Raw genomic sequence first — 72089 nt, forward strand, 5'->3', positions numbered from 1 at the left:
ATCACTGGCAGAGTTCTTCAATCACTACCACCTAGATATAAAGGCTTTGTGTTTAACTATAACATTCAAGGAATGAATAAATTAGTCGTCGAGCTGTTTGGGATGCTGAAAGTCGCTGAGTCATAAATTCAGAAGGAGCATCAAGTGTTGATGGTCAATAAAACCACTATTTTCAAGAAAAATGGCAAGGGTAAGAAGGGTAACTCAAAGAATAGTGGTAAAGCAGTTGCCCCTCCCGTGAAGGAACCCAAGGTTGGACCCGAGCGAGAAACTGAGTGCTTTCATTGCAAGGGGACTAGTCACTGGAAGCGGAACTGCCCCAAGTCTCTGGCCAACAAGAAGGCGGCCAATACCAAACAAGGTATATATGATATACATGTTATTGATGTGTACCTCACGAACTCTCGTTGTAGTGCTTGGATAATTGATGCTGGTTCGGTTGCTCACATGTGCAACTCAAAGCAAAAAAAGTACGTAATAGAAGGAGGTTGGCGAAGCACGAAGTGACGATGCGCGTGGGAAATGGTTCCGAGGTTGATGCAATCGCCGTCGGCACGCTCTCACTTCAATTACCATCGGGATTAGTGATGAACCTGAATAATTGTTATTTAGTGCATCGTTAAGCATGAACATTATATCTGGATCTTGTTCATTGCGAGACGAGTACTCATTTAAATTAGAGAATAATGGTTCTATTTATATGAGTAATATCTTTTATGGTCATGCACCCAATGTAAGGGGTTTGTTCATATTGAATCTCGATAGTGATGACACACATGTTCATAGCATTAATGCCAAAAGATGTAGAGTTGATAATGATAGTACCACTTTCTTTTGGCACTACCGCTTAGGTCATATTGGTCTAAAACGCATGAAGAAACTCCATGTTGATGGACTTTTGGAGTCACTTGATTTTGAATCACTTGACACATGTGAACCATGCCTCATGGGCAAGATGATCAAAACTCCGTTCTTCGGGACAATGGTGCGAGCAAGTGACTTATTAGAAATCATACATACTGATGTGTGTGGTCCAATGAGCATTGAGGTGCGCGGTGGATATCATTATTTTATCACCTTCATCAATGAGTTATGTAGATATGGTCATATTTACTTAATGAAACACAAGTTTGGAACGTTTGAGAAGTTCAGGCAATTTTAGAGTGAAGTGGAGAATCATCGTAACAAGACGATCAAGTTCCTACGATCTGATCGAGGAGGAGAATATCCGAGTTATGAGTTTGGCACTCACCTAAGACAATGTGGAATTGTTTCACAGGTGATACCGCCTAGAACACCACAACGTAATGGTGTATCCGAACGTCGTAATCGAACCTCATTAGATATGCTGCGTTCTATGATGTCTCTTACCAATTTTCCACTATCGTTTTATGGTTATGCATTAGAGACAGTTGCATTCACTTTAAATAGGGCACCATCAAAATCCATTGAGACGACGCCATATGAACTATGGTTTGGCAAGAAACCAAAGTTGTCGTTTCTTAAAGTTTGGGGATGTGATGCTTATGTAAAAAAGCTTCAGCCTGAAAAGCCGGAACCCAAAGCGGAGAAATGCGTCTTCATAGGATACCCAAAAGCGATAGTTGGGTATACCTTCTATCTCAGATCCGAAGGCAAAAGTGTTTGTCAATAAAAACAGAACATTTCTTGAGAAGGAGTTTCTCTCGGAAGAATTTAGTGGGACGAAGATAGAACTTGATTAGGTTATTGAACCTTTGCTTTAACCAGAAAGTAACACAGCGCAGAAAGGTGTTTCTATGGATCGTGCGCCAGTTGAAGAGGAAGCCAATGATGATGATCATGAAGCTTCGGGTCAAGTAGCTATCGAACCTCGTAAAAGGCGAACGAAAAGCGGGCGAGAAAAAGGGCGAACGAAAAGGCGAACGAAAAGGCAAACGAAAAAGGCAAATTGGTGAAGTGGGGGAGAGGAAAACGAGAGGCAACTGGCAAAAAAAGTAAATGCAAGAGATGAGTTTGCGACACCTACTTGGATGAGTTCTTGACTTGTTCTTCCTCCCCGGCAACGGCGCCAGAAATTCTTCTGCTGCGGCAACAAAAGTCCTTCCCTGGCGCGTAGGAATTCTTCTTGTTAGTTCTCTGGTTTGCATCGGTTTTTCCCTTGAAGAGGAAAGGGTGATGCAGCATAGGACCAGTAAGTATTTCCCTCAGTTTGAGAACCAAGGTATCGATCCAGAAGGAGGGCCTCGTCAAGTCCAAAGTACCTGCGGAAACACAAACAAGCTTGCACCCAACGCTTCAAAGGGGTTGTCAATCCCTTCAAGATTGTTTGCAAAGTGAGATGTGAAGGCGGAAAGTGCAACGAAGTAAAAAGTGTAAGGCTGAAAATATGGTGTGGAGTAGACCCTGGGGGCCATAGTGTTCACTAGAGGCTTCTCTCATAATAGCAAATATCACGGTGGGTGAACAAATTACTGTCGAGCAATTGATAGAACCGCACAAAGTCATGATGATATCTAAGGCAATGATCTAGCATATAGGCATCACGTCCGAGACAAGTAGACCCATACTTTCTGCATCTACTACTATTACTCCACACATTGACCGCTATCCAGCATGCATCTAGTGTATTGAGTCCATGAAGAACAGAGTAACGCTTTAAGCAAGATGACATGATGTAGAGGGATAATCTCAAACCAATGATGAAAACCCCATCTTTTTACCCTTGATGGCAACAACACGATACGTGCCTCGCTACCCCTTCTGTCACTGGGTGAGGTCACCGCACGGTATGAACCCAAAACCAAGCACTTCTCCCATTGCAAGAATCATAGATCTAGTTGGCCAAACAAAACCCACAACTCAAAGAAAATTACAAGGATATGAAATCATGCATAAGAGAGATCAGAAGAAACTCCAATAAGATTCATAGATAATCTGATCATAAATCCACAATTCATCGGATCTCGACAAACACATCGCAAAAGAAGATTACATCAGATAGATCTCCATGAAGATCATGGAGAACTTTTTATTAAAGATCCAAGAGAGAGAAGAAGCCATCTAGTTACTAGCTATGGACCCGTAGGTCTATGGTGAACTACTCACGCATCATCGGAGAGGTCATGGTGTTGATGAAGAAGCCCTCTGTGTCCGAATCTCCCCTCCGACAGGGCAGGAGGACGTGCCCCAGATGGGATCTTGCGGAGACAGAAGCTTGCGGCGGTGGAAAAGTAATTGCGATCGTCTCTTGATTTTTTTGGGAATATTTGGGAATTTATAGGCACAAGATCTAGGCCAGGGGACCACCAGGGGCCCACAAGCCTGGATGGCGTGGCCCACCTGGCCGCGGGCTGGGGGCTTGTGGGGCCCCTGGGGCTCTTCTGTTTTGGACCCCAAGCTCTCCGATCTTCTTCCGTTCCAAGAAAAATCTTTTCGGGGATTTTCTTCCGTTTGGACTCCGTTTCGAAATCTCCTCTTAAAGGGGTCAAAAACATGGAAAAAACAGGAACTGGCACTTGGCACTGAGTTAATAAGTTAGTCCGAGAAAATAAATAAAAGGCATGCAAAACATCCAAAGTTTGACAAGATAATAGCATGAAACCATCAAAAATTATATATACGTTGGAGACGTATCATAACCTTGTCTTAACAGTCATGTTGTTGGACAACAATGAACCTACATGCTATGGAGAAGCAATGGTGGGCCCTGATTCCAACAAATGGTTAGAGGCCATGAAATCCGAGATAGGATCCATGTATGAAAACAAAGTATGGACTTTGGAAGTATTACCTGAAGGGCAAAAGGCCATTCAGAATAAATGGATCTTTAATAAGAAGACGAACGCCAACGGTAATATCACCGTATGTAAAGTTTGACTTGAGGCAAAGGTTTTTCACAAGTTCAAGGAGTTGACTATGATGAGACTTTCTCACCCGTAGTGATGCTTAAGTCTATCAGAATCATGTTAGCAATAGTTGCATTTTTCGATTATGAAATTTGGCAGATGCACGTCAAAATAGTGTTCCTTAACGGTTTCCGTAAGGTAGAGTTGTATATGATGCAACCGGAAGGTTTTGTTGATCCAAAGAATGTTGACAAAGTTTTGGAGAGCGTAAAGGATTACTGGAACAAAAGTTTTTCAATGAAGGACCTAGGAGACGCAAGAAAGGGTTCTTGCCTCTATTGCAAGGTGTGAAGTTGAGTAAGACTCAATGCCAAGTGATTGCAGAAGATAGAGAAAAGATTTGTGTTGTCCCCTATACTTCAGCCATAGGCTCTATCATGTATGCAATGATGTGCACAAGACCTGATGTCAGCCTTGCCATAAGTATGACGGGAAGGTTTCAAAGTGATCCAGGAATGGAACACTGGGCAACGGTCAAGAATATTCTAAAGTACCTAAAAAGGACTAAAGAAATGTTTCTCGTGTATGGAGGTGATCAAGAGCTCGTCATAAAGGGTTGTGTCGATGCAAGCTTTGACACTAATCCAGATGACTCTAAGTCTCAAACCGGATATGTATTTATTTTTTCACAATGGGGGTGCGGTAAACTGGTGCAGTTCCAAGCAAAGTGTGGTAGCTGATTCTACGTGCGATGCGGAGTATATAGCTGCCTCAACGGCAGCTAAAGAAGGTGTCTGGAGGAAGGAGTTCATGAAAGATCTTGGAGTTGTGTCTAGTGCACTGGATCCAATGACTGTGTTCTATGACAACACTGGTGTCATTGCTCTAGCCAAGGAACCAAGGTTTCACAAGAGGATCAGACACATAAAGAGATGCTTCAATTCCATCCGCGGTTACATCAAGGTGGAGGACATAAGTATTTGCAAAGTGTAGATGGATCTGAATGTTGCAGACTCGTTGACTAAGGCTCTTTCACGAGTGAAACATGATCAACACCACAACTGTATGGGTGTTAGATTCATTACAATGTAAATCACATAGTGATGTGAGCTAGATTATTGACTCTAGTGCAAGTGGGGGACTGTTGGAAATATGCCCTAGAGGCAATAATAAAATTATTATTATTATATTTCCTTGTTCATGATAATCGTTTATTATCCATGCTAGAATTGTAATGATTGGACACTCAAATACATGTGTGGATACATAGACAACACACTGTCCCTAGTGAACCTCTAAAGGACTAGCTCGTTGACCAAAGATGGTCAAGGTTTTGTAGCCATAGACATGAGTTGTCATTTGACAACGGGATCACGTCATTAGGAGAATGATGTGATGGACAAGACCCAAACTATGAACGTAGCATATGATCATGTCAGTTTATTGCTATTTTTTCTCTGCATGTCAAGTATCACTTCCTATGACCATGAGATCATGCAACTCCGGGACACTGGAGGAATGCCTTGTGTGTATAAAATATCACAATGTAACTCGGTGACTATAAAGGTGATCTACAGGTATCTCCAAGGGTGTCTATTGGGTTGGCGTGGATCGATACTGGGATTTGTCACTCCGTATGATGGAAAGGTATCTCTAGGGCGCACTTAGTAATACAACATCACAAGAAGCATGCAAGAAATGTGACTAAGGAGATAGTCACGAGATCTTGTATTACAGAAGGAGTAAAGAGACTTGCCGGTAACGAGGTTGAACTAGGTATGCAGATACCGACGATCGAATCTCGGGCAAGTAACATACCGATGGACAAAGGGAACAACATACGGGATTAACTGAGTCCTTGAAATAAAGGTTCAACCGATGAAGATCTTCATATAATATGTAGGAAACGATATGGGCATCCAGGTCCCGCTATTGGATATTGACCGAAGAGTGTCTCGGTCATGTCTGCATAGTTCTCGAACTTGTAGTGACTGCACACTTAAGGTTCAGTGCCGTTTCACTATTGTTGAGTTATCTGTGTTGGTGACCGAAGGTTGTTTGGAGTCCCGAATAAGATCCCGGACGTCACGAGGAGCTCCGGAATGGTCCGTAGGTGACGTTCATATATAGGAAAGTGGTATTTGGGTTCAAGAAAGGTTTCGGGCATTTTCGATAGTGTACCGGGAGTGACGAATGGGTTCTGGGGTCCACCGGGAGGGGCCCACCCACCCAGAGGCCACATGGGCCCAAGAGGTAGCGCACCAACCACTGGTTGGCTGGGTAGCCTGCCCCGTGAGGGGCCCATGCACCCAAGAGGAGAAAAGGTGGAGGGTGGAGGAATCCTTGTGGGAGTAGGACTCCTCCCCATGCCCACGTCCTTGTAGGAGGTGGTCTCCACCTCCTTGGCCAGCGACCAAAGGCCCTAGGGGAAACCCTAGGGTGCCTCCTCCACCCCTTCCTCCTATATGTAGTGGAGGTTTTGAGGGCAGCCACCACCAGAAAAGCCATGTGATGCCTCTCCTCTCTAGATCGTCTCCCTCCTCTAGATTATTTTGGTAGAGCTCGGCGAAGCTCTACCAAATTAGTTCACCACCACCGCCACCACGTCGTTGTGCTGTCGGAGAAGTCATCTACCTCTCCGAACTCGCTTGCTGGATCAAGGAGGCGGAGATCATCATCGATTTGTACGTGTGCTGAATGTGGAGGTGTAGTCCATTCGGCACTAGATCGTGATTGGATCGTAGGACGGCTTGTGATTTGGATCGTGAAGACATTCGACTACATCAACCGCGTTTCCTAACGCTTCCCGCTTAGCGATCTACAAGGGTATGTGGATCTGATCTCTCCTCTCGTAGATGCTCATTACCATGGATAGTTCTTGTATGTGCGTAGGAAATTTTTTGTTTCCCATTCAACGTTCTCCAACAACACATGCCATATGTGATAATCTTGACAAGTTTCATCTCAATCCAAACTGATTTGATTCACCGAAATATTCCAAAACCCTCTCTGTCCAGAACCAAATTTGACAAACTATACATTACCAAGTTTCTCCTTTTCTCAAATTTTGTGGACATGTTCCATTCCCCTAATAATGCTTCCACACCAAGTGGTGCATCAAGGAGAACAAATCCACTTGTCTGAATCTCCTCAAAACCACTTCTCCTCATTTCTAGAATTGGGAATATTTGCATTGTCAAGTTTCCCCAATTGGTCCCAAACTTTTTGGGTGTGCTCTAATTATTAAATAATGCCACCACATTAAGTGGTGCATTAGGGGGGATTAATTTGCATGCATAGATCCAGAGAAATCAAATTTTGCCCATTTATTGGGTTTATAGAGTTTACATTGGAAACTTTCATCACCAAATCCCAAATTTGGTGATAAACCTTATTTGTATCTAACATTGGATTGTGTTAAATATTATGGGAAGTAGACTCCATTTACTTTCCCAAAACTACATCAGAGACCTTGTGCTTATTTACCAAACTTGCTGTTTTGGCCCCTTTCACTATTGTACTTTAGCTCAAAATTTTACCTCGTCTCCTCCTACTTACCCTTTACCTCTAATAAAGTTGCATGTCCTCAGATCAATCATGGAGAGGGCTAAATCCCACTTTTACATCTATGAACAGCCACCTTTCCCTCCTCTCTATCTACTCTCCTCCACTCATGGCTTTTACAGGGCATGCAAGGCCATGAAGGCATTGTTTACTCCCTCCTAGGACTAGTGGACATGGTGGGACACGTCCAGAGCATGCCGGCATGGAGTGGCATGCAATATGGGCGCTGTGGAGCATGCTATAGTGCGCTGCCGCACTATAGCCGCCCCATCCAAAAGCTCCCGACCACCTCGAGCCGCCCCCGCACGCCTGCCGGTACACCTCCACGTCTACAACATGCCACTAGGTTAACTCCATCCTCTCCTCCCCCTCTACGGACCTCCCCTCGCATGTGCACGGTGCCACCCGAGAGCTCTAGTAAGCTCACTCACACGCGTGAGCCCCGTCGACCTCTGGCTCCCCCCTCTCTCTCTCTCTTCCCCTGATCGTGGACTATATCCACAAATACCCTTAAGCAACCCCTACCATCTCATGTGGCCACCAGAACCAGTTTTACGATCACCAGCGAGCTCTACCCATGGTGTACCACGCCCTCACCTATTTAAGCCACCCTGATCTCCCTCTACCCACCGAGCACCCTCTGCTACTCACAATCGAGCCCTCATGCCATACATTTCACCTCCCCAGCGCTTTGTGCTCGGGATCAACACGGACTCCACCTCCTCGGGTCGCTGGAGTGCGCACGATACAGCCCTCCTTCGTCCATGTTTTCTTCTGATCCAGAGTCACAATGCGTCCCTCACCCCATTCCCCCTCCTCCTTTCTCTGATTGCAGCCCAGGGCGATCAGCTTGACCTAGATTCGGAACTCTGCCGCTTGGGTCCAACATCGCCATCTCTTCCATCATCGCCAGCGGCAAGGCCAACCTCTCTTCCAAGCACTCGAGCTCCCTGTCTACGCCCGTGCCCTTGTCGCCTAAGTCCATCATCGAAATCACCGACGGAGAGGCCCTCCTGCTCCATGTCCCAACATAGAAGACGATCCCGGGGTCCACCTATCGGCCTCATCGCTCCTCGCCTCTCACTGGTGGGTGGGGCCCACCCGTCAGATTCAAATCTGACAACCGCGCGTGTATCGGAAGGTGGAATACGTCTGTGACGTGACTGTGTGGCACGAGCTGCTTTTCCTTATGGACCGGCTTGGCTGATGCTTTTGGGCCCAAATGAGTAGTAGTGTTTTCCTTCTTTTCTAATTATCAGAACCTTCCAAAAATTCCACATGTCACAATCATGTCCAAATTTGATGCTTCAAATTTTGACCTATTCGTAAAAATACCACCTATCTTTTGGTGATACTGCCCTAATTTTTCACCACAACATTTTGCCCTCATCAAATTTAAATTTAAATTTGAACTACTAGGGCCCACCTTGCAAAATCCCTAGAGGATACAAATCAACTCCAAATAGAGTGATTCAAATTTCCACAGACTCCAAAAATCTTCCTTTATGTTTCTAGGTAGGATGAACATTTTTCCCATGCTATATTTTGGTTGGACCAAATAAATAGCTTCCTTTACCATTTATTCCATATTAGAAAATCCCTAGAATATTCACCCCAACCCCAAATCCAATGAAATCACTTCCTAAATGTTTCTAATATCATGTCCTATTTAATGGGCGCATCCACTCATTTTTAGGAAAATATTGTTTGTAGACTTCTTGTGGGGCTAGTAATGCTTCCATATCCATCGTTCAAAAATCTCTCGTGATCCAAATCCATTAGAGCAACTTTAGGTACTTTTATTATGACCATAGTCATCATAGAAAAATAAAGTTTATATTTTTGAACAGTTTTGGTTGTTCTCTTGTTGTGTGGCTTATTGTGGTTGTTTCCACCGATAGTTCACAAAGTAGACGAGGTAATCGGAGTTGAACTAGAAGCTCGTGAAGACATCGAAGACTTTGCTGAACCACGCAAGCAACCCTTTGACCATGACTAGGAAACCATTTTATGCATGTCATATAGCACTTTATTTCATTGCATCTGAATCATGTTGAATCGGTAACCACCTCGGTGGGTTGCTCTGATAACTGCTCGTTGATACTTGCACTAAGCATTACCCTACCTTCCTACGAGGGTTGTGCGGATGGGAAGTAGATACGATGCTAAAGTAGTCGTTACACAATTGGGATGGGAATATGCATGGTGTCGAAAGAGAAATGAATTCAAAGACTTTTCAAAAACCCCATCGGGTGCCACTAATGCCCGAGGGAAATGGAGTAGAGCTAGGTAACCACTTGAGAAACAGGTGGTGTACCAAGGCAAGTGAGTGTTTTCTCTTCAAAAACGGATTGGTTTAAGTTGCGACCGTTACTCCATTCTTACACGTGCTACCATGATACCCCTTTATGGGACGGGGCTTTATTGATTACCTTAGTTGATGCTAGCATAGAGCATTGCTAGTGGCAGGAGGGGCAGAGTTACCCTCTTGCTACAGGGTCGTGCTTAGTAGGGCGACCATGGGCTATTTTGAAAGACACTAGGCACACTATTGCGTGCCCTCATGGATGGTACGATCTGGAGTGAAGCTCATATGATGTACATCATGAGGGATGGCACCAAAGAGTGGACTCTTTGTTTAGTGGCACCAGAGGAAAGGTATTGTTTGGGTGCTTATCTCGGGTATGTAATATACCGCGAGTCATGGATGACAAGGAAGTTCCCTGAGTCTTGTGGGTACAGCGTGCAAACCTCTGCAAAGTGTAAAACTATTCGAATAGCCATGTCCACGGTCAAGGACATCTGGATAACTGCTCTTGGGCTACGTTCTTGGATTCCAAACTTGGTGTGTGTGTGAGAAAGATGGTTCTTGAGCTAAGTCAGATGACTTGACATAATGAATGAACATGAGATGTTCAACCCCTGCTTACGATGATATATGTAACTTGATCGTATGATATCTTCAATTTTTTTATGCATGCTTTACAAGTTGATTTGAACATGTCATTGCACTCAAAATTTGCTTTCCGCAACTTACCTACTTAGTGTTATATCATGCATTGTCATTGCCTTGCACCTGGTTATTTTATTGGCCAGGCATGAGAGGACAAGATATGATGAAGATTACCTTGGTGACGTACGTGTGAGCTAGGACGCTTCCCAGTCAGAATGCGTGTAAGGTTAAGGCAGATAGCATGGGTTCGCGCTATGGATGAATACTTTCCGCTGCTAATATATGAAGACTTGGCCATAAAGGCCACATTCGAGTAAAATGGCACGTAATGGATGTAAGACTCTTGTTATACAGTTTGTGTGTGTTCACTGGGCATTAGTCTCTGGGGTAACTGTGCATGTAAATTCGGTGATCACGACTTATGAGTTGGCGTACCCATAGAGCTCGTATGAGAGCCATACTAACAATAGGAAGGCCATAGTAAGCATGGACCTTAGTCAGGACGGAAACTAGCCCTTAGACCCCAAAATCACTTGCAAAACCTATTGGTCTCCTATCCTCTTCAGATCTAGCCAACTACAAAAACCTTTTATACTCAACTCATCCACTCTTGACATATTAACCCTCCTCTCACCATCTTGTAGATGGTCGTTGCTCCCCTCGGACTCCTTGTGACTGGATTCCCACCTCTCCTAAGAGAGAGTGCCTCCAGCAATGCAACTATCCTTCAGAGCCGATGTACACCCTGCATGAGCTTAATAATTGCGAGCTCGGAACCGAGTTATATGCCAAAGTGGTCATACCAAACAAGACACTACACCAGAGTTGGTCTTTGTTGGGCCACCTATGACAACAAGGGACATGGCTATTCAGCAGGCAACCTACGAAGCCCTTCTCTGTCTTCGAGATCTTCTCCCGAAAATGAAAGAAGGACAAGCTACCCGCCACCTATTTAGCAAGAGTGGATTTGGAGCCCATGTTCAAGTGATGGATTTCCCCGAAGACGAAGGCCCAACCCTCGAGCTCCAAGTCTGCTTCACCAACGTGGCAGATCACCTTCTTTGTTATCTTACTAAAGAATTCCTCAAGTCCCACCAGGATTTCCCTTCACTCCTGCACCTCCACTGCCTTGAGAAGAAGAAGGTGGTCGAGCAAGAACAACATATTGCTGCCCTACAAGTCTAAATCACCAACCAAAAGCAACAAATTGAGGAACTTCATGATGCCTGCAACCGAGCCCCATGCATAAGGTATAGGAACAAATTTCCATATCCACCGCGTGGAGGGCCATCATCAAACCACCAACGTCAAAACCGAAGCCAAATAACAACCTCTGGATTCTCGTCACATGTTTCACATGCGGAAAACATGGGCACCATGTCAGGAGGTGCCCCAACAAACAGCCGACTATCGCATACCCACTGGTGCCCCAGGAGGACCTAGAAGCTGAAGACCGAGAGTCCTTTCCCCGAAGCATGAAGCAAGGCATGACTACTTGAGTCCGAGGACCCCTAGGGTAGGATGAGTCGTGTATCCCCAATGCAAAGTCGAGTTCGTGTAATGGTTCATATGAAACCATGTTGTGTGTTGTTTGTTTTTGTTTGTTTGTGTTTTGGTATAAGTCGCACTTTTTCCATAGGCAACATGTACGTGACTGTGCCGCCTATCTTATCTTAATAAATGTTGTAGTATTTTTGCCACTTGTTTGATTGCACTTTCATTACACCACCCCCTTAGGCACTCCCCTCTATGCTATTTTATCCTCTCACCTTTCTCGACAAATGAAGACCAGCAAGACAACAGGCACCAAGGAGCCACCTCGAAAACAACTAGCACTAAAAACTTTGGCTACAATATACTCAACAAGACGCAACCCCATAGAGTTATGCTTCTCCCTCAAGATTGGAAACCCCTCCCTAGAACGACCTAGATCTCACAAGATACCCCAGCTCAAACATGTGGTCTCGTGTTTAATACATGGGTTTTCCAGAGCACGTGTTGAGCTTTAGTGACTCCTGTTTAGCACTGGGTTTGTTATGGAAGTAGTGATCATAGTGAACAAACATCTTTCATTCTTGAGCTAGCTCCAGAACCTTGATGCCATAGGAAGGATTGTTCTAAGGATATATGATTTGTAGACAATGATTTTATTTAGCCACAATAGAAGTCTCAAGGATATAGTTGAGCCCCCTTTTTGGTGGATTATGGGATTTTCATGGTCGTATGTAAACTTGGTGGATCAGGTTGATAGAACAGCATAGCTTGCTTCCCCTTTTTAGTAAATTGGATTTAGTAGGACAATAGTGAACACAATTCAAAATCCTTGGTGGTATGATAATTGACTTTGACAAGTAATGGACGTGGATTGATAATGTTGCAATAATGACTTCGAGTAACTAGTAGAATTCTCATCAAACATGAGATTCGTAATTAAATAGGTGATCCTAATAGGGTGTTGGTGTTAAATAAGTCTACATGGTTCAGTGTAATTTGGATATACTTCGATGATCTTAGTCTTGATGCCATGTTTCTGGTGGATGGTAAGATAGGAAAATTTCAAAGTTGTCAAAATTGATTTAAGTATCTATATAAGCTTGACCTTGGAGTTAGTTGCTCATGATATTGGGAGTTGGTAGCTATACTGTGATAATTGTCCTTGCAATGATTTGTGGATTATAGGAAGTCTAGGAAACTATGTAGAACCCCATCGACATTGGATTTGTAGCAGTAGTGAATCATGTAATAACTAATGGCATTTAAGGATTAATTGATCGGATTTGTAGGAGGGAAACAAGATCTTGGATTGGTATATTACGTGTTTCCTTGGTATAGGAATACATAACCTTAGCCCTTGGATAACTTAGCTGAGCAGTTGGATTTGTACTGTCTTAATCAAGCTTAGCAACTTGTATGATTTCCCGAGGAATTGTTTACGTAGGGATACATGTGAGTTGGTTATAGTATACTTATGAGATTTTGATTTAGCCCTTCTCTCGAACCTTGGAGTTGCATAGCATAAGAGGTGTTGGAGTTGACTTATATGGGATGGTAATTTTGATAAGATTGGATGATTCTATTTGGAGAAATAAGTAGGACTATTGGCATCCAAGAACCATGCTCAAGAATAAGATGATAGACTTTCACTCACATCCTAACTTCTTCAACCCTGTAGCTTCACCAAGCCATAATATGGTCATATTATGACCATAGGTCTTGGCTCTAAGTCATTACACAATGGACAATACTCCATCTCGACAACCACCAATCATGTCCACCAGGACGGTGGACATGAAGAACTAGATTATGTTGAACCACAAACCCCTGTACAAGTGAGCATCCGGAACAAATCCCCGCTCCTCTCACATACCCCATGAACAATGTGCTTATGTGATGCTTGGAGAAATATGTTTTTGTCCTCATGGATGACATACTTATTTACCCAATAAGAGAAGGAACACATTAGTCCTATTTGGATAAGCCCCAAATGCAGCGATTGCCATTCTTCTCAAGTGTAAGATTTTACCTTGAAGAAGTGGACTCCTCGCAGAACCTCCAAGAAGCAGAAGACAATCCTACCAAAGAAATACGAAGAACCACTACGTTTGGGAAACCACGAAGACGACGAAGAAGAAGAAGAAGAAGAAGGAGCAATAGAGGTCAACTACCACTCCTCTAGCATCTACACCAACTATGTCAAGAAGCATCGACATTCAAGCACGATGAAGCCTTTGGACACCAAGAGAAATTAAAGAGCTCCTTTTTGGTCCAATCAAGGACGTGAAGCCTGGTTGGGCCATGGTGAAACCCCTGTAAAGGGTGGTTCATCCCACTTGCCAAGCCTCAAACCTTGGGGATTAGATGACTGGTCTATGCTTTTGGGTAACCAACTCATCTAGGACCCCTCAAAAACCTTCCTAGATGGTAGAACCAGTTTTAAACATCGAGTCTCTAAGCTTAGTATTAGGGATGAGTCTAAACCCAAACCTTTCCTTAAGTAGCTACGAAGAGGATAGAAGACCAAGCACTTGAAGACACGCCAGAAATGTGCGTCCGTGACGACAAAGACAAATATCCAAAGACGAATGAAGAACATACCTGGGCAACTTACTCAAGTAGAATAACAAGCCTACGTCAACGCACCTCAACACTCCCAAGGATGAAGACCCCGTGCGACTAAAGATCACATGCTTTAAGGAAGTCAAGCATTTTCCCCATCGACGGGAAGCTACACCAAAACCTTGACCCTTCTATTCTAACCCAAGACATCTAGATGCCACTAACCAACGTGAGAAACCCCAGGACCAGCATACAGACATACTACCTTGCCATGTATTCCGACTTTGGAGTACACACACAAGCCAGACCCTTCCCCGAACCTTGTTCATCAAGCCCTTGACCTTGGTCAAAACTAACACATTGTAAGAACCATGTTCACCCTCGGAAGAAGCCAAGAGAAGCATTCGAAGTTGTATCATCACACACTTCAAGATCCAACGGAGCAATCACATCGGAGAAGAAGCAACATGAGAACGTCAAGACTATATCAAACCCGAACTTCCGTATCTCTTCAACGCGTAGCCTAGGAATCTTGGGGACGACATTCTTGTAAGGGGGTAGGTCTGTCACACCCTGTATTTTGCCTCTCCTAAATAAGTTAACATAGCTCAAAAATTAGAACCAAAATAAACTTTTTGTGTGCTTGTCGTGCTTGCATTTATTGTTATTTTCTTGTTTGCTTGTGAGGGTTTTAATTCACAAAAAAATCCTCCTTCTCTCAAGGCTCATCACCTTGCTCCAAATCCTTGCCTAATGACCATACCATATGTATAGGACCTAAAATTATTTTTACAAATATTATTTCAACCAAAAAGCATTTATTTGATATAAGCTTTAAAAACCCCTAAATGAGGTTTTGTATGACAAGTCCTCAAATTAGGGAAGATGTTTTGCCCCAAATATTTTACTTGGATCTTACTATCAAAAAAATTCCCAAAACCAAAAAATTAATATTTTAAAAGTTATTTTTCTATTTTATTCAAATACTTTTTGAGCCAGAAATGGTCTTTTATGGGGGGTTATTTTTATGCTTCCCAAATTTTTTGAGAAAACTTAGGGAAACTCAGTGGACATATATGTTCCATATATGAGAGTTTCAACAGATGGACATGTTCAAAATATTGGACAAAACCCTCTAAAACCTTTTCTGTCTATTTCAAGTATTCAAAATATTTCTGTAAGAAATATTCTAAAATAATTGTAGGAAATTCTAGCATGTCACACATGCCATAAGTGATAAACTTGCCAAGTTTCATCTCAATCCAAATTGATTTGATTCACCAATATATTCCAAAACACTCTCTCTCCAAAACCAAATTTGAGGAACTCTACATTACCAAGTTTCTCCTTTTGTTCTAAAATTTTGTGGACATGTTCCAATCCCCAAATAATGCTTCCACACCAAGTGGTGCATCAAGGAGAACAAATTCATTTGTCCAAATCCCCTCAAAATCACTTATGCTAATTTCTAGAATTGAGAATATTTGCATTGTCAAGTTTCCCCAATTGATCTCAAACCTTTTGGGCATGCTCTAATCCTTAAATAATGTCACCACACCAAGTGGTGCATTAGGAAGAATTAATTTGCATGGATAGATCTAGAGAAAACCATTTTTGCCCATTTCTAGGGTTTATAGAGTTTACATTGGAAACTTTCATCACCAAATCCCAAATTTGGTGATAGACCTTATTTTCAGCTAACATTGAATACTGCTAAATATCATGCCACGTAGAATCCCTTTACTTGCCCCAAACTACATCAAACACCTTCTTCTTATTTACCAAACTTGTTGTTTTTGCCCCTTCCACTATTCTCCTTTAGCTCAAAATTTTACCAGGTCTCCTCCTAGTGCCCCTTTACCTCGAGTAAAGTTTCATGGACTCGGATCAATCATGGAGTGGGGTAAAACCCACTTTTACATTGCTGGAAGCCACCTTTCACTCCTCTCTCTCTCTACTCTCCCTCACTCATGACTTTTCGAGGGCATACAAGGCCAAGAAGGCATTGTTTACTCCCTCCTAGGACTAGTGGACAAGGTGGGACATGTTGAGAGCACGCCAACATGGAGTGGCATGCAATATGGGTGCTTTGGAGCATGCTACAGTGCGCTCCTGCACTGTAGCTGCCCCATCTCAAAGCTCCGGACCACCTTGGCCACCCCCGCATGCCTACCGGTGTGCCTCGGCATCTGCAACACGGCACCAGGTCAACCCCGTCCTCTCTCCCCCCTCTGCAGACCTCCCTCGTACGCGCACGGTGCCACGTGAGAGCACCAGTAAGTTCGCTCACAAGCACAAGCCCTGTCAGCCTTTGGATCCCCCCTCTCTCTTCCCATGATCATGGACCGCATCCACAAACACCCTTGAGAAAGTGAATACGTATTCTGGTTCGATGTGTAACTGGAGACGTATTCCACGAATGCGTCTTCGACGTGGCTGCCTGATGCGGGCTAGTTTTCCTTGTGGGCCAGCTCAGCTCACACTTTTGGGCCCAATGAGCAGTAGTGTTTTCCTTTTTTCTAATTATTAGAATATTCCAAAAAATTCACAAGTCACAATACATGTCCAAATTTGATGATTCAAATTTCTACCTCTTCCTAAAAATACCACATATCTTTTGGTGCTACTCCCATAATTTTTCACCACAACACTTTCCCTGTTCAAATTTAAAATTAAATTTGAACTACTAGGGGCCAGCTTGCAAAATCCCTAGAGGATTCAAGTCAACTCCGAATGGAGTGATTCAAATTTCCACGGACTCCAAAAAATTCCCTTTATTTTTCTAGCAAAGATGAACATTTTTACCATGCTATATTTTGGTTGATGCTAGCAGAGAGCCCACATTACTAGTGGCTAGAGTGATGTGGTCACTCTCAATACGGGGTCGTACCTCATAGGGCGACCATGGGCTGTTTTCATAGACACCAGGCACACTGTTGCGTGCCCTCATGGATGGTACGATTTGGAGTGAGGCTCGTACGATGTACATCATGAGGGGTGGCACCAATGAGTGGACTCTTTGTTTAGTGTCACTAGGGTAAAGGCATTGTTCGGGTGCTTACCTCGGGTATGTAATATACCGCGAGTCGTGGATGACATGGAAGTTTCCCTAGTATTGTGGGTACAACGCGCAAACCTTTGCAGAGTGTAAAACTATTAGAATAGTTGTGTTCATGGACAAGGATAGTTGGATGACCGCTCTTGGGCTACGTCCATGGATTCCAAACTTGGTGTGTGTGTGTGAGAGAGAGAAAGATGATTTTTGAGCTAAGTCAGATGACTTGACATAACGAATGAACATGAGATGTTCAACCATGCTTACGATGATATATGTAACTTGCTCGTAGGGATATCTGCAACCTGTTGATGCATGCTTTACATGTTGATTTGAACATGTCATTGCACTCAAAATTTTCTTTCCGCAACTTACCTACTTAGTGCTATATCATGCATTGTCATTGCCTTGTTCCAAACATGGGTTGCTTGCGAGTACATTGAAAGTACTCATTGGCTTGCCACTGGTTATTTTATTGGCCAAGCATGAGATGATACGATATGATGAAGATTAACTTGGTGACGTATGTGCGAGCTAGAACGCTTCCCAGTCGGAATGCATGTAGGGTTAAGGCAGATGGCATGGGTTCACACTATCGATGAAGACTTTCTGCTGCAAATATACGAGGACTTGGCCATAAAGGCCACATTCCAATAAAACGGTACGTAATGGATGTAAGACTCTTGTTATTCAGTTTTTGTGTGTTTAGTGAGCATTGATATGTGGGATCACTGTGCATGTACATTCGGTGATCATGACTTGTGAGTCGGGGTCCCCACAAGAATCCTCGGGAAACCGATGATGCCAGCTACATGTCCTTCTTCACGTTACTCGTGGAGGAGCTGGAGGCAGGCTTCGCTGGTGGAATGAGATCCATGACACCGAGTGCCGCATCTTCCTGAGCCAGGCATCGACCCACATCTTTAGCAACCTGGTGATGTGGGATCACTAGAAGGGATGTCTAGAGGGGGGTGAATAGTCTACTTGACAAATTAAAACCTACCCTTTTCCCAATTTTAATGGTTGGCAGATTTTAGCATTTATAGCAAGTCAAACACACCCTACACATGTAAGTCTACCTGTATAATAGAGGAAAGTAAAGACATGCACATGTAAATTAAGGAAGAGAGTTTAGGAAGATCAAACACAAAGATTGACACAGAGATTTTTGGCGTGGTTCCAGTAGGTGGTGGTATCGTATGTCCATGTTGATGGAGACTTCAACCCACGGAGGGTAACGACTGCGCGAGTCCACGAAGGGCTCCACCCACAAGGGGTACACGAAGAAGCAACCTTGTCTATTCCACCATGGCTTACGTCCACAAAGGTCTAGCCTCACTCGGGGTAGATATTCACAAAGTAGGCGATCTCCTTGCCCTTACAAACTTCTTGCTTCAACTCCACTACACGAAGTAGGAGCCTCCCAAGCAACACCTAACCAATCTAGGAAACACCATTCTCCAAAAGGCAATAGATGTCCCACCATGATGAAATCCTTGCTCTTGAGCTTCAAAAGGTAGTCTCCTCAACACTCAATCACTATCTCATAGATTTGGCTTGGGTAGAAGAAATTGATTGGGTGGAAAGCAACTTGAGGAGGCTAGATATCAAGATTCATATGGTAGGAATAGAATACCTTGATCTCAACACATGAGTAGGTGGCTCTCTCTCAGAAAAATGGATGGGACAAGTGTTTGTATGTTCTCGATGCGTCCTCTGTGAATGAGAGGTGGTGGAGTGGTATGTATATCCATATCCAAAAATCCAACCATTACAACGTTATTGCCCAACTCGCTGAAATCAAATTAAATAATCGGCTGCACTGACTAGTGAAAAATATGGCAACTTTCGATGTTTTGGTAAGACTCGTATATGAATCTCGGTGGGTCCAATTTTGGCTGGCCTCGGGAGCCATGAGACTCGATGGCACCGATTCCTAAAACTCGGGATTCTTAGAAATAGGTAGACGGAGAGTTGGTCACTAATTCTCGGTCAGACCGAAACAAGACTTGGTGTCACCGAGAAGCTAGGGTTTGATTTAGGATTCGTGTGAGGTAAAACTCGATAGGCCCAAATGGAAAAAGTTGGTGGCACCGAATTTTGGATATTTAGGATTTTTTGCATAATATTTGTGGGAGAATTCATGAGTACTTTTGGTGGATAACTCTAAGAACTTGAGCAACCATATCATCATAGTCACCTCATCCACTTCTAATAGTATTAGCTTTCCTATGGACTCAAGCGTGATTTCTCACAAAATATGAAAGGTAGAGTCTTGAAGCTGGAAGCTTGACCAATCCTATTGATTTCCTTCCTTGGTTCTTCTCCTCACAATGCTTAGCCAATCCTTTGTGTGGACTATACCTGAAATAGACTAGGTAAAAGTATTAGTCCAAGAGACAATTTATGTTGTCATGAATTACCAAAACCACCAAGGGAGCATATGTGCTTTCAATCTCCCCCTTTTTGGTAATATATGACAACATACAATCAAAGCTTCAATTAGAGATAGGCATTAGAATATGACAGCTTTGAAAGATACATGACTAATACAAGCTCCCCCTAAATGTGTGCAATCCCTTTTAAGAGATATTTTCTTTGGACTACTTGGGCACACACATAGTAGAAGGGACACACATAGTAGAAGGGACAAGACAAGTCATGTGAATCTTGGATATATGCATCAAACACATGTGAATTGAAGTTTTCCATGTTCAAGACTCACTCTTGCAAACAATATGTGTAAGAGACAAGAGATCGTCGTGAACAAGGATATGATGCATATACTTACCTTGGAGTTCTTGAGCATCTTAGCAGTAGGAACACACTTGAGAAAACAATTGTTAGATAACACAAGAGCGTTCTATTGTAAAGATGCAAAGAGCTTCAAAAGTACCAAGACATGGAAGACACATTGAGAATGGGATTTTATGATAGATAATCTTCCCCCTATTTGTTTGGATGGATATGTCTCCATGAGCATTTAGCACTTTCTCCCCTAAGTGTGAATATGTAGGATATCCTCTCCCCTTGAATCATAGCATGTAGATATTTGGAGTAGGTAGGGTGAAACAAGTCCAATAGAAGAAGCTTTGCCTTATTGTAGTTCACCTCTTTTGGGTAAGCATAGGCTTAGATAACTCTCCCTCTTAAGGATTTATGTTTGTTAAATTTCCCCTTAAGGGTTTCTATCCCCCTGAAAGTGTAAGATTTGATATATATCTCCCATTTTGACATAAATTTCCAGAAAGGTCGGAGGGTAAGGGTTCCTTGAGAGTAAGGGATCCTTGACTACCTTTGATATAGATAAGTGTTTCTTGATATTTATCCCCCTTTCAGTATAAGAGTTCCTTGATATCCCCCCTGACTAGAAAAAGGGTTCCTTGAAATTTCTCCCCCTTGAGTAGAGATCCTAGATGTTTTCCCCCTTTGAAATCTTGAGAACTTTGTTGGAGGAATCCCCCTTTGGTAAAATTGAGATAATCACTAAGAACACATGTAGCATCAAAATTCGGTGTCTCCAAGGCAAAACGGTTCGGTAGAACCGAGAATGATCTTAGGCCTCTGGAGAAATCAACATGACCGATTTTCTTGTTCAGAGAGACTAAGTTGTAAACAGAATCTTGACTAGAAAATATGGGATCTCTTCAAAACACACATAAATCCTTCCTGGCCATTTTGTCAATAAAAAATCTCAGATATTTTGGCCAAAGCTCTGAGAAAGTATTCAAATGATTTTCAAGGAATTTTCAAAAAAAATTGCAAAGTATTTTCACAACTATATGAGAATTGAATGGTTCCAAGAAAGCATGCGATAAAAATATGAACCATACAATAAACTTCATCTAGATGTTGGTCGGTTACTAGGTCACCTATATTAGAGTATATTGACTTAAGGATCCAAGCAAGAATGCTTGATCATAGGTCATACTCATCGTTAAGATCAAAATGGGGTTACCATTTTTTGTTAAGCATTTTAATGTCTTCATATCACTTGAGTTGCTTTACCTCATGACTTGGTGTAAAGCTTTATCTACATACCTTCGAATGATGTTGATGACGCGGCATGTAGGTGAATTTGTTTGTGGATGCTCAATGTTGATGAATATCATCTTGAATTTGGAGAAATCCTGGTTGTTTCGGTTCACTTTTCACCTACATAGGTTAGTCATGCAAGGAAGAACATAATATATCCTAATGACAAGAGAGAATTTAATCATCAAATAGTTGTCAAGGATATGATTTCTTGTCTTCTTCCTTCATCTCCGAACAACGGGTTGTTGATACTTGGGCATGACAATATTGCTTTTGATGTGTGTTGACGGCAATCCTGTGGAGTATAGTTGTTCCAAGTACGAAAGTTAGATGCAATACAAGGGAGCATAATTTTCCAAGATGTAAGATATTGTCAAATCAATAGCATCATGGAATAATCAAGTAAGCCCATGCCCTTGCATGCAACGGAGTGAGTCTAGCTCAAGTTTGAAGCAGCAATGATGTTCAACTCACTCCTCAAGTGACAAAACACTTTCTCATTAAGTGGCTTGGTAAAGATATCGGTCAATTGTTTATCGGTACGAACATGCTTGAGATTAATATATCCTTTACCAAGATGATCAGAAATGAAATGATGTCAAACTTGTATATGTTTTGTTCAAGAATGTTGCTCGGGATTATGAGAAATTTTAATATCACTTTCATTGTCACACAAAAATGGAACATGTTTCACATGAATGCCATAATCCTTAAGACTTCGCGTCATCCATAGTAATTGGGCACAACATGATCCAGCGGCAATGTATTCTAATTTGGTGGTAGATAGAGATACTGAGTTTTGTTTCTTTGATGACCAAGACACATGAGATATCCCAAGAAGTTGACATGTACCCGAGGTGGATTTTCTATCAACCTTGTCTTCGGCATAGTCCAGGTCGGAATAGCCAACAAGATTAAAAGAAGATCCCTTGGGATACCAAATGCCAAAGTTTGGTGTATGTATCAAGTATCTCATAATTCTTTTCACGAACTTTAGATGATACTCCTTGGGTGTCGCTTGAAATCGGGCACACATGCACACACTTAGCATGATATCGGGATGCGAGGCACATAGATATATAAATGAACCAATCGTTGATCTATAAACCTTTTGATTAACCGGTTTGTCCTCCTTGGTGAGGTCAACATGTACACTAGTTGGCATGGGAGTTTTCATACCTTTGCACTCTTGCATGTTGAATTTCTTTATTAAGTCCTTGGTATACTTGGTTTGAGATATAAATGTACATTCTCTCGTTTGTTTGATTTGCAAACCAAGAAATAATTTCAAGTCACACATCATGGACATCTCATACTTCTCGGACATAAACCTTCCAAACTTTTCACTAAAATGTGGGTTAGTAGATCCAAAGATAATGTCGTCCACATAAATTTGGCACACGAATAATTCGCCATTAACTATTTTTGTGAATAAGGTTGCATCAATTTTACCAATTCCAAATGCCTTTTCAATAAGAAACTTTTTTAGGCATTTGTACCAAGCTCGAGGGCTTGTTTAAGTCCATATAGAGCTTTTCAAAGTTTATAAACATAATTAGGTTTCCTAGTATTCACAAAGCCGAGAGGTTGTTTGACATAAACTTCCTCATCAATTTCACCATTTAGAAAATAACTTTTTATATCCATTCGGTAAAGAGTAAAATCATGCTGGTTGGCATAAGCGAGAATAATATGAATGGCTTCAAGTCTAGCAACGGGGGCATAGGTCTCACTGTAGTCCATACCTTTGACTTGCATGTAACATTGAGATATGAGACATTCCTTGTTGCATACTACTCGGCCATATTCAACTTGCTTGTCCTGAAATACCCATTTTGTACCAATGATGTTGTGCTTGTCCTTGAGCTTCTCCACTAGTGTCCATGCTTCATTTCTCTCGAAGTTGTGTAGCTCTTCGTGCATGGCATTCACCTAGTCCGGGTCTTGAAGTGATTCTTCTACCTTCATAGGCTCAATGCTAGAGATAAATAAGTAATGCTCACAACAGTTAGCTAAACGAGTTTTAGAGCGAGTGATTCTCTCGGTTTGTATGTCATAGAATATTTGATCTAGTAGATGATTCTTTCTCACTCATGCTCGAACTCGTGACAAATTTTGCTTGTTCGATGGTGGAGCTTCCTCATCATCATCTTATTCTTCATTGTCGTTGAGGGTGCCATCTCCTTGAGGTGGTGGTGAAGAAGGTTGAGGTGGATCATCATGATGTACTTCTTCCTCCTCTTCATCGTATCGTGTACCGCTTGTAGATGCCTCCATGTTGTTTTGTGGTTCGCCTTCACCTCTCTGGGACGAATCTTGCTCATGAACAGGTATTGAACAGCTTGTGAAGGTTCCTTATCCCCTACATCATTTGGCAATTGTTCGACTTGCGAACCATTAGATTCATCAAACTTCACATCTACCGTCTCTTCAACTTTTTGAGTGAAGTTATTGTAAACATGATAAGTGTGAGAGTTTGATCTGTAACCAAGTAGGAAACCTTCATGATATTAGGAGAAAATTTAGAAAAAAGATGCTTATCAAGAATGTAGCACTTCGGACCGAACACCCGAAAGTATCCAACTTGGGGTTTGTTACTAGTGAGTAGCTCGTATGTCGTTTTACTGAGAAGCTTGTGTAAGTAGAGTCAGTTTGTGGCATGAAAAGCTATTTCCATGGCTTCTACCGAAAAGTGGCTTGGCGTCTTGTATTAGTCGAGCATCATTCTATCCATTTATATGAGACTTCGGTTCTTCCTCTCAACAACTCCATTTCGTTGAGGTGTGTACGTCGCCGAGAAATCATGTGAGATAGCTTCTTCGTCAATAAAAGTATACACATTTGTGTTCTTGAACTCCGATCTGTTATCACTCCGAACTTTCTTGATCTTCACCTCAAACTGATTTTGAGCTTTTCGAGCGAAGTTCTTGAAGATTTGTTGTACCTGTGACTTTCATCAAGAAAGGATACCCATGTAAATCTAGAAAAAATCATCAACTATAACTAGACCAAAAGAATTTCCATCGAGTCTCTTGTAAGCATTGGGACCAAAGAGATCCATGTGAAGTAGCTCGAGCGACCTTCTAGTAGTCATGATGTTCTTCATGGGATGACTTCCACCAACTTGTTTCCATGCTTGACAAGCACTACAAAGTCTATCTTTGTCAAAGATAACATCTTTAACACCAAAAATATGATCATCTTTGATAAGCTTGTCTAGATTACGCATACCAACATGGCCTAGCCTTCTATGCCATAACCAACCTTTAGAAGATTTTCCAATAATACATGTACGAGGCTTGGATTTTTTCGTGAAAATGACAATGTATAGATCACCTCTACGAAAACCGGTAAATACCATGTTATGACTATCCTCACAAAACACTTGGCAATCAACTTTCATAAATAGCAAATTGAAACCAAAGTCTACTAGTCTAGATACAAAAACAAGATTGTAGCCAAGATATTCACCAAGCATGACATTGCCAAGATATTCAACAAGCATGACATTCTCAATGGAACTAGCATGAGATATGGACACTTACCAAGACCAAGTACCTTACCCTTGGAGTTGTCTTCAAAAATCACATACCTTCGAGGTCCATGGTTTGGTGTGATCTCTTGAAACATGTCTCTATCCCCGGTCATGTGATCGGTGCATCCGTTGTCGAGAATCCACTCCTTTCCTCCAGCCATGTATTCTCTAAGGTTTGCCATAAGACTTAGGCACCTCATGCTATTCTCATATTCGATGTCAAACCTTTCATCTTCATCATAGTAGCCATGCTCCACATAGTCATCGTCAAATGGAATATCCTCGTCACAAGAATCAAGAGATTTGTTAGAATTTTGGTGATAACAATATTCAAGTTTATGAATGCAAGGCTTCAACAATCATGTTATTGATGGTAATGATATCTCCTTTAGCACGCATGAGGTCACAAAGCTCAAATAAATTATTATCAAAGTCTGGATCATTCGGCTTCGTTTTGTGAAAGATGATAAGTTTTTGGAAAATGATATTACGATTTTTCAATGAGTAGCCGGGATATCTTTTCTCCAATTCCTTCCAAAAAGTATAGGCACACTCAAAATTCTTAATTTGATTAAGCATGATTCTTAGCAATCCTCTAATGATAAGATTAACAGTTTTAAGATTGCAAAGCATATTAACTTATTCCTCATGAAAACAAGCATTAACTTATTCTAATGATAATGATAGGGGTTTTCAACATACTTGCTCAAATGGAATTCATCAAATATATCAAGCATTTCACCTTTCCATTCACTATAGTACCCCCCCCCCATTGAGAATAGGCACTCTACAACTAAGATTCCCCAAAATATACACATCCATCTTCCTCCAATGGCGCTTAAACCAAGGCTATGGAGACCAAAGCTCTGATACCAATTGTGGGATCACTAGACGGGATGTCTAGAGGGGTGAATAGAATACTTGACAATTTAAAACCTAGCCTTTTCCCAATTTTAATGGTTGGCAAATTTTAGCATTTATAGCAAGTCAAACAAACCCTACACATGCAAGTCTACGTGTATAGCAGCGGAAAGTAAAGACATGCACATTTAAATTAAGAAGTAGAGTTTAGGAAGATCAAACACAAAAATTGTAATGCCCAAGATGCGGTCCTATCCTTATTTTGGCTCGAGGGCCTTGACAGGGATAGAAGCACATCTCGTCATTTCGCAAGAATGGATATTGTTACAAGTACATGTAAACAAGAGATGAGTATATGGAATTGGTTTAGACTCGCCACAAGCTAATCATGGTCATCTCAATACAATCATACATTCAATCACCATATAGAAGAGCAGGGTCCAACAACAGACAAAATAAAATGATAAAAACAACGTCCATCCTTGCTATCCCAGGGTGTCGGCCTGGAACCCATCCTATGATCGATGAAGAAGAAGAAGAAGAACTCAAAATAAAACAAGCATCACTATCACATCAAGGCATCACGTTACATGTACCTGGAACTGTTGTTTTAGTAATCTCTGACCCACAGGGACTCAGCAATCTCATTGCCAAGGGTATCAAGGTAAGAAAATTTTAATGTGTGAGCTATGGTTAAGTGGTGAGGCTGCATCAAGAACTAGGCATTTATTTGAGTGGCTAACTTACGAGTACAAGAATAAGAAGGATGATCTATGCATAATCGGATGTGAACTAGTAATGCTTAAGAAGTGATCCTGAACACCTACTTACAAGTCAAACATAAACCCACGGTGTTCTCTCTTGGTTCAGAACTCACGGGTATAGACACTTACGGTGACGCACACGGTTGGTGTATTTTAGTTGAGTTTACTTCAAGTTTGCTATGACCAGGTGTTAAACAAATTTACAAGTTGCCACATAACCGCGGGCACGGCTTTTCGAAAGATTTAACCCTGCAGGGGTGCTCCAAATAATCCATCACAAACTAGCCACAAGTTGCGTGGAAAACCCGTAGTCTCCTCGGAATCCCGGTGGAAAACATCAACCTAGAGATAGCCCAAAGTATCCTCGGGATCCTGGTGCACAAGACGCTCGAGCAAGGACGCCTAGAATGTCAACAAACCCGATAGGAGCCGCGTATCTCATTCTTACGACACGACCGGATGAGTGTAGTGTATATTGGCCTGATAGAAATCTCTTGAGTTGACTCGGGTTGGCCCCGCACACGACTCTAGTTTGGACCAACACTCATGAGGAGCACTATCCCGGGGATTAATTAATTATCCATGGGTTAATTACTCCCTATGAGGTTTTGTTAGTTATTAGGCAAATGTAGTACCAAAGTTGGACCTTGCTAGAAGAGTTCTATCTCCAAATGAGAATCAAGGGGGTCCCATAACAACCCCAAGCATGTTAGGAGCGCTCAATATGGAACATAACACCGGTACACAAGTAACTAGGGCGGCAAAGGTGGAACAAAACACCGAGCAAAAGGCCAAGTCTTCCACCTTTTACCAAGTATATATGTGCATTAAATACAATAGAAAAAATATTGTGATATCCAAAGATATCCATGTTGTCACATGGAAACAATTGCACCTACAACTAGAAATGCTATAAGAAGGCTGAGCAAATGGTAACATAGCGAAATAATGGTTTGTTGGGATGTGGAGGGGGTTAGAGGCTCTTCATGGAAATGTTGGGAGGCTTGACATTCAAGTGGTAGGTAGCGAGGAATAACGATAGAAGCGAGACAACTAGCATAGCAATTATAGTAGTGGTATCCAGGGAAGTGGTCATCTTGCCTCGGATCCCACTTGGAAGAAGAACGAATCTGTGAAGTACACGAATAGGATGTAGTCGAATGGATCCTCACACTCCAAACGCTTTCAGAACTCTATCAAGAAGAAACAATCCAAAATCCACAATCAACACATGATAAACACCACAACATATACATGGCATGATGCACAATCAAATATGATGCATGTCCTTTTAATTATGCATGACATGACAAAACACAACAATCAACTTATGCACATTAGGTGAAACTCAATATGCAACGAGTTGCATATTGATGAAACTCCACATATGAATTACTTAGTTCACCCCCGTTTAGGTACACGACAATATTAAATTTTATTAAACATGGAAATAGGTGAAGCTTAAATAAACTATCTATCTAGGCATTTTAAATGAGGTCGGAAAGAAATTATAGTATTTCTGAAATGACCCCATATGATAACTTCAAAATTGTCCAAATCTTAAATAAAGATATTTATACTTCATAAACAGGAAAACAAAATGCACCATGTGATTCTGCATGTCATTCTAGTTGACTTACATATATACATCATCCAAAATGGAGTTACGGTCTAAAATATATGACCATCACAAGATAATATGTCATGAATGCAAAATGCATGCAAATTATAACCAAAAACATGTTAAAACATGGATTAAACAATATATTATGAAAGTACATGAGATTCTAAGAAATTTTCATATATGGCATGTTCAAAATGGAGCAATGGTTCAACAAATAGAACCAACACAAGTTATAGTGATAATCTGCCCAAAACAGCAACATGGCATTTTTCACACATCAAAACAACAAGCTACATGAATCTAAATTGCACCAACAACTCATGGGGCAGTAGTTGACATGATGCACAACAATTCATCTCATAACAGCAAATTGAATAGAAGCATGGATCAATAGAAATGAGCTCACAAGATGGCTACTCGAACACGATTTCAGATTTAATGAAAATAACAGTTTTTAACATAGCAGTTTTATTCTGAAGGCATATAGGAATCAAGAAAAACATATGCTACATGACATATAATGGCATGAAAATTTACATCATGGTAGTAGGTATGACGCATTTCATTTCATTCCATACTCGCAAGGTCTAATTATGCACACAATCAAAGCTAGCATCAACACAACATGGCATTCTAAAATAACTAGATTCTCAAACTTAGTAAAAATACCATGGTGCAAGGAACAATAGTTTTATCAAATTGATATGTTTTACAGTAGAATTAACTGATGCAAAACCTATACTTGAAAACTAATGGCACAAACTAATAGAGGATAACATGCTTTAAAATTCACTCCATTGGACGGACCACAAAGGGGATGTTGATCAATAGCAAATGACATGGAAACATTGCAACAAAATATAGCAAATTCCAGACGTAGAATTATTTTGGTCCCTCAAAATAGCAACGTTTTTATGTCAAGTTCACATGATGAAAACTACAGTTAAACATGATATCCATGGCATGGCAAACCTACTAACAACAACTAGATATGGCATACTACAAATCACTCCATTGACACACATTCATAGGAGGCATCGCTTGCTTAATTCGAGCTCCAAAAAATGGAACTTAACATTAATAGATTGGCAATTTTAACATGATAGCACCTTTAGAGAAACATATTTGCATGATAGAGATGATTTACATGGCAACGAGAGGCATGGCATCAAAGTAGACATCACATAAAACAAATCTCATGAAGCATCCATATGCATAATACCTACGGATTAGATGCAATCATCCACACAAATTTGAACAAAATAACAGTTTTTAGACTTATTCATGAAGCACTTTTGCAACAGGTATTTGAGCATGTAGATGAAACTTATTATACATGCAAATTCCACAATCATGTAGAGCACGAAGAGTAGATGATTTTTCATATAAAGTTTATTTAAATCAAAGTTGTCGTTATTTAGTTATGAAATAAATCATTTTACCATGGCATTTATGCAAAAACAGACAGCAAGTATACACATTTTTATCATCGATGGAAGTTGGATATTGTGAATCTACACAAAATTCTGAACATTTTACATATATACAGTTTTTACATGTGATGCACGGTTATTTAATTATTACTATTTTAAAATCATGGCCAAATTTGTAATTATGCATTTCAGCGGATAATGTTGAAATTTGCGGAGCGATGAAAACTATAACTGGACATAAACTACAGACTAATGGGCTCGAGCAGGTGAGCGCATCATAGCAGAATGGTGCACGCGCGAAGGATATGGGGCGCTCACCATGGCCAGATCGGGCCGGCTGCGGTGCAAAGAGAGTTGGGCCAGCTCTTGGTGATGTTGGGCCGGGACGAGGCCAAGCCCAAGCAAGCGAATGTGATGGTGGGCTGGCTCGGACGGCAGCACATGCAGTTGTGCCTGCGCGCAAGCGAGGGATCCTCGTCCTCGTGGCTAACGGGAAGTCGAACGGCGATGGTGGATCTTGCGAGGCCGATGATGATGCTTGACGGCAGCGGATCAGGGTGACGCGAGGTGGATCTAGCGGCAGGGGTCCGGTGCTGCGGCGGCAAAGGGCGGATCCGGCTGGGATCTACTGGGATCTGGGCAACGACATGGCCGTAAGGCCAGCGGCGAGGCGGACCAGCAGCACTCGGTGGAGCTCTGGTGTGGGGCTCCGCGGCACGGCGGACGACCTGGCGGTCGAGAGCGAGGCCTCCAACGATCCTCTGGTGGCTGTCCAGCTGAGCTGCGGTGAGCCTTCGGCACGGGCGATCGGGAGCCATGGGAGAGCTCCCACGCGGCGTTGGTGCAAGGCCTGGCTCGGGCTCGGGGCATGGGCGGCCCGAGTTGGGCGGCCCCTCACTACTGGTGGGAGGTGGAAGGTGGCTGCATGACATGTGGCAGCGCCCAATTGGTTATAAGCGGTGGCGTGCTGCCTCTTGAGCTTGCGTTGGTTTTTCCCTTGAAGAGGAAAGGGTGATGCAGCATAGGAGCAATAAGTATTTCCCTCAGTTTTGAGAACCAAGGTATCAATCCAGTAGGAGAATCAAGCCAATTGTCCAGAGTACCTGCGCAAACACAAACGAGCTTGCACCCAACGCTATAAAGGGGTTGTCAATCCCTTCAAGATTGATTGCAAAGTGAGATCTGAAGGCGGAAAGTGCAACGAAGTAAAAGTGTAAGGCTGAAAATATGGTGTGATGTAGACCCGGGGGCCATAATGTTCACTAGAGGCTTCTCTCAAAATAGCAAATATTACGGTGGGTGAACAAATTACTGTCGAGCAATTGATAGAACCGCGCAAAGTCATGACGATATCTAAGGCAATGATCATACATATAGGCATCACGTCTGAGACATGTAGACCGATACTTTCTGCATCTACTACTATTACTCCACACATCGACCACTATCCAGCATGCATCTAGTGTATTGAGTTCATGACGAACAGAGTAACGCCTTAAGCAAGATGACATGATGTAGAGGGATAAACTCAAACCAATGATGTAAACCCCATCTTTTTACCCTTGATGGCAACAACATGATGCGTGCCTCGCTACCCCTTCTGTCACTGGGTGAGGTCACCGCATGGTATGAACCCAAAACCAAGCACTTCTCCCATTGCAAGAATCATAGATCAAGTTGGCCAAACAGAACCCACAACTCGAAGAGAATTACAAGGATATGAAATCATGCATATAAGAGATCAGAAGAAACTCAAATAAGATTCATAGATAATCTGATCATAAATCCACAACTCATCGGATCTCGACAACCACACCGCAAAGAAGATTACATCGGATAGATCTCCATGAAGATCATGGAGAACTTTGTATTGAAGATCCAAGAGAGAGAAGAAGCCATCTAGCTACTAGATATGGACCCGAAGGTCTATGGTGAACTACTCACACATCATCGGAGAAGCCATGGTGTTGATGAAGAACCCCTCCATACTCGAATCCCCCCTCCGGCAGGGCACCAGAACGTGCCCCAGATGGGATCTTGCGGAGACAGAAGCTTGCGGCGGCGGAAAAGTATTTTCGTGGATCTCTCTCGCAGTTTTTGATTTTTCAGGAATTTATAGGTGGAAGAGGTAGGGCAGACAAGCCTGCTAGGCGCGGGCCCCCTGGCCACGCCTAGGGGGCGTGTGGCCTCCCCTGGTGGCCCCTGCCTTGGTTCTCACGTTTCGTGCGTATCTTCTGCTCCGGAAAAAATATTTTCGGAAGTTTTATTCCGTTTGGACACCGTTTAAAATCCTCCTCTGAAAAGGGTCAAAAACACAGAAAAAACAGGAACTCGCACTTGGCACTGAGTTAATAAGTTAGTCCCAAAAAATATATAAAAGGCATACAAAACATCCAAAGTTTGACAAGATAATAGCATGGAACCATAAAAAATTATAGATACGTTGGAGACGTATCAAGCATCCCCAAGCTTAACTCCTGCTCGTCCTCGAGTAGGGAAGTGATAAAGACTGAATTTTTTATGTGGAATGCTACTTAGCATAGTTGTCCTTTGTAACTTCTTTCATGTGACATGAATGTTCAGATCCGTAAGATTCAAAACAATAGTTTGTTATTGACATGAAAACAATAATACTTCAAGAAAACTAGCAAGGTAATCATGAACTTTCGAAATAACAAGGCCAAAGAAAGTTATCCCTACAAAATCATATAGTCTGGCTATGCTCCATCATCCTCACACAACTAATTTAAATCATGCACAACCCCGGTATTGGCCAAGTAATTGTTTTCGCACTCTTACTTTCTCAAACCTTTTTCAACTCTCACGCAATACATGAGCGTGAGCCATGGATATAGCACTATGGTGGAATAGAGTGTGGTGGAGGTTGTGAGACAAAAAGGAGGACATGGTCACATTGACTCGGCGTATCAAAGGGCTATGGAGATGCCCATTAATAGATATCAATGTGAATGAGTAGGGATTGCCATACAAAGGATGCACTAGAGCTATAAGTATGTGAAAGCACAAAAGGAGAACTAGTGGGTGTGCATCCAACTTGCTTGCTCACGAAGACCTAGGGCAATTTTGAGGAAGCCCATCATTGGAATATACAAGCCAAGTTATATAATAAAGATTCCCACTAGTGTATGATGGTGACAAAACGAGAGGCTCTCAATCATCAAGAACATGTTGCTATTATGAAGCACAAGTGTGGAAAGAGATAGTAGCATTGTCCCTTCTCTCTTTTTCTCTCTTTTTTGTTTGGGCTCTTTGGCCTCTTTTTTTTGTCTTTTTTTATTGTGGGCAACTTTGGCCTCTCTTTTTTATTATTTCCTCACATGGGACAATGCTCTAATAATGATGATCATCACACTTTTATTTACTCACAGCTCAAAGCTTAGAACGATGATGACTCAATAGGAAATGTCGCCGGCAGTGTACCGGGATGTGCAACGATCTAGCTTGGCGTATGACGTTGAAACATCTCGCTAGCTATCTTACGATCATGCAATGGCAATATGAGAGTGACGGCACAAGTCATGAGACGGAACGGTGAGAGTTGCATGGCAATATATCTCGGAATGGCTATGAAAATGCCATAGTAGGTAGGTATGGTGGCTGTTTTGAGGAAGGCATATGGTGGGTTTGTGCACCGGTGAAAATTGCGCGGTACTAGAGAGGCTAGCAATGGTGGAAGGTGAAAGTGCATCTATACCATTGACTCACATTAGTCATGAAGAACTGACATACTTGTTGCGAAAGTTTTTATTAGTAATCGAAACAAAGTGCTAAACGCATACTCCTAGGGGAAGGGTTGGTAGGTGTTAACCATCGCGCGATCCCGACCGCAACACAAAGGATGACAATCAATAGATCAATTATGCTATGACTTCCTAACATAGCGGTTCACCATGCGTGCATGTTACGGGAATTACTAACTTCAACACAAGTATTTCTAGATTCAGAACACCCTACTAACATAACTCTTAGTATTACCAAATCCATGTCTCAAAACTAATTGAGAGGAATCAAACTTCTCTTTCTACTCAACGCACATGAAGGTGGAAGTTTTATTGTATCCTCTTTGGGTACCTATCACCTTTGGGACTACTTTCATAGCACAAGCCAACTACCAAGTTACGCACTGTCGTGCTCTAAAAGATCTAAGTGAAGCACATATAGCAAAATGATCTAGCTCAAAAGATATAAGTGAAGCACAATGAGTATTCTAGCAAATTCATGATGAGTGCATGTCTCTCTCAAAAGGTGTGCAACAAGGATGATTGTGACACAACAAAAAGAAAAGACTCCTACGATACCAGACGATCCAAGCAAAACACATATCACGTGGTGAATAAAAATATAGCTCCAAGTAATGTTACCGATGGATTGAAGACGAAAGAGGGGATGCCTTGTTGGGGAACGTCGCATGGGAAACAAAAAATTTCCTACGCGCACGAAGACCTATCATGATGATGTCCATCTACGAGAGGGGATTTGGATCTACGTACCCTTGTAGATCGCACAATAGGAAGCCTTAAGAAGCGCGGTTGATGTAGTGGAACGTCCTCACGTCCCTCGATCCACCCCGCGAACCGTCCCACGAACCGTCCCGCGATCCATCCCACGATCTGCTCCGATCTAGTGCCCAACGGACGGCACCTCCGCGTTCAGCACACGTACAGCTCGACGATGATCTCGGCCTTCTTGATCTAGCAAGAGAGACGGAGAGGTAGATGAATTCTCTGGCAGCGTGACGACGCTCCGGAGGTTGGTGGTGATCTTATCTCAGCAGGGCTTCGCCCGAGATCCGCAGAAACGCGATCTAGAGGAAAAACTATGGAGGTATGTGGTCGGGCTGCCGTGGCAAAGTTGTCTCAAATCAGCCCTAATACCTCAGTATATATAGGAGGGAGGGGAGGGACCTTGCCTTGAGGCTCAAGGAGCCCCAAGGGGTCGGCTGAGGTGGGGGGAGGAGGATTCCTCCTCCAATCCTAGTCCAACTAGGATTGGAAGGTGGAGTCCTTCTCTATTTTCCCACTTGCCCATGTTTTTTCTTTTCTCTTTGATTTGCTTTCTCTCCTGCGCACGGGCCTTCTTGAGCTTGCCCACCAGCCCACTAAGGGCTGGTGCGGCACCCCTAAGGCCTATGGGCTTCCCCGGTTGGGCTCCCCCCCCCCCCCCCCGATGAACATCCGGAACCCATTCGTCACTTCTGGTATATTCCCGGTAATGCCGAAAACTTTCCGGTAATCAAATGAGGTCATCCTATATATCAATCTTCGTCTCCGGACCATTCCGGAAACCCTCGTGACGTACGTTATCTCATCCGGGACTCCAAACAACATTAGGTAACCAACCATATAACTCAAATACGCATAAAACAACGCCGAACCTTAACTGTGCAGACCCTGCGGGTTCGAGAACTATGTAGACATGACCCGAGGGACTCCTCGGTCAATATCCAATAGCGGGTCCTGGATGCCCATATTGGATCCTACATATTCTACGAAGATCTTATCGTTTGAACCTCAGTGCCAGGGATTCATATAATCCCGTATGTAATTCCCTTTGTCCTTCGGTATGTTACTTGCCCGAGATTCGATCGTCAGTATCCGCATACCTATTTCAATCTCGTTTATCGGCAAGTCTCTTTACTCATTCCGTAATACAAGATCTCGTGACTTACACCAAGTCACATTGCTTGCAAGGCTTGTGTGTGATGTTGTATTACCGAGTGGGCCCCGAGATACCTCTCCGTCACACGGAGTGAAAAATCACAGTCTTGATCCATACTAACTCAACGGACACCTTCGGAGATACCTGTAGAGCATCTTTATAGTCCCCCAGTTACGTTGTGACGTTTGATACACACAAAGCATTCCTCCGGTGCCAGTGAGTTATATGATCTCATGGTCATAGGAATAAATACTTGACATGCATAAAACAGTAGCAACAAAATGACACGATCAACATGCTACGTATATTAGTTTGGTTCTAGTCCATCACATGATTCGCCCAATGATGTGATCCAGTTATCAAGCAACAACACCTTGTACATAGTCAGAAGACCGTGACTATCCTTGATCAACTGGTTAGCCAAATAGAGGCTTACTAGGGACAGTGTTTTGTCTATGTATCCACACATGTATCTAAGTCTTCATTCAATACAATTATAGCATGGATAATTGACGATTATCTTGATATAGGAATTATAATAATAACTTATTTATCATTGCCTCTAGGGCATAATTCCAACATGCCTTCCCGGGGCATCCCCAAGCTTAGGCTTTTTGGTGTCCTTGAATTTGGATTGGTATGCCTTGGGCATCCCCAAGCTTAAGCTCTTTCCACTCTTTATCCCTTTGTCCATGAGAACATCACCCAAAACTTGAGAACTTCACAACACAAAACTTAAACAGAAACTCGTGATATCATTAGCACAAGAAAACAAACTACCACCTCTTTAGGTACTGTAGCAATCTAGATTTCTATTTAAATTGGTGTTAGATTACTGTATTCTCACTTTTCCATGGCTAGTACCCCCCTGATACTATCCATAGTTTCATCAAAACAAGCAACCAACACAACAAAAACAGAATCTGTCAAAAACAGACCAGTCTGTAGCAATCTGTATACTTCGTATACTTCTGGTACCTAAACAATTATGAAAACTTGCGATAGCCTGAGCAAAAGGCATGTCAACCAGTAGCAAAAATAATCAACTCAAAATCTATTTATGAATAAAAATGAAAAATAATTTCGTGAGCGAAAAGTTTCTGTCTTTTTCTAGCAGGATCAAACAACCATCACCAAAACTAGTCATAAAGGTTTTGCTTGGCTCAAACACAAAAATAAACACAAAAACACAATCATAACAGAATTATGATGGTGTGGATGCAACAAAATAGAAAGAAAAAGATAAATTCATTGGGTTGCCTCCCAACAAGCGCTATTGTTTAACGCCCTTAGCTAGGCATAAGGCGATAGAATCACGTATCGTCGTCTTTGGTGCTCAAACCATAAGTAGCCCTCATCATGGATTCATAAGGCAATCTTATTTTCTTTCTAGGAAAATGCTCCATGCCCTTCTTTAAAGGAAATTGAAATCTAATATTCCCTTCCTTCATATCGATGACAGCACCAATAGTCCTTAGGAAAGGTCTACCAAGAATGATAGGGCATGTAGGATTGCAATCAATATCAAGCACAATGAAATCCAAGGGTTCATAGTTCCTATTTGCAATAATAAGAACATCATTGATCCTTCCCATGGGTTTCTTGAGAGTAGAATCCGCAAGATGCAAATTAAGAGAACACTCCCCAATCTCATTAAAGCCTAGAACATCACATAAAGACTTTGGAATCGCGGAAACACTAGCACCCAAATCACACACAGCATTTCATTCATAGTTTTTGATTTTGATTTTGATAGAAGGTTCCCACTCATCATGAAGCTTTCTAGGAATAGAAACTTCCAACTCAAGTTTCTCTTCAAGAGATTTTATCATAGCTTCGACGATATGATCGGTAAAGGCCTTGTTTTGGCTATAAGCGTGTGGAGAGTTTAGCATGGATTGCATCAAGGAAATGCATTGAATCAAGGAGCAACTATCATAATTGAATTCCTTGAAATCCAAAGTAGTAATTCCATTACTACTCAAAGTTTTAATATCTTCTACTCCACTTTCAATGCTTTTAGCATCAAGATAGATGGACTCCGAATCATTGGGGCGTTTTTCAACCAAAGTGGATTCATATCCATCCCCATCATCATTAGGTTTGTCACTAGAAAACAAAGATTCAATGGGAGTCACACCAAGCACTTTAAGATCTCCGTGATTCTTAGCACGAGAACACGCCTTTTTAAGCCATTCATGCCTAGCACGAATTTGGGCGGTTCTTTTTTTGCTCTCACTTATGGAAACACACATAGCTTTCAAAGTTTCATCCATATTGATTTTGGGAGGAGCACATTTAACTTTCAAAGCATCAATATCACTAGACATTCTATCAACGTTCCTAGCCAAATCATCAATTTTGAGTAGTTTTTCCTCTATGGACGCATTGAAAAACTTTTGCGAGTTGATAAACTCTTTGATATTACTCTCTAGATCAGAGGGTAATTTATTGTAATTTCCATGAGCATTGTTGTAGGAGTTGCCAAAGTTATTAGAGGGATTACTAGGAAAAGGCCTAGAAACATAGTTTCCTCTAAAAGCATTGTTGTTGCCAAAATTATTCCTACCAAAAAAATTAACGTCCAAGCTCGCGTTGCTACTCTCAATCAAGAAAGACAAGGGCATGTCATTAGGATCTAAAGGAGCACCTTTACTAGCAACCAATTTCATTAACTCATCCATCTTAGCGCTCACCGAGTTAATTTCTTCTATAGCGTGTACCTTCTTACTAGTAGGTGACCTTTCAGTGTGCCACTGAGAGTAGTTTGTCATGATATTGTCTAGGAGTTTTGTGGCTTCTCCTAATGTGATTTCCATGAACTTTCCACCTGAGGCGAAGTCCAAGATGTTTCTAGAAGCGAAATTCAAACCAGCGTAGAAGATTTGTATAATCATCCAAAGACTCAAGCCATGAGCGGGACAATTTCCAATCATCAATTTCATTCTCTCCCAAGGTTGTGCAACATGTTCATGATCAAGTTGCTTAAAATTCATGATATCATTACGGAGAGAGATAATCTTAGCCGGCGAAAAATACTTGGATATATAAGCATCTTTGCACTTGTTCCAAGAATCAATACTATTTTTGGGCAAAGACAAAAACCAAGTTTTTGCTCAATCTCGCAATGAGAACAGAAAAGGCTTCAATTTAATCACATCATTATTCACATATTTCTTATTTTGCATATCGCAAAGCTCAATGAAGGTATTAAGATGGGATGCGGCATCTTCACTAGGAAGGCCGGAGAATTGCTCTTTCATAACAAGATTCAGCAAAGCAGCATTGATTTCGTATGATTCCGCACTAGTGGCGGGAGCAATCGGAGTACTAATAAAATCATTATTATTAGTATTCGAGAAGTCACAAAGTTTGGTGTTTTCAGTCATGGTGACTTCAGCAAGCAAACAAGCACACAAGCGAACAGAAAGCAAGTGAGAGAAAAGGGCGAACGAAAAAGGCAAATATTTTTGTAAATTTTTCTTTTTCAGAAGTGGGGGAGAGGAAAACGAGAGGCAAAAAGTAAATGCAACAGATGAGTTTGCGACACTTACTTGGATGATTTCTTGACTTGATCCTCCACGGCAACGGCGCCAGAAATCCGTCTGCTGCCTCTTGAGCTTGCGTTGGTTTTTCCCTTGAAGAGGAAAGGGTGATGCAGCACAGGAGCAGTAAGTATTTCCCTCAGTTTTGAGAACCAAGGTACCAATACAGTAGGAGAATCGAGCCAAGTGTCGAGAGTACCTATGCAAACACAAACGAGCTTGCACTCAACGCTATAAAGACGTTGTCAATCCCTTCAAGATTGATTGCAAAGTGAGATCTGAAGGCGGAAAGTGCAACGAAGTAAAAGTGTAAGGCTAAAAATATGGTGTGAAGTAGACCCGGGGGCCTGATACGTCCATTTTGCATCAAGCTTTCAGGTTGATATTTATCGCTTCTTGGGATGTTATTTCACTTCACGGTACAATACTTATGCCTTTTCTCTCTTATTTTGCAAGGTTTGCATGAAGAGGGAGAATGCCGGCAGCTGGAATTCTGGCCTGAAAAAGGAGCAAGTTTGAGATGCCTATTATGCGCAACTCCAAAAGCCGTGAAAATCAACGATGATTTTTTTGGATTTTATAAAAAATACTGGGCCGAAGAAGTGCCAGCAGGTGGCCACAAGCCTGCTAGGCGTGGCCACCCCCCTGGTCGCGCCTAGGGGGCTTGTGGGCTCCCTGCTGGCCCACTAGCCCCCCTCTTTTGCTACAAGAAGGGTTTCGGTCTGAAAAAAATCAAGAGGAGGATTTTCGGAGGATTCGCCGCCGCCACGAAGCGGAACTTGAGCAAAACCAATCTAGAGCTCCGGCAGGACGATACTGCCGGGGAAACTTCCCTCCCGGAGGGGGAAATCGTCGCCATCGTCATCACCAACACTCCCCTCATTGGAGGGGACTCATCACCATCAACATCTTCATCAGCACCATCTCATCTCCAAACCCTATTTCATCACTTGTAACCAATCTCCGTCTCGCGACTCCGATTGGTACTTGTAAGGTTGCTGGTAGTGTTAATTACTCCTTGTAGTTGATGCTAGTTGGATTACTTGGTGGACGAGTTTATGTTCAGATCTTCGATGCTACTCATTACCTCTCTGGTCATGAATATGATTATTCTTTGTGAGTAGTGACTTTTGTTCCTGAGGACATGGGATAAGTCATGTTATAAGTAGTCATGTGAATTTGGTATTCGTTCGGTAATTTGATGTGTTGTATGTTGTTTTTCCTCTAGTGGTGTTATGTGAACGTCGACTACATAACACTTCACCATTATTTGGGCCTAGAGGAAGGCATTGGGAAGTAGTAAGTAGATGATGGGTTGCTAGAGTGACAGAAGCTTAAACCCTAGTTTATGCGTTCCTTCGTAAGGGGCTGATTTGGATCCACTAGTTTAATGCTATTGTTAGACTTTGTCTTAATTCTTCTTTCGTAGTTGCGGATGCTTGCAAGAGGGGTTAATCATAAGTGGGATGCTTGTCCAAGTAATGGCAGTACCCAAGCGCCGGTCCACCCACATATCAAACTATCAAAGTAACAAACGTGAATCATATGAACATGATGAAAACTAGCATGACAGAAATTCCCGTGTGTCCTCGGGAGCGTTTTGCCTCCTATAAGACTTTGTCCAGGCTTGTCCCTTGCTACAAAAGGGATTGGGCCACTTTGCTGCACCGTTGTTACTTTTGTTTCTTGTTGCTTGCTACGATTCATCTTGCCACACAACTACTTGTTACCGATAATTTCAGTGCGTGCACATATTACCTTGCTAAAAACCACTTGTGAGATCCTTCTACTCCTCGTTGGGTTCGACACTCTTACTTATTGAAAGGACTACGATAGATCCCCTATACTTGTGGGTCATCATGACTCTTTTCTAGCGCCATTGCCGGGGAGTGAAGCGCCTTTGGTAAGTGTAACTTGGTAAGGAAACATTCATTTAGTGTGCTAAAATTTATTGTCACTTGTCACTATGGAAACTAATCCTTTGAGGGGCTTGTTCGGGGTATCTTCACCTCGAACGGAAGCACAAAGAGTTGCTCCTCAACCTGCTGCACCTACTGAAAATATTTTCTTTGAATTTCCTTCGGGTATGCTTGAGAAACTGCTGGCTAATCCTTTTACAGGAGATGGAACATCACATCCAGACTTGCATCTAATCTATGTAGATGAAGTTTGTGGTTTATTTAAGCTTGCAGGTTTGCCCGAGGATGAGGTCAAGAAGAAGGTCTTTCCTTTATCTTTGAAGGATAATGCGTTGACATGGTATAGGCTATGTGATGATACTAGATCATGGGACTACAATCGGTTGAAATTGCAATTTCATCAAAAAGTTTTATCCTATGCATTTAGTACATCGTGATCGGAATTATATTTACAATTTTTGGCCTCGTGACAGAGAAAGCATCGATCAAGCTTGGGGGAGGCTTAAATCAATGTTATATTCATGCCCCAACCATGAGCTCTCGAGAGAAATTATCATTCAGAACTTCTATGCTCGGCTTTCTCATGATGATCGCACCATGCTTGACACTTCTTGTACCGGTTCTTTTATGAAGAGAGATATTGACTTCAAATGGAATTTGTTGGAGAGAATTAAACGCAACTCTGAAGATTGGGAGCTTGAAGAAGGTAAGGAGTCAGGTATGAATTTCAAGTTTGATTGTGTTAAATCCTTTGTTGAAACAAATACTTTTTATGACTTTAGCGCTAAGTATGGACTTGAATTTGAGATAGTAGCTTCATTGTGTGAATCATTTGCTGCTCATATTGATCTCCCCAAAGAGAAGTGGTTTAAATATCATCCTCCCTTAAAAGTCAATGTAGTTAAACGCAATCCAGTTGAAGAGAAAGTCATTGCCTATAATGATCCTGTTGTTCCCAGTGCTTACATTGAGAACCCGCCTTTCCCTGTTAGGATAAAGGATCATTCTAAAGCTTCAACTGTGATACGTAGAGGCTACATTAGAACACCTACACCCCCTGAGAAAATTACAGTTGAACCTAGCATTACTATTATCAAAGATCTTCTGTCCGACGATGTTGAGGGACATAATATTCACTTCTGTGAAGATGCTGCTAGAATTGCTAAACCTCACGCTAGAGACAAACATAGGCCTGTTGTTGGCACGCCTGTTGTTTCTGTTAAGATAGGAGATCATTTCTATCATGGTTTATGTTACGTGGGTGCTAGTGTTAGTGCAATACCTCAATCCTTATATGATGAAATCAAAGACGAGATTGCACCTATTGAGATAGAACCTATTGATGTCACTATTCAGCTTGCCAATAGAGATACTATCTGCCCTGTGGGAATTGTTAGGGACGTTGAAGTCTTATGTGGTAAAATGAAGTATCCTGTTGATTTCCTCGTTCTTGCTACCGCTCAAGATAGCTTTTGTCCCAGTATATTTGGCAGATCTTTTCTCAATACCGTCAATGCTCATATTGACTGTGAAAAGCAAACTATCACTGTTGGCTTTGAAGGTGTGTCACATGAGTTCAATTTCTCCAAGTTTGGTAGACAACCTCATGAAAAAGAGTTGCCTAGTAGGGATGAAACTATTGCCTTAGCTTCTATTGCCGTGCCTCCTACTGATCCCTTAGAGCAATACTTGCTTGAGCATGAAAATGATATGCATATGGATGAAAGGGATGAGATAGATAGAGTTGTCTTAGAACAATATCCTATTCTTAAGAATCACTTGCCTGTTGAACTGCTTGGGGATCCACCTCCACCAAAGGGTGATCCTGTGTTCGAGCTTAAACAGTTGCCTGATACTCTTAAGTATGCTTATCTTGATGAAAAAGAGATATATCCTGTTATTATTAGTGCTAGCCTCCTGGAGCATGAAGAAAAGAAGTTACTAAAAACTATGAGGAAGCACCGTGCTGCTATTGGATATACTCTTGATGATCTTAAGGGCATTAGTCCCACTCTATGCGAGCACAAGATTAAAACCGATCCTGATTCCAAACCAGTTGATGATCATCGAAAGAGATTAAATCCTAAGATGAAAGAGGTAGTAAGAAAAGAAATACTAAAGCTCCTGGAAGCAGGTATTATTTATCATGTTGCTCATAGTGATTGGGTGAGTCCGGTGCATTGCATCCCTAAGAAGGGAGGTATTACCGTTGTCCCTAATGATAAGGATGAATTGATCCCACAGAGGATTATTACTAGCTATAGGATGGTGATCGATTTTAGGAAATTGAATAAAGCCACTAGGAAAGATCATTACCCTTTGCCTTTTATCGATCGAATGCTAGAAAGACTGTCTAAACACACACACTTCTGCTTTCAAGATGGTTATTCTAGTTTCTCCCAAATACCAGTTGCACAATCTGATCAGGAGAAAACCACTTTCACCTGCCCTTTCGGTACCTTTGCATATAGACGTATGCCTTTTGGTTTATGTAATGCACCTGCCACCTTTCAAAGATGTATGATGGATATATTCTCTGACTTTTGTGAAATAATTGTTGAGGTTTTCATGGATGACTTCTCCGTTTAGGGTCTTCTTTTGATGATTGCCTCAACAACCTTGATCGGGTCTTCAGAGATGTAAAGACACCAATCTTGTCTTGAATTGGGAGAAGTGCCACTTTATGGTTAATGAAGGCATCGTCTTGGGACATAAAATTTCTGAAAGAGGTATTGAAGTAGATAAGGCTAAGGTTGATGCAATCGAGAAAATGCCATACCCCACAGATATCAAAGGTATAAGAAGTTTTCGTGGTCATGCTGGTTTCTATAGAAGGTTCATTAAAGACTTCTCTAAGATTTCTAGGCCTCTTACCAATCTCTTGCAAAAGGATATTCCATTTGTTTTTAACGACGATTGTGAGGAAGCCTTCGAAATACTTAAGAAGGCTTTGATAACTGCGCCTATTGTTCAACCACCTGATTGGAACTTACCTTTTGAAATCATGTGTGATGCTAGTGATTATGTTGTTGGTGTTGTCCTAGGGCAAAGAGTTGATAAGAAGTTGAATGTTATTCACTATGCTAGTAAAACTCTAGAGAGTGCCCAAAGAAACTATGCTACTACGGAAAAGGAATTTTTAGCAGTCGTGTTTGCATGTTAAAAGTTCAGGTCTTACATAGTTGATTCCAAAGTCACTATTCACACTGATCATGCTGCTATTAAGTACCTCATGGAGAAGAAAGACGCTAAACCTAGACTTATCCGATGGGTTCTCTTGCTGCAAGAATTTGATTTGCACGTTGTCGACAAGAAGGGTGATGATAACCTTATAGCAGATAACTTGTCTAGGTTGGAGAACGTTCTTGATGACCCACAACCTATTGATGATAGCTTTCCTGATGAGCAATTGAATGTCATCAATACTTCACTTAGTGCACCGTGGTATGCTGATTAAGCAAACTATATCGTTGCCAAATATATACCACCTAGTTTCACATACCAGCAAATGAAGAAATTCTTCTATGACTTGAGACATTACTTCTGGGATGATCCTCACCTTTATAAGGAAGGAGTAGATGGTGTCATTAGATGTTGTGTACCTGAACATGAACATGGACAGATCCTACAGAAGTGTCACTCCGAGGCCTACGGAGGACACCATGCGGGAGATAGAACTGCACACAAGGTATTGCAATCAGGTTTCTATTGGCCCACTCTCTTCAAGGATGCCCGTAAGTTTGTCTTGTCTTGTGACGAATGTCAAAGAATAGGTAATATCGGTAAACGTCAGGAAATGCCTATGAACTATTCACTTGTCATTGAACCATTTGATATTTGGGGCTTTGATTATATGGGACCTTTTCCAAAATCCAATGGGTATACTCATATCCTAGTTGCTGTTGATTACGTCACTAAGTGGGTAGAAGCTATCCCCAGTAGTAGTGTTGATCACAACACCTCTATCAGGATGCTTAAAGAAGTTATTTTCCCTAGATTTGGAGTCCCTAGATATCTAATGACCGACGGTGGTTCACATTTCATTCATGGTGCTTTCCGTAAAACGCTTGCTAAGTACGATGTCAACCATAGAATTGTGTTTCCCTTTCACCCTCAGTCCAGTGGTCAAGTAGAGCTTAGCAATAGAGAAATTAAATTGATTCTGCAAAAGACTGTCAACAGGTCTAGAAAGAATTGGTCTAAGAAGCTCGATGATACACTGTGGGCTTATAGAACTGCCTATAAGAATCCCATGGGCATGTCTCCGTACAAAATGGTGTACAGAAAAGCATGGCATTTACCTCTTGAGCTAGAGCATAAAGCTTATTGGGCAATCAAAGAGCTCAACTTTGATTTCAAACTTGCTGGTGAGAAGAGGTTATTTGATATTAGCTTGCTTGTTGAATGGAAAATTCAGGCATATGAGAATGCCAAGTTGTTCAAAGAGAGGGTTAAGAGGTGGCATGATAAGAGGATACAAAAGCGTGAGTTCAATGTAGGTGATTATGTCTTGCTTCATAACTCTCGTTTAAGATTCTTTACAGGCAAGCTTATCTCTAAATGGGAAGGTCCCTATATTGTTGAGGAAGTATATCGTTCCGGTGCTATCAAGATCAACAACACGAAAGGTAATTGTCCGAGAGTGGTAAATGCGCAGAGAATCAAGCATTATATCTCAGGTACTCCAATAAATGTTGAAAGCAATATTATCAATACCGTAACTCCGGAAGAATACCTAAGGGATATTTATCAGCCTATTTCAGACTCCGAAAATGAAGAGGTATGTGATTCGGTAAGAAAACAGACTCCAAAACTTTTCCAGCAGGATTTTTTCTCCATTTTGGAATATTTGAAAAAATAGAAAAATTGGAAGTAGTCCGAAAAGCGCGTGAGGCGGCGACAAGCCTGCCAAGCGAGGGCCCACCCCCTGGCCGCGCCTGGGGGCTTATGGCCACCTCGTACGCCTCCTGGACTCCGTTTTCGTGCGGAGTACTCCTTCTGGTCTGAAAAAAATCATTATATATTCTCCCGAAAGGTCTCACCTTTGTATCACGCAAATTTCCTCTGTTTTCGTTTTGAGCCTGTTTTCTGCCACAAATTCAGGACAAGATGTCGTCTCACGAATCTGTGGGGGAGAACAATCTCCCTCAAGTTTATGGAGAAGTAAGTGATGATCTGAAAAGGATGGAGGTCATGGAGGCTAAGGAAAGCCTACCTAAAGAAACTAAGGGCAAAACCAAAGAGAAGAATCAGGCGTGGGACGCAGTGCAATCTGTGCTCAACAAGGAAGAAGTTGAAGAAGTGGATTTCCTCCAACCCTACCTCCACCTACTGTCTCCATCCTTGATTGAACTCTTGAGGTTTTGTGAAACAACTCGTGCTCGCAATACTTATCTCACTCGTGAAGTGGTTTTGCTGGAGAAACATATCATAGATCTCCAAGGTATAAATCAAACATTAATGGCCCTCTTGGAATCAAAGATTGCAACAACTCCACCACCATCACATCCAAAGGAAGACAACTAAGCATGGGTATGGGCAATCCCCTTGGCTTGTGCCAAGCTTGGGGGAGTTGCCCCGGTATCGTATCACCATCACATCTTTTTCCTTTACCTTTGTTTTAGTTTTCCTTTTCAGTTTTCTCTTTCTCTAGTAGATTAAAAGTCTTAGTGTTTTAGTCTTGAGTTTTGCTTTGTGTCACCCCCGATATATTCGAGCTCGTGAGCCATATAATAAAGAGTGTCTTAGTTGAAGGGCTTTGCCTCTTGCCATGATCAAAAGATTGAGAAAAGAACAAAAGCATGAAAGATCATGTAATGATCTTATGGGAAGTGATGGCTTCACATATAAAAAGAATGATGATTGAAACTTGTTGAGGGTAGACAAACGTAGACCTTGGTCATGGTTGCAATTAATAGGAAGTGATAAAGAAGGAGAGGTTCACATATAAATATATCATCTTTGACACCATCTATGATTGTGAACACTCACTAAACTATTACATGCCTAGAAGTAGATGTTGGACAAGGAAGACAACATAATGAATTGTGTTTGCTTGGTTCCGAACAATGTTATATGATTAGAAATCCCTCAGCATGTGAGGATTGCTTCCACCTCATATTAGCCAAAACTCCCGCACCAAGTAGAAATACTACTTGTGCATCCACAAACCTTCAACCCAGTTTTGTCATGAGGGTCCACCATACCTACCTATGGATTGAATAAGATCCCTCAAGTAAGTTGTCATCGGTGCAAGCAATAAAAATTGCTCCCTAATATGTATGATCTATTAGTGTGTGGAAAATAAGCTTTGTACGAACCTGTGATGAGGAACACATAAAAGCGACAGACTGCATAATAAAGTTCTTTATCACAGGAGGCAATATAAAGTGACGTTCCTCCTCACTAAGAGGACAAGCATCCAAGCATCAAAAGCGCATGACAACCTCTGCTTCCCTCTGCGAAGGGCCTATCTTGTACCTTTACTTTTTGCCCTTGAAAGAGTCATGGTGATCTTCACCAATTCCTTGTTTCGCCTTTATCTTGGCTAACGTCATATGCTTGGGAAAGATCTATATTCATATGTCAACTTGGAAGTAAGTATTCATGAATTATTGTTGTTGACATTACCCTTGAGGTAAGCACTTGGGAGGCGAAACTATAAGCCCCTATCTTTCTCTCTGTCCAGCTGAAACTTTGATCTCATGAGTACCACGTGCGTTGTAGCAATTCTAGAGAACGAAAGGATGATTGAGTATGTGGATTTGCTTTACAAGCTCTTACTTGACTCTTTTTGATGTTGTGATAAATTGCAATTGCTTCAATGACTAAAGGCTATCGGTTGTTACTTCTCGGTAAGGTTCTTGATCCATGCTTTACTTTGTGAAGGAATTATCACTTTAGCATGAGAGATTATATGTGGTATTGTTGTTCTGATCATGATCATGATGCATGCATGTTTGTATCTTGTTTTGTCGACACCTCTCTCCCTAAACATGTGGACATATTTATTGAGCTAGGCTTTCGCTTGAGGAAAAACGAGGTCTAAGCTTGGGGGAGTTGATACGTCCATTTTGCGTCATGTTTTCATGTTGATATTTATCGCTTTTTGGGCTGTTATTTCACTTCACGGTGCAATACTTATGCCTTGTCTCTCTTATTTTACAAGGTTTACATGAAGAGGGAGAATGCCGGCAGCTGGAATTCTGTCCTGAAAAAGGAGCAAGTTTGAGATACCTATTCTATGCAACTCCAAATGCCGTAAAAATTAACGAGGATTTTTTTCGGGAGTTATAAAAAATAGTGGGCCGAAGAAGTGCCACAGGGGCGCCGGTAGGTGGCCACAAGCCTCCTAGGCGTGGCCACCCCCCTAGTCGCGCCTAGGGGGCTTGTGGGCACCCAGCTGGCCCTCTGGCCCCCCTCTTCTGCTATATGAAGGGTTTCGTCCAGACAAAAATCAGGAGGAGGCTTTTTCGTGGATTTGCCGCCGCCACGAGGCGGAACTTGAGCAGTACCAATCTAGAGCTCCGGTAGGACGATCCTGCCGGGGAAACTTCCCTCCCGGAGGGGGAAATCGTCGCCATCATCATCACCAACACTCCTCTTATCGGAGGGGACTCATCACCATCAACATCTTCATCAGTACCATCTCATCTCCAAACCCTAGTTCATCACTTGTAACCAATCTCCGTCTCGCGACTCCGATTGGTACTTGTAAGGTTGCTAGTAGTGTTAATTACTCTTTGTAGTTGATGCTAGTTGGATTACTTGGTGGAAGAGTTTATGTTCAGATCTTTGATGCTACTCATTACCTCTCTGGTCATGAATATGATTATGCTTTGTGAGTAGTTACTTTTGTTCCTGAGGACATAGGATAAGTCATGCTAATAGTAGTCATGTGAATTTGGTATTTGTTCGGTATTTTGATGTGTTGTATGTTGTTTTTCCTCTAGTGGTGTTATGTGAACTTCGACTACATAACACTTCACCATTATTTGGGCCTAGAGGAAGGCATTGGGAAGTAGTAAGTATATGATGGGCTGCTAGAGTGACAGAAGCTTAAACCCTAGTTTATGTGTTGCTTCGTAAGGGGCTGATTTGGATCCACTAGTTTAATGCTATGGTTAGACTTTGTCTTAATTCTTCTTTCGTAGTTGCGGATGCTTGTGAGAGGGGTTAATCATAAGTGGGATGCTTTTCCAAGTAAGGGCAGCACCCAAGCGCCGGTCCACCCACATATCAAACTATCAAAGTAACGAACGTGAATCATATGAACATGATGAAAACTAGCATGATAGAAATTCCCGTGTGTCCTCGGGAGCATTTTTCCTCCTATAAGACTTTGTCCAGGCTTGTCCCTTGCTACAAAAGGGATTGGGCCACTTTGCTGCATCGTTGTTACTTTTGTTACTTGTTGCTTGCTACGATTCATCTTGCCACACAACTACTTGTTACCGATAATTTCAGTGTCTGCAGATATTACCTTGCTGAAAACCACTTGTCAGATCCTTCTGCTCCTCGTTGGGTTCGACACTCTTACTTATCGGAAGGACTATGATAGATCCCCTATACTTGTGGGTCATCATGCACCGTGGTATGCTGATTATGCAAACTATATCATTGCCAAATATATACCACCTACATTCACATACCAGCAAAAGAAGAAATTCTTCTTTGACTTGAGACATTACTTTTTGGATGATCCTCACCTTTATAAGGAAGGAGTAGATGGTGTTATTAGGAGTTGTGTACATGAACATGAACAGGGACGTATCCTACAGAAGTGTCACTCCGAGGCCTACGGAGGACACCATGCGGGAGATAGAACTGCACACAAGGTATTGCAATCAGGTTTCTATTGGCCCACTCTCTTCAAGGATGCCCGTAAGTTTGTCTTGTCTTGTGACGAATGTCAAAGAATAGGTAATATCGGTAAACGTCAGGAAATGCCTATGAACTATTCACTTGTCATTGAACCATTTGATGATTTGGGGCTTTGATTATATGGGACCTTTTTCAAAATCCAACGGGTATACTCATATCCTAGTTGCTGTTGATTACGTCACTAAGTGGGTAGAAGCTATCCCCACTAGTAGTGCTGATCACAACACCTCTATCAGGATGCTTAAGGAAGTTAATTTCCCTAGATTTGGAGTCCCTAGATATTTAATGACCGACGGTGGTTCACATTTCATTAATGGTGCTTTCCGTAAAATGCTTGCTAAGTACGATGTCAACCATAGAATTGCATCTCCCTATCACCCTCAGTCCAGTGGTCAAGTAGAGCTAAGCAATAGATGGATTAAACTGATTCTGCAAAAGACTATCAACAAGTCTAGAAAGAATTGGTCTAAGAAGCTTGATGATGCAGTGTGGGCTTATAGAACTGCCTATAAGAATCCCATGGGCATGTCCCCGTACAAAATGGTGTACGGTAAAGCATGTCATTTACCTCTTGAGCTAGAGCATAAAGCTTATTGGGCAATCAAAGAGCTCAACTTTGATTTCAAACTTGCTGGTGAGAAGAGGTTATTTGACATTAGCTCGCTTGATGAATGGAGAACTCAGGCATATGAGAATGCCAAGTTGTTCAAAGAAAAGGTTAAGAGGTGGCATGATAAGAGGATACAAAAGCGTGAGTTCAATGTAGGTGATTATGTCTTGCTATATAATTCTCGTTTAAGATTTTTTGCAGGCAAGCTTCTCTCTAAATGGGAAGGTCCCTATATTGTTGAGGAAGTATATCGTTCCGGTGCTATCAAGATCAACAACACGGAAGGTAATTGTTCGAGAGTGGTAAATGGGCAGAGAATCAAGCATTATATCTCCGGTACTTCCATAAATGTTGAAAGCAATATTATCAATACCATAACTCCGGAGGAATACCTAAGGGATATTTATCAGACTGTTTGAGACTCCGAAAAACGAAGAGGTGTGTGATTCGGTAAGAAAACACACTCCAAAACTTTTCCAGTAGGAATTTTTCTCTGTTTTGGAATATTTGAAAAAATAGAAAAAATGGAAGTAGTCTGGAAAGCGCGCGAGGAGGCGACAAGCCTGCCAGGCACGGCCCACCCCCTGGCCACGCCTGGGGGGCTTGTGTCCACCTCGTGCGCCTTCCGAACTCCGTTTTCGTGCGGAGTACTCCTTCTCGTGTGGAAAAAATCATTATATATTCTCCCGAAAGGTCTGACCCTTGTATCGCGCAGATTTCCTCTGTTTTTGTTTCGAGCCTGTTTCTGTTGCAGATCTAGATTGCCAGGACGTCCCCAAAAGCTCTGAAGGACAAGATCTTCGAGAAGGTCATCAATCCCTACCTCACGGGAGTGCTGCAACACCCTCAATCTATCGAGATGCGTGAGGGGATGTTGCACATCCGTGATGTTGAGGGGCCCAAGAAGACCGGAAGCGTGGAGGCGAGGCTCGAAGCAATGGAGCAACAGGTCTTCAAGTGCCAAGGGATGGTGGAGCGTGGACTCAACGCCAACCACATGATGATCACGGAGTTCACGAGCAAGCACAGGATCGATGCCAATGATATTGGGAAACACCTCTCCAGGCTCTATGACAGGATTGATCACATCCAGGCCCAGATCTATGACCTGCAGAACCAAAACTGTGAGTATGAGTATAGATTTAAATCAATACGGTTGGCTGCAGATTTGAGGATTCCGGAGACTCGTTCATATTTCCATGATGGAGCACCTATGCCTTGGAAGACGGAGGATCAAACCCATGTTGCAACAACTCCACCACCATCACCTCCAAAGGAAGACAACTAAGCATGGGTATGGGCAATCCCCTTTGTTTGTGCCAAGCTTGGGGGAGTTGCCGCAGTATCGTATCACCATCACATCTTATGCCTTTACCTTTGTTTCAGTTTCTTCCTTTTCAGTTTTCTCTTTCTCTAGTAGAATAAACGTCTTAGTGTTTTAGGCTTGAGTTTTGCTTTGTGTCACCCCCGATGTATTTGAGCTCGTGAGCCATATAATAAAGAGTGTCTTAGTTGAGGGCTTTGCCTCTTGCCATGATCAAAAGATTGAGAAAAGAACAAAATCATGAAAGATCATGTAATGATCTTATGGGAAGTGATGCCTTCACATATAAAAAGAATGTTGATTGAAGCTTGTTGAGGGTATACAAACGTAGACCTTGGTCATTGTTGCAATTAATAGGAAGTGATAAAGAAGGAGAGGTTCACATATAAATATATCATCTTTGACACCATCTATGATTGTGAACACTCGCTAAACTATTGCATGCTTAGAAGTAGATGTTGGACAAGGAAGACAACATAATGAATTGTGTTTGCTTGGTTCCGAACAATGTTATATGATTAGAGATCCCCTAGCATGTGACGATTGCTTCCACCTCATATTAGCCAAAACTCCCGCACCAAGTAGAGATACTACTTGTGCATCCATAAACCTTCAACCCAGTTTTGCCATGAGAGTCCACCATACCTACCTATGGATTGAATAAGATCCCTCAAGTAAGTTGTCATCGGTGCAAGCAATAAAAATTTCTCCCTAATATGTATGATCTATTAGTGTGTGGAAAATAAGCTTTGTACGAACCTGTGATGACGAAGACATAAAAGCGACAGACTGCATAATAAAGTTCTTTATCACAGGAGGCAATATAAAGTGACGTTCCTCCGCATTAAGAGGACACGCATCCAAACCTCAAAAGTGCATGACAACCTCTGCTTCCCTCTGCGAAGGGCCTATCTTGTACCTTTACTTTTTTCCCTTGAAAGAGTCATGGTGATCTTCACCAATTCCTTGTTTCGCCTTTATCTTGGCTAACGTCATATGCTTGGGAAAGATCTATATTCATATGTCAACTTGGAAGTAAGTATTCATGAATTATTATTGTTGACATTACCCTTGAGGTAAGCAGTTGGGAGGCAAAACTATAAGCCCCTGTCTTTCTCTGTGTCGAGTTGAAACTTTGATCTCATGAGTACCACGTGAGTTGTAGCAATTGTAGAGAACGAAAAGATGATTGAGTATGTGGATTTGCTTTACAAGCTCTTATTTGACTCTTTCTGATGTTGTGATAATTTGCAATTGCTCCAATGACTAAAGGCCATCGGTTGTTACTACTCGGTAAGGTTCTTGATCCATGCTTTACTTTGTGAAGGAATTGTCACTTTAGCATGAGAGATTATATGTTGGTATTGTTGTTCTAATCATGATCATGATGCCTGCATGTTCGTATCTTGTTTTGTCGACACCTCTCTCCCTAAATATGTGGGCATGTTTATTGATCTAGGCTTTCGCTTGGGGACAAGCGAGGTCTAAGCTTGGGGGAGTTGATACGTCCATTTTGCATCATGCTTGCATGTTGATATTTATCGCTTTTTGGGCTGTTATTTCACTTCACGGTACAATACTTTTGCCTTTTCTCTCTTATTTTGCAAGGTTTACATGAAGAGGGAGAATGCCGGCAGCTGGAATTCTGGCCTGAAAAGGGAGCAAGTTTGAGATGCCTATTCTGCGCAACTCCAAAAGCCGTGAAAATCAACGATGATATTTTTTGGATTTTATAAAAAATACTGGGCCGAAGAAGTGCGAGAGGGGCGCCAGCAGGTGGCCACAAGCCTGCTAGGCGCGGCCACCCCCTGGTCGCGCCTAGGGGGCTTGTGGGCTCCCTGCTGGCCCACTGGCCCCCCAGTTTTGCTACAAGAAGGGTTTCGGTCCGGAAAAAAATCAAGAGGAGGCTTTTCGGAGGATTCGCCGCCGCCACGAGGAGGAACTTGAGCAGAACCAATCTAGAGCTCCGGCAGGATGATCCTGTCGGGGAAACTTCCCTCCCGGAGGGGTAAATCGTCGCCATCGTCATCAGCAACACTCCTCTCATCAGAGGGGACTCATCACCATCAACATCTTCATCAGCACTATCTCATCTCCAAACCCTAGTTCATCACTTGTAACCAATCTCCGTCTCGCGACTCCGATTGGTACTTGTAAGGTTGCTAGTAGTGTTAATTACTCCTTGTAGTTGATGCTAGTTGGATTACTTGGTGGAAGAGTTTATGTTCAGATCTTTGATGCTACTCATTACCTCTTTGGTCATGAATATGATTATGCTTTGTGAGTAGTTACTTTTGTTCCTGAGGACATGAGATAAGTCATGCTATAAGTAGTCATGTGAATTTGGTATTCGTTTGGTAATTTGATGTGTTGTATGTTGTTTTTCCTCTAGTGGTGTTATGTGAACGTCGACTACATAACACTTCACCATTATTTGGGCCTAGAGGAAGGCATTGGGAAGTAGTAAGTAGATGATGGGTTGCTAGAGTGACAGAAGCTTAAACCCTAGTTTATCCGTTGCTTCGTAAGGGGCTGATTTGGATCCACTAGTTTAATGCTATGGTTAGACTTTGTCTTAATTCTTCTTTCGTAGTTGCGGATGCTTGCTACTTGCTACAAAAGGGATTGGGCCACTTTTCTGCACCGTTGTTTCTTTTGTTGCTTGCTACTTGCTACGAATCATCTCACCACACAACCACTTGTTACCGATAATTTCAGTGCTTGCAAATTTTACCATGCTAAAAACCACTTGTCAGATCCTTGTGCTCCTCGTTGGGTTCGACACTCTTACTTATCGAAAGGACTACGATAGATCCCCTATACTTGTGGGTCATCAGGGCCATAGTGTTCACTAGAGGCTTCTCTCAAAATAGCAAATATTATGGTGGGTGAACAAATTACTGTCGAGCAATTGATAGAACCGCGCAAAGTCATGACGATATCTAAGGCAATGATCATACATATAGGCATCACATCCGAGACAAGTAGACCGATACTTTATGCATCTAGTACTATTACTCCACAAATCGACCGCTCGTCCAGCATGCATCTAGTGTATTGAGTTCATGACAAACAGTGTAACGCCTTAAGCAAGATGACATGATGTAGAGGGATAAACTCAAACCAATGATGTAAACCCCGTCATTTTACCCTTGATGGCAACAACATGATGCGTGCCTTGCTACCCCTTCTGTCACTGGGTGAGGTCACCGCACGGTATGAACCCAAAACCAAGCACTTCTCCCATTGCAAGAATCATAGATCAAGTTGGCCAAACAAAACCCACAACTCGAAGAGAATTACAAGGATATAAAAATCATGCATATAAGAGATCAGAAGAAACTCAAATAAGATTCATAGATACTCTGATCATTAATCCACAATTCATCGGATCTCGACAAACACACCGCAAAGAAGATTACATTGGATAGATCTCCATGAAGATCATGGAGAACTTTGTATTGAAGATCCAAGAGAGAGAAGAAGCCATCTAGCTACTAGCTATGAACCCGAAGGTCTATGGTGAACTACTCACGCATCATTGGAGAGGCCATGGTGTCGATGAAGAAGCCCTCCGTATCTGAATCCCCCCTCCGGCAGGGCACCAGAACGTGCCCCAAATGGGATCTTGCGGCGGCGGAAAAGTATTTTCATGGATCTCTCTCGCAGTTTTGGATTTTTCAGGAATTTATAGGCGGAAGAGGTAGGGCAGACGAGCCACAGGGGGCCCACAAGCCTACTAGGCACGCCCCCCTGGCCGCGCCTAGGGGTCTTGTGGCCTCCCTTGGTGGCCCCTGCCTTGGTTCTCACGTCTCGTGCGTATCTTCTATTCCGGAGAAAAATCTTTTCGGACGTTTTATTCCGTTTGGACACTGTTTAAAATCCTCCTGTGAAAAGGGTCAAAAACACGGAAAAAAATAGGAACTGGAACTTGGCACTGAGTTAATAAGTTAGTCCCAAAAAATATATTAAAGGCATACAAAACATCCAAAGTTTGACAAGATAATAGCATGGAACCATCAAAAATTATTAATACGTTGGAGACGTATCATGGCGTGGTGGCTCAAGTAACGACAAATGGAGGCACTCGGGTTGGGCGGCACGGAATTTGAGGAGGAGTGAGGCTAGGAGGCAAAAAATGGACGGGGATGCCTTCCTTATATAGGCAGGTTAACTAGGGTTAGGGAATTTTGCCTATTTTTGGATCGTAGGATCGCGATCCAACGAGGGGGCTAGGCTGGGCTAGGTGGGCTGTGTTGGGGGGTATTGGGCTGAGAAGAGAGGGAGATTTTGGCCCATGACATAGCTTTTAAATCCGAAAATGAGTGTGGTTTTTCCAGCTACAATGTCAGTGTAGGTTTAACGGTTCAGGTACCAAACGACCTCCAAATGTGACAAAATTTGGAATGCGGTATACCTACATTAAAACAAGACCGCTTGCCAACTTTCAATGCATTTCGAGAAAATTTTGTACACACTTTTAAAAAATATATTTTACGATGCTGCAGGCGCGTGCGTGTGTGGTTGGTCTCAAAACGGTCGATGACAAGAACGGGGAGAGCCGACAACTAATAACGTATGCACGGTCTCTAAAAATGACGGCAACGGAGTGCTGATGCAATGCGGATGATGCGCATGATGCGATGATGAATGCGACAACCAAATAAATCACACTGCGATAACAAAATAAAAAAGGGAAACTTCTCGAGCGTCGGTCTCATGCTGTTACAAAGATTAACACAGAGATTATTGGTGTGGTGCTCATAGATGGTGCTATTGTACGTCCATGTTGATGGAGACTTCAACCCACAGAGGGTAACGGCTACGCAATTCCACGCAGGGCTCCACCCACAAGGGATCCACGAAAAAGCAACCTTGTCTATTCCACCATGGCTTACATCCACGAAGGACTAGCCTCACTTGGGGTAGATCTTCACGAAGTAGGCGATCTCATTACCCCTACAAACTTGTTGGTTCAACTTCACAACACAAAGTAGGAGGCTCCCAAGCGATACCTAACCAATCTAGGATACACCACTCTCCAAAAGGTAATAGATCTCGTAATATGATGCACTCCTTGCTCTTGTGCTTCAAAGATAGTCTCCTCAACACTCAGTCACTCTCTCACAGATTTGGCTTGGGTAGAAGAGGTTGATTGGGTGGAAAGGAACTTGGGGAGGCTATAAATCAAGATTCATATGGTAGGAATGGAATATCTTGATCTAAACACATGAGTAGGTGGATGGGTATATATAGGCATCTCCAAAAATCCAACCATTACGAAATTGTTGCCCAACTAGGTGAAACGGAAGTAAAAACTCGGTTGCACCAGTGTGGCAACCTTCGGCGTTTCGATGAGACCAATATATGAATCTCGTGTGATCCGATTTTGGCTGGCCTCGGCAGTTCCCAAACTCGGTGGCACTGATTCCTAAAACTCAGAAATTCTGATTCATAGAAACATGTGGATAGAGAATTGGTCATTGATTCTTGATTAGATCGAAACAAGACTTCGTGTCACCGAGAAGTTAGGGTTTGGCATATGATATGTCTCACGTAATGCTCAGTAGGGCCGAATGGAAAAGGTTGGTGGCACCGAATTTTTGATATTTAGGATTTTGGATAGAATATTTGTGGGAGAATTCATTAGTATTTTTGGTGGCTAACTCTATGCACTAGAGCAACCAAATCATCATAGTCACCTCACCCCCTTTTAATAGTATTTGCTTTCCTATGGACTCAAGTGTGATTTCTCACAAAATATAAAATGTAGAGTCTTGAAGGTTGAAGTTTGACCAATCCTATTCTTTTCCATCCTTGGGGATTCTTCTCGCAATCCTTACCCAATCCTCTTTGTGGACTATATCTGAAATATACTAGGTAAAAGTATTAGTCCAAAAGACAATGTATGTTGTCTTGAATTACCAGCACCACCAAGGGAGCATATGTGCTTTCGGCTGCGTGTTGAGAGTGACTTCGACTTTGACCAAGTGTTGTCTCTAGTCCCCGAGGAGATTTGATGCGAGCTTGTGGGGGCGGAGGAAGACCATGTGGCGAGCTTGCTGAATTGGTTCGTGCCTGTCGAAGAGGGGTCTAGTGAAGATGACGGCACAACCTTTGACGATGGTCATAGCGGCTTTGCCGCCTAAGCCCCTCTCACTCTCCTTCATGTAGTAGGGTAGATGCGGCCCTATGGAGGCGTGAAAACATTTATGGGGCACTTTTGTTGTAAGTACTTTGATATTTTATGTGTTCCCGTTCTCCCCCCAAGGCCTTTGTTTCCCTTTTACATAGCCTTTATGCCCTACATCGCTCGGACCCACCCCTCGAGGCGGGCTACACTGCCGCTGGTATGCTTGGAGCATGCGCTTAGCAAGGCCAGAGGGTGTAGGGCTCTTAGGGCTGGTGGGAGTCCATGAGGCGCAAAGCTCAGGGTCCCCCCTTGACACGTAGGTGGCTCATGCCAAGGAAACCATGGTGCCTTGAGAGGGAATGGAGAGGGGGGAAACTGGAGGGGTGTTTTAGACTTAGCTCCTTCGAGGTGTACGGCTTGGAGAGAGTCCTCTGCAGGGAGCGACTCATGAGGCACACTACCTCACGAAGACTTCTGCCCACGAGGCGCCGCTCGCGAGACCTCCCAAAGGGAGGAAGGCTCCTGAGGCCTTTGATGTCCTGCACCAGGGAAATTGCCAAGTTTTCGCAAGTAACACAATAGGGCGCGCTCGCGGGGTGGTCTGTGGGTGTTACTCAAGGAGTCAAGAAAACAAAAGACATGGTGAGGTGACGTATACCGGAGCAGACCCGCGAGCTAGAGCTCGGTCGCTTGGATTTAGCAGTACTACAAGAACTGACCCGAGCATACACACCATGCCCAGCCCCCGCTCGCATGACACACAGGGGGAGATCACAAGCACGCACCCTTCCTGAGGCGTACTCACCTGCAAGCACACAGAATTCTAAAGGGAATGAGCTTTACTGAAGCATGAAGCATGCTCATTATATAACAAAAAGGTACATGTTGTCGTGTTCGAAACGGGTCAACTTGAGGCTGTGGCCAGGTAGCGCCCCTCAAAAGATGACAAAAATGGTGCTATGACGAACACGGGTCAGCCTAAGGATGATGCAGCTCGAAAGCGCCCTCATTGTCAAAAAGTCCGCCAGGACTGAGCATGCGACATCCGCTAGTGCTGAGCATGGGGCTTCCATGAGAGTGGGAAGGGGCTCTCACGTGCCATGGGCAGTGTGGGTTGAGAGAGAGAGAGCCATGGAGCATGTACAACTCCATCTCGCTCGTATCTGTCGGGCACAGATAGAACTTACAATGATAGGGGTCGTTCCATGTGTTTTGTAGTGGAACATCCTCTCCCATTACGAGTGGGTCCGCTGTGGGCCGGGGGTGGTTGTTAACCACGTTCGCATTTCTTGTAGTGTGGGACTCCACGCTTATGCGCATCATCCTCGCGAAGGTGGCTTCGTCATCCTCCACACCAAAAGGCATAAGCATGAGCAAAGGTGGAGGAGGGGAGAGGCTCGCAAGGCGACCCTGTTGAGGGCAACAAAGTCGACGCAAATGCGCATGTTGCTGCATGACTTGGCGGCGAGGGTGTCTTTGGTAATCCACTTGGGGTGGGGAGCTTCACAGCCAATTCCTGTATCCTGGAGCTTGTTGACTTGGTGATGACTTCCCGCTTCTCTAGAACCTTGGGCTTGGCGGGCCACGCGCTCTGGCATGTGGCTGAGTCGTGCTCGATCACCTCCCTTAGTAGGTCGTCATGTGTGGGGACCCCGACTCATAAGTCGTGATCACTGAATGTACGTGCACAGTGATCCCAGAGATCAATGCTCACCGAAGACATAGAAACTGAATTACAAGAGTCTTACATCCATTACGCACCGTTTAACTCAAATATGGCCTTCATGGGAAAGTCTTTATATATATTCGAGCGGAAATCTTTAACGATAGCGTAAACCCATGCCATATGCTTTAACCCTATAGGCATTCTGATTGGGAAGCATCCTAGATCACACGTATGTCACCAAGGTAATCTCCATCATTTCATGTTCTCTCATGCCTGACAAATAAAATAAATAGTGGCAAGCCAATGAGTACTTGGAATGTACTCGCAAGCAACCCATGTTTGGAACAAGGAAATAACAATGCATGAAATAGCACTAAGTAGGTAAGTTATAGAAAGCTAGTTTTGAGTGCAATGTCATGATCAATCAACTTGTAAAAGCATGCATCTATAGGTAGCAGATATCCATATGAGAAAGTAATATATATCATCATAAACAGGGGTTGAACATCCCATGTTCATTTATCATGTCAAGCCATCTGAATTAACTCAAGCATCATCTTCCTCACACTATCATCTTTCTCTCTCACACACACACACCAAGTTTGTGAAAACATTTGAACACGGTCTAAGTAGGACCACCAACAGTCCATGACCATGGACACAACTATTCAAATAGTTTTAGACTTTGTAGAGGCTGCGTGTTGTACTCACAAGACTCGGGGAACTTCCATGTCATCCACGACTCACGGTATATTACATACCCGAGGTAAGCACCTGAACAATGCCTTTCCCCTCGCGACACTAAACAAAGAGTCCATCCCTTGGTGCCATCCCTCATGATGTACATCATATGAGCCTCTCTCCAGATCGTAACGTCCATGAGGCATGCAATGGTGTGCCCGGTGTTTGTGAAATCAGCCCATGGTCCCCCTACCAGGCACGACATCGTATCGAGAGTGACCACATCACTCCCACCACTAGTAATGCAGGCTCTCTACTAGCATCAACCAAAGTAATCAACAAAGCCCCGTCTAGTAAAGGGGTAACGTGGTCGCAAATGTAAGTTCGGGACGGTTGACAAATCTTAAATCTAATCCATTTTCGAAGACACACACACAAAACTTGCTCTGGTACACCACTTATTTCTCAAGTGGTCACCTAGCTCAACATCATCTCCCGGGCATTAGTGGAACCCGACGGGTTTTTTGAAAAGTCTTTGAAATCATTTCCTTTCCGGTACTGTCGGAATCACGGCTCCGCAGACCCAAGGAAAGGTTTGAACACTGGGGTGCACTCCCTCTCCTATCCTGTTCGACCTCTCAACCTCACGGCCACTCTACGGCGGGGCGAGCTAAGGCGACGGGCTAGGACGTGCGACCATTTACCCAGGTTCCAGCCACCATATGGTGTAAAAGCCTACTCCTGCTTTGATACATTGCTTCGGGTGGAAGTATGGTACAAAGGTGGGCTCTTTGCCCTAGTACAATACAATGAGCTTGGATCCCCCTCTATGGAGGCCGGGCTCCTCTTTTATACCGGCCCTGGTCCTCTTCCCTCGAAAACACCTTCGGCGGGAAGGGCAGCCACAACGACCATTTTGAAAGGGGACAAGACCGCCGCTTGCCCCGACAAAGGTCGTATTCGCCTGTAAAAGCCATGAGTGACGCACAAGTGGGCTCGGGGGTGTCCCATGTCCTGCCGAGCCCCTAGCTTTGATCCTCTTACACTGATTAGGAAACCTTTGGTAGACCACCTCACGAACCTGCAGCCGGCCTCGGTTCCTTTGGCACTGTTGACGGGCAACTATTCTTGACTTGATGCCTCCACGGCAACGGAGTCAGAAAAGAGTTGCTCCCAATTGCTCAACAATTAGAAATTGTCTTGCAATAGCCCACCAGCGTGTGGGATCGAGGCAGTTTTCGAGGGTAGAGTATTCAACCCAAATTTGTTGGTTCGCACGACAGGAAGTGAAAGAATATTCTCAAGTATTAGCAGCTGAATGTGTCAGATTCAACCACACCTAAAAGATTAGTATCTGCAAGCAAAGTGTCAACATCAAAGTAGTATGATAACAACGGTGCCAGAAATGATGTGTTGACGGCAGACTATTCCTAACTGTTGTATCAATGGCGCCAGAAAAGTATTGTAGTAGGTAGCAGCAGTGTAACGAGAAACAGCAGTGGCAAGGAACAGGAGTAGTGACAGCAGTAGCAAGTAGCAACGGTAGCAAGTAGCAGCAACAACAAGTAACAGTAGTGGCAGCAGCAGCAGGACAAAGCAAGTAACGGTAGCAGCAAGTAACAGTAGCAGCAACAGTAGTAACAGCAGCAGAGCAAAACAAGTAACAGCAGCAGTGGGACAAACTCGTAGGCAATGGGTCGATGATTTGTCGGATGATATTCATCATGCAACAATTATAACACGAAGAGATATGTGGCTAGCTCCCGTTCGTCAATGTGATGTAGGCATGCATTCCGTGTGTCGTCATACGTGCTTAGGGAAAAGAACTTGCATGACATCTATTGTCCATCCCTCCCGTGGCAGCGGGGTCCAAAAGGATACTACGGGATATTAAGGTTCTCCTTTTAATAAAGAACCGGACCAACACATTAGCACTTGGTGAACACATGAACTCCTCAAACAACGGTCATCACCGGGAGTGGTTCCGGTTATTGTCACTCCGGGGTTGCCGGGTCATAACACATAGTAGGTAACTACAACTTGCAAGATCGGATCTAAAACACACATATATTGGTGACAACATAATAATTTCAGATCTGAAATCATGGCACTCGAGCCCTAGTGACAAGCATTAAGCATGGCAAAGTAGTAGCAACATCAATCCCAGAACATAGTGGATACTAGGGATCAATCCCCGTCAAAACTAACTCGATTACATGATAGATCTCATCCTACTCATCACCGCCCAGCGAGCCTACGAATAGATTACTCATGAACGATGAAGAGCTTCATGGAATTGGAGAGGGAAGAAGGTTGATGATGACGATGGCGACGATCTCCTTGATCCGGATCCCAAAACGGACTCCCGATCTGCCCTCTAGATGAAGAACAGGATGTGGCGGCGCCTCCGTATCGCAAACGCGATGAAATCTTCTCTCCTGATTTTTTCTGGGACGAAAGGGAATAAATAGCGCTGGAATTGGGGGGGCAGAACCACGTGGGCCCCACAAGCTTGGTAGTCGCCGCCAGGGGGGCGGCGGCTACAGGGCTTGTGGCCCACTGGCCCGTCCCCTCCGGTGGATCTTTGCGCAGGTATTTTTCATATTTTCCAGAAATATTCTCCATAAATTTTCAGGACGTTCCGAGAACTTTCATTTCTGCACAAAAACAACACCATGGCAATTCTGCTGAAAACAACGTCAGTCCGGGTTAGTTCCATTCAAATCATGCAAATTAGAGTCCAAAACAAGGGCAAAAGAGTTTGGAAAAGTAGATACGATGGAGACGTATCAACTCCCCCAAGCTTAAAACCTTGCTTGTCCTGAAGCAACTCAGTTGACAAACTGAAAGAGAAAGAAAAACTTTGACAAACTCTGTTTGATCTTGTTGTTGCAACTATGTCTAACTCATAACCATAATTTCAGCAAAATCACAAGTTAACCACATAAGCAAGTGACACATAGGTCTCACGGTAAAATAATATCAATGGCATAATCAGCTAGCGAGCAAATAATAATGAGTTTCAGATACCAACAATTCAAACAAAACAAGCATGAAGCAATATGAATAGGTGGTATCTCGCTAGCTCTTTTTGAGACCGCAAAACATAAATGCAGAGCACTTTCAAAGATCAAGGGCTCACTAAACATTGTAATTCATAGCAACGAAGATCCAGTCATAGTAATACTCAATATCAATCAAAAGCAAAGCATAAAAATGACAGAGGTGCTCTCTAATTGGTGCATATACAAGATGAGGATGACTCAACAGGAAAATAAATAGACAGGCCCTTCGCAGAGAGAAGCATTGATTTGCAGAGGTGCCAGAGCTCAAGCCTTGAAAACAAAGATAATAATTTTGGGTGCCATACTTTCATTGTCAACGCAATGACCAAGAGTTCTCAATATCTTCCATGCTACACATACTATAGGCGGTTCCCAAATAGAAAAGTAAAGTTTTAACTCCCCCACCACCAATCAATCACACTCCACGGCTAGCTGAATCCTCGGGTACCGTCCATACTAACATCAATCCGGGGGGGTCTTGTTTTACAGTTATGTTTTCGATTTAAGCATGGAACTGGGCATTCCAATTACCGGCCCCTTTCTTGTGGATGACAGTGAATAAACACATGTCGAGGATAACACGCCTAACATGGAAGATACCAATAGCCCCCTGTCACCACATGAGCGGTTCGGGCAAGCAAAACAGATTATTTCTTGAAGGTTTACAGAATGGCACATGCAAATTTACTTGGAACGGCAGGTAGATACCGCAAATAGGTAGGTATGGTGGACTCTCATGGAAAAACTTTTGGGTTTATGGGAGTGGATGCACAAGCAGTATTCCGCTTAGTACAAGTGAAGGCTAGCAAAAGACTGGGAAGCGACCAACTAGAGAGCGACAACAGTCATCAAGATGCAATGAGTTTGAGTAACATGGAGTGCAAGCATGAACAGGATATAAATCACCATGAACACGAACATCATAGAGGTTGTGTTGATTTTGTTTCAACTACATGCATGAACATGCGCCAAGTCAAGCCACTTGAATCATTCAAAGGAGAATACCATCCTATCATACTACAGCATAGTCATCTCAAAATCTATGTTGGCATTCAAGACAAACCATTATAAGCTCCTAGCTAAGTAAGCATGGCATCAGAAACTATGATCTCTAAGTTGTCATTGCAAACATGTTTCTCTCACAACAAAGATGAATCTGGGACGACAAGCTAGTCATATTTACAAAAACAAAATAGATAGAGTTCATACCATCTTTTCCGGTCTCAGTCACTTCATCATATATCATCATTATTGCCTTTCACTTGCACGATCGAACGATGTGAACAATAATAAGAGTGCTCGTGCATTGGACTAAGTTGAGTCTGCAGGCAAACACAAAGGAGAAGACAAAGTAATATGGCTCTTTGAAAGCTAAACAGGTATGCATGCAAGAGCCACTAAACATTATAACCAATATCTTCTACCTTGACCCAAAGAAAAAGAAAAATATTTACACGGGAAAGCTCCCAACAAACAAAAGAAGAAAGGAAAATCTTTTTGGGTTTTCTCAAAAGGACACACAACAAGAAAACAAGAAAATGAAAATAAACTAGCATGGATAATACAGTGGAAAAGTGTAAACACCGGCTAACAAAGTGAAAGCATAAGCATGAATGTAAGGTCGGTGAGAACACGTACTCCCCCAAGCTTAGGCTTTTGGCCTAGCTTGGTCTACTCCCAAGGTGGGAAATAACCAGCTCTGGGATACTCCGAAGCGGACTGTGGATGCCACTGTTGTGTGAGATCCTCTGGCTCCCACTGAAAAACTGGCGTCTGGTACTCGACTGGCGGCTCAGGCATGGGCACATGTGGTTGGGCCAAGCCCCAATATGCGTAGATGTCCGAGGGCATAATAGTGTACCTGCCTGCATAGAGATCAAACAAAGAAGGAGCAGGCAAAGTAATAGTCTCTCGAGTACCCTGACTAAATACCAGGTTATAAATCATCCGTCTACTAGCATCTCTATCCAGAAAATCATGGCGAACCATGCTGTGATAATCCAGATATTTCTCAGGAAGAAGCATCTCTTCTTCCTCGCGAAGTCTAATAGGTATCTCAAAGTGTCTAGCAAGACGAGTAGCATAGATACCTCCATAGACGACACCTTTGGAACGGTTTGTGTTCAACCGCTGAGCTACTATAGCACCTAGGCTATAAGTCTTAGTGCTATAAAGGCCTTCACGCAAAACCGCAAGGTCTATAGAGCTAAGTGATCCAACCTCCCGAGGGCCAATCAAACATTTTCCCACAAATAATGAGAAGTACCGAAGCACAGGAAAATGTATGCTAGCAATTCTAGCGCGAGACACTCCTCTCTCCTCTCCAACAGCAATAGTACCTATGAAATCCCCCAAGTCCCGTGGACGAGGGTCATGAATATCCCCAACATAAGGTAATTTGCATACATTGCAAAAATCCTATAGTGTCATGCACTGGGGGATGTCGTATAACATGAACTCAACCATGGGAGGATTCTTCCTCGGATAAAAGTTGAAGCTTTGAACGAAAATATTGGTGACGAGGAGGTATTGTGAGCACTTATCTTCAACAAACGCGGTAAGACCTGCGTTCTCCACCAAGTAATAAAAGTCTTCATAAAGCCCAGCGGTGCGCAAAAATTCATCACTTGGCCACTCGCACGCTCAAACTTCAGTGACTCGAGGAACCACGTACTTGGGGTGGTTCTTCTCATCCTCCTTGGGGTTACGGCTTGAAGAGACTCTCAAGAACCTCCTCATCTTTTCCTTTTTCTAGCTCTGAAAAATTCTGAAATTTTTAGAGACTTCGGAAGAAAAGTGAGTAAGGATTAACCCAACTCGTAGCAACTACTCCTACTAGTGCCTAGAGACCGTATCACGCGCTAAAACTACTTGGGACCAACTAAAATCAACATTTCAAGCTCAAGAACAGGGTCACCAAGGTAGCAAGAATACGCGAAGGATAAAGCACTAGAGCAAAAACTAATTGGACCAATGGAGGCGTCACTTACCAAGGAGTAATTTCCCCAAAACGGTTTGGAGAATGGTGCTTTGAGCAAGGAGATCAAAAATCTCAGCCAAATGAGCAAGAACATGGGTTTGAGCTGCGAAACGATTTTTCTGGAGGTAGAAGAAGAGGATGGGAGCTGGAATGAGTGGAGGGGGTCCCTGTGGGCCCCACAAGCTTGGTAGCCGCCGCCAGGGGGGCGGCGGCTACAGGGCTTGTGGCCCACTGGTGTGGCCCCCAGGCCAACTCTCAGTCCTAGTATTTTTCAAATATTCCAGAAAAAATCATACTAGATTTTCAGGACCATCGGAGAACTTTTATTTTCGGGGTATTTTTCTCTGGGACGCTAAAACAGAAAGCAGGAAAAACTAATCTAAATCTATCATTTTTCTTCTAAGCAACAGAAAGTGAAAGCTTAAAACAGAGGTATGTGACTCCTTGATTCATCCATTTCATGGTCATCGAAAGAAATCTGTCAATGGGGTTGATCAAATCCTCATGACAAAACCTTCTCGAATCGCAAAAGAGAACGGAGAATTTTTCGAATAGCCACTAAGTCACCTCAATGGGGTTATGTATCTCCCCAACAAGCAAATCATACTTCATCTTGACACGAGGAATAGGGCATTCAAAGCTCCCAATAAGAATCGATGAAGTTTTTTCGATAGCATTGATGCAATGTACTTGATATCGTTTCTTTGGAAAGTGCACCGTATGCTCATTACCGTTGACATGGAAAGTGACATTGCCTTTGTTGCAATCTATAACAGCCCCTGCAGTGTTTAAAAAGGGTCTTCCGAGGATGATAGCCATGGCATCGTCCTCGGGAATATCCAAGATAACAAAGTCTGTTAAGATGGTGGTGTTAGCAACCACAACAGGCACATCCTCACAAATGCCGATAGAGAAAGCAGTTGATTTGTCAGCCATTTGCAGAGAAATTTTAGTGGGTGTCAACTTATCCAGTTCAAGTCTACGATAAAGAGAGAGAGGCATAACACTAACACCGGCTCCAAGGTCACATAAGGCAGTTCTTACGTAGTTTCCTTTAATGGAGCAAGGTATAGTGCGCACTCCGGGATCACCAAGTTTCTTAGGAGTTCCACCTTTGAAAGTGTAATTGGCAAGCATGGTGGAGATCTCAAGATCTGGTATCTTCCGTTTATTAGTCACGATATCTTTCATGTACTTGCCATACGGAGACATTTTGAGCATATCAATTAACCGCATCTACAGAAATACGGGTCTTATCATCTCAATGAAGCGCTCAAAATCCTCATCATCCTTTTTCTTGGATGGCTTAGGAGGAAAGGGCATAGGTCTCTGAACCCATGGATCCCTTTCTTTACCATGCTTCCTAGCAGTGAAGTCATTCTTATCGTATCTCTTAGGTTGTGGGTTATCAGGATTAACCGTAGGTTCAATCTCCACATCCTCATCATTGCTAGGTTGAGCATTATTATGAACATCGTTGTCCATATTGTCACCGGGTTCATGTTCATCACCAGATTGTGTTTCTGCATCAGACGCAGAAATATCATTTGGTTCTTCAGGTGTGACAGTATTTGGTGAACTGGCATGTAGGTTTCTATCATCCTTCTTCTTCTTGGGATGACTGGGTGTATCAGCATTAATTCCTTGAGAATCTTGATCAATTCTCTTAGGATGGCCTTCAGGATACAAAGGTTCCTGAGTCAGTTTGCCTCCTCTAGTAATGACTCTGACAGAGTTGTCATTTAGTTCATTGAGCAAGTCATTCTGAGCTTTAAGTACTTGTTCTACCTGAGTAGTAATCATAGAGGCATGTTTACTCAGAAGCTTCACATCATTGACATTTCTGTCTACACAAGCACTTAAATGACTAAGCATACGAGTACTTTGTTCCAAATGTCTGCTAACATAATCATTGAAACTCTGTTGTTTGGCAACAAAGTTGTCAAATTCATCAAAGCATAGGCTAGCAGGTTTATCAAAAGGAATATCACTCTCATCAAACCTACGCAGAGAGTTTACTTCTACTACCTGTATCGGGTTATCGAGACCATGGATCTCTTTGATAGGTGGTAGATTTTTGGCATCTTCAGATCTAATGCCTTTCTCTTGCATAGATTTCTTGGCTTCTTGCATATCTTCGGGACTGAGGAATAGAATACCTCTTTTCCTAGGAGTTGGCTTAGGCGGTGGTTCGGGAATAGTCCAAGCATTATCGTTGATCAAGATGTTATTCAGTATGGCCTCAGCTTGTTCTACAGTTCGTTCCCTAAAAAGACAACCGGCACAACTATCTAGGTGATCTCTAGAAGCATCGGTGAGTCTGTTATAGAAGATATCAAGTATCTCGTTCTTCTTAAGAGGGTGATCAGGCAAAGCATTCTATAGCTGGATGAGCCTCCCCCAAGCTTGTGGGAGACTCTCTTCTTTGAGTTGAGCAAAGTTGTATATTTCCTGCAAGGCAGCTTGCTTCTTATGGGCAGGCAAATATTTCCCACAGAAGTAATAGACCATATCCTGGGGACTACTCACACATCCAGGAGCAAGAGAAGTGAACCAGGATTTAGCGTCATCCTTAAGAGAGAAAGGAAACAGCTTAAGGATATGGTAGTAGCGGATCTTCTCCTCACTACTGAAAAGGGTGGCTATATCGTGTAGTTTGGTAAGATGGGCTACGACCGTCTCAGACTCATAACCATGGAAATGATCAGATTCGACTAGACAGATTATCTCAGGGTCGAAGAGAATTCATAATCCTTATCGGTGATAAAAATAGGTGAAGTGGCAAACTTCGGGTCGTATTTCATCCTGGCTTTCAGAGATTTTTGCTTCCACTTGAGAAGTAATTTCTTGGCGTCATAGGCATCCTTACACACAGGAAAATCCTCAGCTATCTCTCCCTCCATAACGTAACCCTCAGGTATATTAGGCAATTCATATCTCGGAGAGCTAGATCTAGAAGGAGCAAAAGTAGGTTCTATCTCAATAGTATCGGCAGTTTCAGAAGCATCACGAGCATTGGTAGTAACTCTAGCAATATGAGCATCAAGGAATACCCCTAGTGGCATATCAAGCAAAGTAGTACCTCTAGCAGTATCAAGCATAGCATCATCAGGCAAAATAGCATATCTAGCATCATCAGGCAAAGCAGTATCAGGCATAGCATCTCTAGCAGTATCAGGCATAGCATCTCTAGCAGTATGAGGCATAACATCAAGCACAAGCGACATATCAAGATTTCTAGCAGGAGGTGGTGTCGCAAACTTACTCATAACTGAAGGTGAATCAAGTGCAGAGCTAGATGGCAGTTCCTTACATCCCCTCGTAGTTGAGGGCAAAACTTTGGTTTTGGATCTTTCAGATTCTTCATAGTGATCAGTAGATATAAATCCCAAGTGACTAAGAGAATATAGCAATCCCTTCCCCAGCAACGGCGCCAGAAAAATGCTGCTAGCAGTCCCCGACAACGGCGCCAGAAAAATGTTGTTCCCAATTGCTCAACAATTGGAAATTGTCTTGCAATAGCCCACCAGCGCGTGGGATCGAGGCAGTTTTCGAGGGTAGAGTATTCAACCCAAATTTGTTGGTTCGCACGACGGGAAGTGAAAGAATATTCTCAAGTATTAGCAGCTGAATGTGTCAGATTCAACCACACCTGAAAGATTAGTATCTGCAAGCAAAGTGTCAACAGCAAAGTAGTATGATAACAACGGTGCCACAAACGACCTGTTGACGGCAGACTATTCCTAACTGTTGTATCAATGGTGCCAGAAAAGTATTGTAGCAGGTAGCAGCAATGTAACGAGTAACAACAGTGGCAAGGAATAGCAGTAGTGACAGTTGTAGCAAGTAGCAACAGTAGCAGGTAGCAGCAACAGCAAGTAACAGTAGTGGCAGCAGCAGCAGGACAAAGCAAGTAACAGTAGCAACAAGTAACAGTAGCAGCAACAGTAGTAACAACAGCAGAGCAAAACAAGTAACAGCAGCAGTGGGACAAACTCGTAGGCAATGCGTCGATGATTTGTCGGATGATATTCATCATGCAACAGTTATAACACGGAGAGATATGTGGCTAGCTCCCGTTCGTCAATGTGATGTAGGCATGCATTCCGTGTGTTGTCATACGTGCTTAGGGAAAAGAACTTGGATGACATCTATTGTCCATCCCTCCCGTGGCAGCGGGGTCCAAAAGGATACTACGGGATATTAAGGATCTCCTTTTAATAAAGAACCGGACCAACGCATTAGCACTTGGTGAACACATGAACTCCTCAAACTATGGTCATCACCGGGAGTGGTTCCGGTTATTGTCACTCCGGGGTTGCCGGGTCATAACACATAGTAGGTAACTACAACTTGCAAGATCGGATCTAAAACACACATATATTGGTGACAACATAATAATTTCAGATCTGAAATCATGGCACTCGGGCCCTAGTGACAAGCATTAAGCATGGCAAAGTAGTAGCAACATCAATCTCAGAACATAGTGGATACTAGGGATCAATCCCTGTCAAAACTAACTCGATTACATGATAGATCTCATCCTACTCATCACCGCCCAGCGAGCCTACGAATAGATTACTCACGAACGATGAAGAGCTTCATGGAATTGGAGAGGGAAGAAGGTTGATGATGACGATGGCGACGATCTCCTTGATCCGGAGCCCAAAACGGACTCCAGATCTGCCCTCCAGATGAAGAACGGGATGTGGCGGCGCCTCCGTATCGCAAGCGCGATGAAATCTTCTCTCCTGATTTTTTCTGGGACGAAAGGGAATAAATAGCGCTCGAATTGGGGGCGACAGAGCCACGTGGGCCCCACAAACTTGGTAGCCGCCGCTAGGGGGGCGACGGCTACAGGTCTTGTGGCCCACTGGCCCATCCCCTCCGGTGGATCTTTGCGCAGGTATTTTTCATATTTTCCAGAAATATTCTCCGTAAATTTCCAGGACATTCCAAGAACTTTCATTTCTTTACAAAAACAACACCATGGCAATTCTGCTGAAAACAACGCCAGTCCGGGTTAGTTCCATTCAAATCATGCAAATTAGAGTCCAAAACAAGGGCAAAAGAGTTCGAAAAAGTAGATACGATGGAGACGTATCAGGTACCAAGGGGGAAAACCTCCCCTTCCTTGCTCGCTAGCACCGGTCCTGACACCGCGCAGATCGGCTCACGTCACCTACATGGGGAAGCCGGGCTGTTCGACCCTCGATAGATCCGCCCCTCAAGAGGAAGGGCGTCGGGAGGTGCTTCCCGTATGTGAGCCTCACAAGGGACCTTCTTGGGAGATGACCCTATGGGTGGCCCCTAGCGAGGAAGGGCCCTCGCGAGTGCCATTTTCATGGGCCTCGACAAGGGGCACTTCGAGGCCCGCAAAGTGTAGTGAGGCCTGGACCGCAGGCCAACGGGCTTGGGTACCCCCGGTCCCAGAGCTCCGACAGTAGCCCCCGAGCTCGCACCATTTACGGCTAAGCAGGCTCGGGCGAGACTGCTTGGGCTCTCATCTCTTGTAGGCCCGGCCCAGCACATGGCGCGTGTCGGGATGCAGGGCACCCCATCTTGTCGTAGTGCATCGATATTCGTCTTGGCGTGCATAAAGCTGGCACGTGGGGTGGCGCTGTCATTACTCTCTTCCACGCCATTCTCTCCTTCCTGAAACTTCTCCTCCCGCGCTAGGGTGCGCCAGATCCAATATCCGGGCAAGTCGCCTCCTCGCCTTCTTCGTGGCTCCAGATGGCACCCGCTGGCAAGAAGGGAAAGGTTGTAGCGCCTCCGGCGAGCGTTGCCCCCATCAGGCCGACCCTCTTACCTTCCCGTGTCTTGAAGGCGGAGAACTTAGGTCTGGTGCTCCCGTTCATGGCCGGAGATACGCACAAGTGGGTAGAAACCATTGT

This window comes from Hordeum vulgare, chromosome 1H (genome assembly GCF_904849725.1).
Source record: "Hordeum vulgare subsp. vulgare chromosome 1H, MorexV3_pseudomolecules_assembly, whole genome shotgun sequence".
Taxonomy (NCBI): Eukaryota; Viridiplantae; Streptophyta; class Magnoliopsida; order Poales; family Poaceae; genus Hordeum; species Hordeum vulgare.